The sequence below is a fragment of the Hippocampus bargibanti genome, unplaced genomic scaffold, assembly GCF_051943395.1.
Source record: "Hippocampus bargibanti isolate YZ-2025 unplaced genomic scaffold, ASM5194339v1 Contig00117, whole genome shotgun sequence".
NCBI lineage: Eukaryota > Metazoa > Chordata > Actinopteri > Syngnathiformes > Syngnathidae > Hippocampus > Hippocampus bargibanti.
In genome coordinates this window covers 59,652-131,740 of record NW_028297097.1, presented here as the reverse complement: position 1 = coordinate 131,740, position 72,089 = coordinate 59,652, and the positions used below count along the sequence as shown (strand labels likewise).

At 43.2% G+C, this 72,089-nt stretch overlaps 1 long non-coding RNA gene, 1 other non-coding gene and 3 pseudogenes across 2 annotated transcripts; all 5 read right to left on the bottom strand.

Moving 5' to 3' along the window:
* Positions 1-24,216: 24,216 nt before the first annotated feature.
* Positions 24,217-24,335, bottom strand: LOC148881190 (5S ribosomal RNA; annotated as a pseudogene).
* Positions 24,336-25,464: 1,129 nt separating this feature from the next.
* On the bottom strand, positions 25,465-25,573 carry LOC148881189 (5S ribosomal RNA; annotated as a pseudogene).
* A 1,136-nt stretch (positions 25,574-26,709) lies between these two features.
* LOC148881188 (5S ribosomal RNA) lies at positions 26,710-26,828 on the bottom strand. The gene has a single exon (XR_016114137.1). It is a non-coding gene; the product is annotated as a 5S ribosomal RNA (ribosomal RNA).
* A 2,225-nt stretch (positions 26,829-29,053) lies between these two features.
* Positions 29,054-29,161, bottom strand: LOC148881187 (5S ribosomal RNA; annotated as a pseudogene).
* Positions 29,162-41,146: 11,985 nt separating this feature from the next.
* On the bottom strand, positions 41,147-48,584 carry LOC148881186 (uncharacterized). Its single transcript, XR_016114131.1, has 3 exons — positions 48,496-48,584; positions 41,301-44,850; positions 41,147-41,268 (listed from the first exon to the last, which is right to left on the bottom strand). It is a non-coding gene; the product is annotated as an uncharacterized LOC148881186 (long non-coding RNA).
* Between the last annotated feature and the right edge of the window lie 23,505 nt (positions 48,585-72,089).

Here is a 72,089-nt window from a genome sequence, read left to right as displayed (position 1 = left end):
AGTAACCTTAACCCTAACAATTAACCCTAACAAGTAAACCCAGAAAGTAACCCTAGCCCTAACAAGCAACCCTAACAAGTAAACACAGAAAGTAACCTTAACCCTAACAAGTAACCCTAACCCTAACAAGGAACCCTAAAAGTAATCCCAGAAAGTAACCCTAGCCCTAACAAGTAATCCTAACAAGTAAATCCAGAAAGTAACCCTAGCCCTAACAAGTAACCCCAGAAAGTAACCTTAACCCTAACAAGTAACCCTAACAAGTAAACCCTGAAAGTAACCGTAACCCTAACAAGTAACCATAACCCTAACAAGTAACCCTAACAAGTAAACCCAGAGAGTAACCTTAACCCTGACAAGTAACCCTAACCCTAACAAGTAACCCTAAAAGTTAACCCCAGAAAGTAACCCTAACCCTGACTAGTAACCCTAATCCTAACAAGTAACCCTAACCCTAACCCTAACAAGTAACCCTACAAAGTAACCCCAGAATGTAACCCTAACCCTAACAAGTAACCCTCACCCTAACAATTGACCCTATCCCTAATAAGTAACCCTAACCCTTACAAGTCACCATAACAAGTAACCCCATCATGTAACCCCAGCAAGTAACCCTCACCCTGACAAGTAACCCTAACAAGTAACCCCAGAAAGTAACCTTAACCCTAACAAGTAACCCTAACAAGTAAACCTAGAAAGTAACCCGAGCCCTAACAAGTAACCCTAACAAGTAACCCCAGTAAGTAACCTTAACCCTAACAAGTAAACCCAGAAAGTAACCCTAACCATAACAAGTAACCCCAGCAAGTAACCGTAACCCTGACAAGTAACCCTAACCCTAACAAGTAACCCTAAAAGGTAACCCCAGAAAGTAACCCTAACCCTGACAAGTAACCCTAATCCTAACAACCAACCCTAACAAGTAACCCCAGCAAGTATCCCTAACCCTAACAAGTAACCACAGCAAGTAACCGTAATCCTGACACGTAACCCTAACTCTAACAAGTAACCTAAAAGGTAACCCCAGAAAGTAACCCTAACCCTGACAAGTAACCCTAATCCTAACAACCAACCCTAACAAGTAACCCCAGCAAGTATCCCTAACACTAACAAGTAACCCCAGAAAGTAACGTTAACCCTAACAAGTAACCCTAACAAGTAACCCCAGAACGTAACCTTAACCCTGACAAGTAACCCAGAACGTAACCCTAGCCATAACAAGTAACCCTCACAAGTAAACACCAAAAGTAACCTTAACCCTGACAAGGAACCCTAAGCCTAATAAGTAACCCGAACAAGTAACCCCAGCAAGTAACCTTAAACCTGACAATTAACACTAACCCTAACAAGTAACCCTAAAATGTAACCCCAGAGAGTAACCCTAACCCTGAGAAGTAACCCTAATCCTAACAAGTAACCCTCACCCTAACAAGGTACCCTAAAAAGTAACCCCAGAAAGTATCCCTACCCTAACAAGTAACCCTAACATTTAAGCACAAAAAGTAACCTTAACCCTGACAAGGAACCTTAACCCTAACAAGTAAACCCTGAAAGTAACCTTAACCATGACAAGTAACCCTAACCCTAACAAGTAACCCTAAAAGGTAACCCCAGAATGTAACCCTAACCCTGACAAGAAACCCTAATCCTAACAAGTAACCCTAACCCTAACAAGTAACCCTAAAAAGTAACCCCAGAATGTAACCCTAACCCTAACAAGTAACCCTAAAAGGTAACCCCAGAAAATAACACTAACCCTAACAAGTAACCCTAAAAGGTAACCCCAGAAAGTAACCCTAACCCTGACAAGTAACCCTAACCCTGACAAGTAACCCTAACCCTAACAAGAAACCCTAAAAGTAACCCCAGAATGTAACCCTAACCATAACAAGTAACCCTAACAAGTAAACACAGAACGTAACCTTAACCCTGACAAGTACCCCAGAACGTAACCCTAGCCATAACAAGTAACCCTCACAAGTAAACACCAAAAGTAACCTTAACCCTGACAAGGAACCCTAAGCCTAACAAGTAACCCGAACAAGTAACCCCAGCAAGTAACCTTAACCCTGACAAGTAACACTAACCCTAACAAGTAACCCTAAAAGGTAACCCCAGAAAGTAACCGTAACCCTGACAAGTAACCCTAATCCTAACAAGTAACCCTAACACTAACAAGTAACCCTAAAAAGTAACCACAGTATGTAACCCTAACCCTAACAAGTAACCCTCACCCTAACAAGTGACCCTAACCCCAACAAGTAACCCTAACCCTGACAAGTAACCGTAACAAGTAACCCTAACAAGTAACCCCAGAAAGTAAGCTTAACCCTAACAAGTAACACTAACAAGTAAACCCAGAAAGCAACCCTAGCCCTAACAAGTAACCCTAACAAGTAACCCCAGCAAGTAACCCTAACCCTAAAAAGAAACCCGAACATGTAACCCCATCAAGTAACCCCAGAAAGTAACCTTAACCCTAACAAGTAAACACAGAAAGTAACCCTAACCCTAACAAGTAACCCCAGCAAGTAACCGTAACCCTGACAAGTAACCCTAATCCTAACAACCAACCCTAACAAGTAACCCCAGCAAGTATCCCTAACACTAAGAAGTAACCCCAGAAAGTTACCTTAACCCTAACAAGTAAACCCAGAAAGTAACCCTAGCCCTAACAAGCAACCCTAACAAGTAAACACAGAAAGTAACCTTAACCCTGACAAGTAACCCTAATCCTAACAAGTAACCCTAACCCTAACAAGTAACCCTCACCCTAACAATTGACCCTATCCCTAACAAGTAACCCTAACCCTTACAAGTCACCATAACAAGTAACCCCAGCATGTAATCCCAGCAAGTAACCCTAACCCTGACATGTAACCCTAACAAGTAACCCCAGAAAGTAACCTTAACACTAACAAGTAACCCTAACAAGTAACCCCAGTAAGTAACCTTAACCCTAACAAGTAAACCTAGAAAGTATCCCTAACCCTAACAAGTAACCCCAGCAAGTAACCGTAACCCTGACAAGTAACCCTAACCCTAACAAGTAACCCTAAAAGGTAACCCCAGAAAGTAACCCTAACCCTGACAATTAACCCTAATCCTAACAACCAACCCTAACAAGTAACCCTAGCAAGTATCCCTAACACTAACAAGTAACCCCAGAAAGTAACCTTAACCCTAACAAGTAACCCTAACAAGTAAACCCAGAACGTAACCCCAGCCATAACAAGTAACCCTAACAAGTAAACACAGAACGTAACCTTAACCCTGACAAGTACCCCAGAACGTAACCCTAGCCATAACAAGTAACCCTCACAAGTAAACACCAAAAGTAACCTTAACCCTGACTAGGAATCCTAAGCCTAACAAGTAACCCGAACAAGTAACCCCAGCAAGTAACCTTAACCCTGACAAGTAACACTAACCCTAACAAGTAACCCTAAAAGGTAACCCCAGAAAGTAACCGTAACCCTGACAAGTAACCCTAATCCTAACAAGTAACCCTAACACTAACAAGTAACCCTAAAAAGTAACCACAGAATGTAACCCTAACCCTAACAAGTAACCCTCACCCTAACAAGTGACCCTAACCCCAACAAGTAACCCTAACCCTGACAAGTAACCGTAACAAGTAACCCTAACAAGTAACCCCAGAAAGTAACCTTAACCCTAACAAGTAACCCTAACAAGTAAACCCAGAAAGCAACCCTAGCCCTAACAAGTAACCCTAACAAGTAACCCCAGCAAGTAACCCTAACCCTAAAAAGAAACCCGAACATGTAACCCCATCAAGTAACCCCAGAAATTAACCTTAACCCTAACAAGTAAACACAGAAAGTAACCCTAACCCTAACAAGTAACCCCAGCAAGTAACCGTAACCCTGACAAGTAACCCCAGCAAGTATCCCTAACACTAAGAAGTAACCCCAGAAAGTAACCTTAACCCTAACAAGTAAACCCAGAACGTAACCCTAGCCATAACAAGTAACCCTAACAAGTAAACACAGAAAGTAACCTGAACCCTGACAAGAAACCCAGAACGTAACCCTAGCCATAACAAGTAACCCTAACAAGTAACCCCAGCAAGTAACCTTAACCCTGACAAGTAACCCTAACAAGTAACCCCAGAAAGTAACCCTAGCCCTAGTAAGTAACCCTAACAAGTAAACCCAGAAAGTAACCCTAGCCCTAACAAGTAACCCTAACAAGTAACCCCAGAAAGTAACCTTAACCCTAACAAGTAACCCTAACAAGTAAACACAGAAAGTAACCTTAACCCTGACAAGTAACCCTAACCCTAACAAGTAACCCTAAAAGTAATCCCAGAAAGTAACCCTAATCCTAACAACCAACCCTAACAAGTAACCCCAGCAAATATCCCTAACACTAACAAGTAACCCCAGAAAGTAACCTTAACCCTAACAAGTAACCTTTACAAGAAAACCCAGAACGTAACCCTAGCCATAACAAGTAACCCTAACAAGTAACCCCAGAAAATAACCCTAGCCCTAACAAGTAACCCTAACAAGTAAACCCAGAAAGTAACCTTAACCCTAACAAGTAACCCTAACAAGTAACCCCAGAAAGTAACCCTAGCCCTAACAAGTAACCCTAACAATTAAACCCAGAAAGTAACCCTAGCCCTAACAAGTAACCCTAACAAGTAACCCCAGAAAGTAACCTTAACCCTGACAAGTAACCCTAACCCTAACAAGTAACCCTAAAAGTAATCCCAGAAAGTAACCTTAACCCTAACAAGTAACCCTAACAAGTAACCCCAGAAAGTAACCCTAGCCCTAACAAGTAACCCTAACAAGTAAGCCCAGCAAGTAACCCCAGAAAGTAACCTTAACCCTGACAAGTAACCCTAACAAGTAACCCGAACCCTAACAAGTAACCCTAAGAAGTAACCCCAGAAAGTTACCTTAACCCTAACAAGTAAACCCAGAAAGTAACCCTAGCCCTAACAAGCAACCCTAACAAGTAAACACAGAAAGTAACCTTAACCCTGACAAGTAACCCTAATCCTAACAAGTAACCCTAACCCTAACAAATAACCCTACAAAGTAACCCCAGAATCTAACCCTAACCCTAACAAGTAACCCTCACCCTAACAATTGACCCTATCCCTAACAAGTAACCCTAACCCTTACAAGTCACCATAACAAGTAACCCCAGCATGTAATCCCAGCAAGTAACCCTAACCCTGACATGTAACCCTAACAAGTAACCCTAGAAAGTAACCTTAACACTAACAAGTAACCCTAACAAGTAACCCCAGTAAGTAACCTTATCCCTAACAAGTAAACCTAGAAAGTATCCCTAACCCTAACAAGTAACCCCAGCAAGTAACCGTAACCCTGACAAGTAACCCGAACCCTAACAAGTAACCCTAAAAGGTAACCCCAGAAAGTAACCCTAACCCTGACAATTAACCCTAATCCTAACAACCAACCCTAACAAGTAACCCCAGCAAGTATCCCTAACACTAACAAGTAAACCCAGAACGTAACCTTAACCCTAACAAGTAAACCCAGAACGTAACCCTAGCCATAACAAGTAACCCTAACAAGTAAACACAGAAAGTAACCTGAACCCTGACAAGAAACCCAGAATGTAACCCTAGCCATAACAAGTAACCCTAACAAATAACCCCAGCAAGTAACCTTAACCCTGACAAGTAACCCTAACAAGAAACCCCAGAAAGTAACCCTAGCCCTAATAAGTAACCCTAACAAGTAAACCCAGAAAGTAACCTTAACCCTGACAAGTAACCCTAACCCTAACAAGTAACCCTAAAAGTAATCCCAGAAAGTAACCTTAACCCTAACAAGTAACCCTAACAAGTAACCCCAGAAAGTAACCCTAGCCCTAACAAGTAACCCTAACAAATAACCCTACAAAGTAACCCCAGAATCTAACCCTAACCCTAACAAGTAACCCTCACCCTAACAATTGACCCTATCCCTAACAAGTAACCCTAACCCTTACAAGTCACCATAACAAGTAACCCCAGCATGTAATCCCAGCAAGTAACCCTAACCCTGACATGTAACCCTAACAAGTAACCCTAGAAAGTAACCTTAACACTAACAAGTAACCCTAACAAGTAACCCCAGTAAGTAACCTTATCCCTAACAAGTAAACCTAGAAAGTATCCCTAACCCTAACAAGTAACCCCAGCAAGTAACCGTAACCCTGACAAGTAACCCTAACCCTAACAAGTAACCCTAAAAGGTAACCCCAGAAAGTAACCCTAACCCTGACAATTAACCCTAATCCTAACAACCAACCCTAACAAGTAACCCCAGCAAGTATCCCTAACACTAACAAGTAAACCCAGAACGTAACCTTAACCCTAACAAGTAAACCCAGAACGTAACCCTAGCCATAACAAGTAACCCTAACAAGTAAACACAGAAAGTAACCTGAACCCTGACAAGAAACCCAGAATGTAACCCTAGCCATAACAAGTAACCCTAACAAATAACCCCAGCAAGTAACCTTAACCCTGACAAGTAACCCTAACAAGTAACCCCAGAAAGTAACCCTAGCCCTAATAAGTAACCCTAACAAGTAAACCCAGAAAGTAACCTTAACCCTGACAAGTAACCCTAACCCTAACAAGTAACCCTAAAAGTAATCCCAGAAAGTAACCTTAACCCTAACAAGTAACCCTAACAAGTAACCCCAGAAAGTAACCCTAGCCCTAACAAGTAACCCTAACAAGTAAGCCCAGCAAGTAACCCCAGAAAGTAACCTTAACCCTGACAAGTAACCCTAACAAGTAACCCGAACCCTAACAAGTAACCCTAAGAAGTAACCCCAGAAAGTTACCTTAACCCTAACAAGTAAACCCAGAAAGTAACCCTAGCCCTAACAAGCAACCCTAACAAGTAAACACAGAAAGTAACCTTAACCCTGACAAGTAACCCTAATCCTAACAAGTAACCCTAACCCTAACAAATAACCCTACAAAGTAACCCCAGAATCTAACCCTAACCCTAACAAGTAACCCTCACCCTAACAATTGACCCTATCCCTAACAAGTAACCCTAACCCTTACTAGTCACCATAACAAGTAACCCCAGCATGTAATCCCAGCAAGTAACCCTAACCCTGACATGTAACCCTAACAAGTAACCCTAGAAAGTAACCTTAACACTAACAAGTAACCCTAACAAGTAACCCCAGTAAGTAACCTTAACCCTAACAAGTAAACCTAGAAAGTATCCCTAACCCTAACAAGTAACCCCAGCAAGTAACCGTAACCCTGACAAGTAACCCTAACCCTAACAAGTAACCCTAAAAGGTAACCCCAGAAAGTAACCCTAACCCTGACAATTAACCCTAATCCTAACAACCAACCCTAACAAGTAACCCCAGCAAGTATCCCTAACACTAACAAGTAACCCCAGAAAGTAACCTTAACCCTAACAAGTAAACCCAGAACGTAACCCTAGCCATAACAAGTAACCCTAACAAGTAAACACAGAAAGTAACCTGAACCCTGACAAGAAACCCAGAACGTAACCCTAGCCATAACAAGTAACCCTAACAAATAACCCCAGCAAGTAACCTTAACCCTGACAAGTAACCCTAACAAGTAACCCCAGAAAGTAACCCTAGCCCTAATAAGTAACCCTAACAAGTAAACCCAGAAAGTAACCATAGCCCTAACAAGTAACCCTAACAAGTAACCCCAGAAAGTAACCTTAACCCTAACAAGTAACCCTAACAAGTAAACACAGAAAGTAACCTTAACCCTGACAAGTAACCCTAACCCTAACAAGTAACCCTAAAAGTAATCCCAGAAAGTAACCCTAATCCTAACAACCAACCCTAACAAGTAACCCCAGCAAATATCCCTAACACTAACAAGTAACCCCAGAAAGTAACCTTAACCCTAACAAGTAACCTTTACAAGTAAACCCAGAACGTAACCCTAGCCATAACAAGTAACCCTAACAAGTACCCCCAGAAAATAACCCTAGCCCTAACAAGTAACCCTAACAAGTAAACCCAGAAAGTAACCTTAACCCTAACAAGTAACCCTAACAAGTAACCCCAGAAAGTAACCCTAGCCCTAACAAGTAACCCTAACAAGTAAACCCAGAAAGTAACCTTAACCCTGACAAGTAACCCTAACCCTAACAAGTAACCCTAAAAGTAATCCCAGAAAGTAACCTTAACCCTAACAAGTAACCCTAACAAGTAACCCCAGAAAGTAACCCTAGCCCTAACAAGTAACCCTAACAAGTAAGCCCAGCAAGTAACCCCAGAAAGTAACCTTAACCCTGACAAGTAACCATAACAAGCAACCCGAACCCTAACAAGTAACCCTAAGAAGTAACCCCAGAAAGTTACCTTAACCCTAACAAGTAAACCCAGAAAGTAACCCTCGTCCTAACAAGCAACCCTAACAAGTAAACACAGAAAGTAACCTTAACCCTGACAAGTAACCCTAATCCTAACAAGTAACCCTAACCCTAACAAATAACCCTACAAAGTAACCCCAGAATCTAACCCTAATCCTAACAAGTAACCCTCACCCTAACAATTGACCCTATCCCTAACAAGTAACCCTAACCCTTACAAGTCACCATAACAAGTAACCCCTGCATGTAATCCCAGCAAGTAACCCTAACCCTGACATGTAACCCTAACAAGTAACCCCAGAAAGTAACCTTAACACTAACAAGTAACCCTAACAAGTAACCCCAGTAAGTAACCTTAACCCTAACAAGTAAACCTAGAAAGTATCCCTAACCCTAACAAGTAACCCCAGCAAGTAACCGTAACCCTGACAAGTAACCCTAACCCTAACAAGTAACCCTAAAAGGTAACCCCAGAAAGTAACCCTAACCCTGACAATTAACCGTAATCCTAACAACCAACCCTAACAAGTAACCCTAGCAAGTATCCCTAACACTAACAAGTAACCCCAGAAAGTAACCTTAACCCTAACAAGTAACCCTAACAAGTAAACCCAGAACGTAACCCAGCCATAACAAGTAACCCTAACAAGTAAACACAGAACGTAACCTTAACCCTGACAAGTACCCCAGAACGTAACCCTAGCCATAACAAGTAACCCTCACAAGTAAACACCAAAAGTAACCTTAACCCTGACAAGGAACCCGAAGCCTAACAAGTAACCCGAACAAGTAACCCCAGCAAGTAACCTTAACCCTGACAAGTAACACTAACCCTAACAAGTAACCCTAAAATATAACCCCAGAAAGTAACCGTGACCCTGAGAAGTAACCCTAATCCCAACAAGTAACCCTCACCCTAACAAGGAACCCTAAAAAGTAACCCCAGAAAGTAACCCTAATCCTAACAAGTAACCCTCACCCTAACAAGGAACCCTAAAAAGTAACCCCAGAAAGTAACCCTAGCCCTAACAAGTAACCCTAACATTTAAACCCAGAAAGTAACCCTAGCCCTAACAAGTAACCCCAACAAGTAACCCCAGAAAGTAACCCTAACCCGAACAAGTAACCCTAAAAGGAATCCCAGAAAGTAACCTTAACCCTAACAAGTAACCTTAACAAGTAATCCCAGAAAGTTATCCTAAGAAGTATACCTAACCCTAACAAGTAACCCCATAAAGTAACCCTCACCCTAACAAGTAACCCCAGCAAGTAACCCTAACCCTAACAAGTAACCCTCACAAGTAACCCCAGTAAGTAACCCCAGAAAGTAACCTTAACCATGACAAGTAACCCTAACAAGTAACCGTAAACCTAACAATTAACCCTAAAAAGTAACCCAAGAATGTTACCTTAATCCTAACAAGTAACCCGAACAAGTAAACCCAGAAAATAACCCTAACCATGACAAGTCACCCTAACAAGTAACCCCAGCATGTAACCCAAGCAAGTAAACTCAGCAATTAACCCTAACTCTGACAAGTAACCCTAACGAGTAACCTTAACAAGTAATCCCAGAAAGTAATCCTAACAAGTATCCCTAACCCTTACAAGTAACCCCAGAAAGTAACACTAACCCTAACAAGTAACCCCATCAAATAACCCTAACACTAACAAGTAACGCTAAGAAGTAACCCCAGCAAGTAACCCCAGAAAGTAACCCCAGAAAGTTACCTTAAACCTAACAAGTAACCCTAACAAGTAACCCCAGAAAGTAACCCTAGCCCTAACAAATAACCCTAACAAGTAAACCCAGAAAGTAACCCTAGCCCTAACAAGCAACCCTAACAAGTAAACACAGAAAGTAACCTTAACCCTGACAAGTAACCCTAACCCTAACAAGCAACCCTAAAAGTAATCCCAGAAAGTAACCTTAACCCTAACAAGTAACCCTAACAAGTAACCCCAGAAAGTAACCCTAGCCCTAACAAGTAACCCTAACAAGTAAACCCAGAAAGTAACCCTAGCCCTAACAAGTAACCCCAGAAAGTAACCTTAACCCTGACAAGTAACCCTAACAAGTAAACCCTGAAAGTAACCCTAACCCTAACAAGTAACCATAACCCTAACAAGTGACACTAAAAAGTAACCCCAGAAAGTAACCCTAACCCTGACAAGTAGCCCCAATCCTAACAAGTAACCCTAACCCTAACAAGTAACCCTAAAAAGTAGCCCCAGAATGTAACCCTAAACCCAACAAGTAACCCTCACCCTAACAAGTGACCCTAACTCTAACAAGTAACCCTAACCCTTACAAGTCACCATAACAAGTAACCCCAGCATGTAACCCCAGCAAGTAACCCTAACCCTGACAAGTAACTGTAACAAGTAACCCTAACAAGCAACCCCAGAAAGTAACCTTAACCCTAACAAGTAACCCTAACAAGTAAACCCAGAAAGTAATCCTAGCCCTAACAAGTAACCTTAACAAGTAACCCCAGTAAGTAACCTTAACCCTAACAAGTAAACCCAGAAAGTAACCTTAACCCAAACAAGTAACCCCAGCAAGTAACCGTAACCCTGACAAGTAACGCTAACCCTAACAAGTAACCCTAAAAGGTAACCCCAGAAAGTAACCCTAACCCTGACAAGTAACCCTAATCCTAACAACCAACCCTAACAAGTAACCCCAGCAAGTATCCCTAACACTAACAAGTAACCCCAGAAAGTAACCTTAACCCAAACAAATAACCCTAACAAGTAAACACAGAAAGTAACCTTAACCCTGACAAGTAACCCAGAACGTTACCCTAGCCATAACAAGTAACCCTAACAAGTAAACACAGAAAGTAACCTTAACCCTGACAAGTAACACGAAGCCTAACAAGTAACCCTAACTAGTAACCCCAGCAAGTAACCTTAACCCTGACAAGTAACCCTAACAAGTAACCCTAAAATGTAACCCCAGAAAGTAACCCTAACCCTGAGAAGTAACCCTCACCCTAACAAGGAACCCTAAAAAGTAACCCCAGAAACTAACCCTAGCCCTACCAAGTAACCCTAACATTTAAACCCAGAAAGTAACCCTAGTCCCAACAAGTAACCCTAACAATTAACCCTAACAAGTAACCCCAGAAAGTAACCTTAACCCTAACAAGTAACCTTAACAAGTAATCCCAGAAAGTAATCCTAACAAGTTGTCACGGCACTCGATGCTTGACGGCATGGAGGTAGTAATGGTGGCTTTCAGAATACTCCGATGGCGACTGTATAGCGCGATCGGTAGATATAGTCAGAAGGCACAATCAAGGGAATGACAATCAGCTGTGTGGACCCAGGTGCATGATGATGGGAGGGGCCGTCTCCAGGGAGCAGCGGAGGAGGTGACAGGAGGGGCGGGGCGCGCCCAGGACGGCGACGAGATGTGACAGTGCCCCCCCCCTCAACGGACGCCTCTTGGCGGCCCACCAGGTTTGGAAGAGTGAGCTGCATGGAACGCCCGGATGAGAGATGGGTCGAGGATCCAGGCACGTGGGACCCACTGTCGTTCCTCCGGTCCATGGCCCTCCCAGTCGATCAGGTACTGCACTCCTCTGCCCATGCGCCTGGAGTCCAGTATCTCCCGCACGGTGTAGAACGGTCCGTCGGCCAACATCCGGGGGGGAGGTGGGGGGGTGGGCGTTGGGGCTAAGGAGCTGGTTTCCACTGGCTTGAGGAGGGAAACGTGGAAAACGTGGTGGATCCTGATGGTGGGTGGCAGCCGGAGCCTCACCGAGACCGGGCTGAGGATGGCCTTGATGGGGAAGGGACCCGTGAAGCGTGGGCCCAGCTTGGCTGAAGACCCTGCCAGCCGAAGGTCCCTCGTCGACAGCCACACCTCCTGCCCGACCTGGTAGTTGGGTGCCTGTCTCCGGTGACGGTCCGCCACCCGCTGGTTCCGGGATGCGGTGCGTGTCAGGGCGTCCCTGGTCTCCTTCCAGACTCGGTGGGCCCGTCTGAGGTGATGTTGAATAGACGGGACCTCCACCTGGCCCTCCTGTGTGGGAAACAAGGGTGGCTGATAGCCACAGGCAGACATAAATGGGGACCGACCTGTGGCTGCGGAGACCAGGGAGGTGTGGGCGTACTCCACCCAGGGTAGGTGCAGGGCCCACGACGCCGGGTTGTGGAGGCACACGCACCGGAGGGCCGCCTCCAGGTCCTGGTTCTTCCTCTCCGTCTGTCCGTTGGTCTGGGGATGGTATCCAGACGACAGGCTCGCCGACGCCCCTAGGGACCGACAGAAACGTTTCCATACCTTGGACACGAACTGCGGTCCCCGGTCCGACACGATGTCCGTCGGAATCCCGTGGAGACGGATGACGTGGTTAACCAGGAGTTGAGCCGTCTCGATGGCGGACGGCAACCTGGTTAACGGGACGAAGTGGGCCGACTTGGAGAATCGGTCCACAACGGTGAGGACGACCGTCTTGCCACGGGAGGGGGGGAGGCCTGTCACGAAGTCGATGGAGATGTGGGACCAGGGTCTGGACGGTACCGGTAGCGGCCGGAGGAGTCCTGCCGGGGCCTGATGGGAGGCTTTCCCACAGGCACAGGTCGGGCAGGCCTTCACGAAGAGGGTGATATCCCTCCAGAACCCCGGCCACCAGAACCGTTGGGCGATGAGTTGGATCGTCTTGTTGACCCCCGGGTGACAAGCTATCTTGGAGGTGTACCCCCAGACGAGCACCTCCGTGCGAAGAGGGGGGGGACGAACAGGCGATCCTTAGGACAGCCCCTGGGGATGGGGGTCGTCCCCTGGGCTTGCTGTAGTTTTCTCTCAACCTCCCACCTCAGGGCACCCAGGATGCGTTGGGCCGGCAGGATGTTGGTGGTGGTCTCCTCCCTTTCTGCCGGCTCATGGATGCGGGATAGGGCATCGGGCTTGGTGTTCTGTGACCCTGGGCAGTAGGTGAGAGAAAAGTTAAACCGGGTGAGGAAGAGTGACCATCGGGCCTGTCTAGAGTTTAGTCTCTTGGCCGACCGGATGGCCGCCAGGTTTTTATGGTCCGTGTAGACGGTGAAGGGGTGTCTCTCAAGCCAGTGTCTCCATTCCTGAAGGGCCAGGACGACCGCCAGCAGTTCCCGGTTGCCGACGTCATAGTTGGCCTCGGCGGGGCTGAGCCGGTGGGAGAAGAAGGTGCATGGGCGTAGCTTCTGGTCCATGGATGAGCGCTGGGACAGGACGGCCCCTACTCCGGACTCGGATGCGTCAACCTCGACCGTGAACGAGAGATCCATGTCGGGATGACGCAGAACAGTGGGGTTAGTGAAGGCAAGACGGAGGCGGTTGAATGCCCCCTCAGCGTCGGGCGTCCACCTGAAGGGGATCTTGGAGGACGTGAGGTTAGAGAGGGGGAGTGCCTTCTGACTATACCCGCGAATGAAGCGGCGGTAGAAGTTGGCAAACCCCAAAAACCGCTGAAGCTGTTTGCGCGTCTTCGGGATCGGCCATTCCACCACCGCTTTAGTCTTAGTAGGGTCGGCCCTGAGCTGCCCCTGCTCCTCGACAAACCCTAGGAAGGACAGAGAGCGGACATGGAACTCGCACTTCTCTGCCTTCACGTAGAGCCGGTTTTGCAGGAGCCGCACCAGGACCCGTCGGACGTGTTGCCGGTGCTCCTCTGCAGAACGAGAGAAAATAAGAATGTCATCCAGATAAACGAAAACAAAAACATTGAGGAAGTCCATGAGCACATCATTGATCAGATTTTGGAATACGGCGGGAGCGTTCGTGAGTCCGAACGGCATCACCAGATATTCAAAATGTCCTAGCGGTGTTTTAAATGCAGTCTTCCATTCATCCCCCTCCCGGATGCGGACCAAGTGGTACGCACTGCGGAGGTCTAATTTGGAAAAAATGGTAGCGGACTGAAGGGGCGTGAAGGCTGAGTCCATGAGGGGGAGGGGGTATCTGTTACGGATGGTGATGTCGTTCAGACTCGGGTAGTCGACACACGGACGCAGGGTTCCGTCCTTCTTGTCAATAAAGAAGAACCCTGCGCCCAACGGAGACCGTGACGGCCGGATGAGTCCCGCCGCAAGGGAGGAGTCTATGTAAGTGCTCAGGGCTTCCCGTTCAAGTTGTGATATGTGAAAAAGTCTGGAGTCCGGTAGTGGAGCCCCTGGCTGCAAGTCGATGGCACAGTCATACGGTCGGTGGGGTGGCAGGGATTGGGCGCTGTCCTTGCTGAACACCTCCCGCAGGTCATGGTAACATTGTGGCACACCCTTGAGGCAGATGGCCTTGGGCGGGCCAACGCGGGAGGGATCTTGCCCTGCCGTAGCCGACCGTAGGCAGTTGGCGTAGCAGTAGGGGCTCCAGCCCTGAATGGTGGGACCCTCCCAGGAGATGGATGGGTCGTGGGTATTGAGCCAAGGAAGACCCAATACCAACGGCGCATTCCGGGAGGGCATGACTAAAAATTGGCGGTGCTCAACGTGGTTCCCCGCTACCCGAAGTTTGAGCGGGGCCGTGATGTGCGTGACTCGTGCTAACAGTCTGCCGTCCAGGTCGACGATCTCCTTGGGTGGGTGGAGATCGATCAGCTGGCAGCCCAACGGGTCCGCCAGCTGGGGATCAATGATGCACCTGTCGGCCCCTGAGTCCACTAGGGCCCGCACGGTTTGGGAGCTGGACGGGCCGATTAATTCACTGTCCAGCTCCAACTGCGTAACGGGGGTCGTGGATTTGACCTCCAGAGGTCGCTGTGGTCGCCGTTTCGACGGGGACTTGCATGGACCTGAGGTCTTCGGCTGGGGGCCTTGGGTGCGACGAGCCCCGGGGATAGTGCGGTCGTTCCCCCCCCCCTATGATCATGGGTTCGGGGGATTCCTCCAGGCATCGCACACGCTCGCTGCTGGGTGTGGTAGACCTGGACCGGCTTCGGGGCTCGTCGAGCAGCCGGCCGCGCTGCTCCCTCTGTCGCTCCCGAAGACGGTGATCCAGGCCGATGACTATGGCGACCAGGTCGTCGAAGGTGGTGCCAGAGTCGCGGGTAGCCAACTCGTCCTTGAGATCGGCGTTAAATCCGCGACGAAACACCCCCCTCAGCGCTCGGTCACCGTAGCCGCTGCCAGCGGCCCGGATGCGGAAGTCGACGGAGTATTCCGCGGCTGAACGGGCCCCTTGGACGCAGTCCAGTAGTCTCCCCTCAGCTTCGGTCTCCGTCACCGGATGATGGAAAAGCCGGCGTAACTCGGCGAAGAAGTTCGGGTACGAGGTGCCCGGCTCCGGTCGGGACTCTCGGATGGCCAGCACCCATTTCTCAGCTTTTCCCGTGAGCAGGCTGGTGATGAAGGCTATCTTCGCCTCATCACTAACGCAGGCGTATGGATGTTGATCAAACACGAGCATTAGAAACTGAGCGCAGCGCCCGGTTTCGCCTGCGTAGCGTGAGGGCAGCGGTAGTTGAAGAGCGTGCCTACTCACGGGCGGGGAAGACTTGTTTGTGAGGGCGGAAATGCGTGCCTCAGCCGCCTCGAAGCGTTGAGCCAGCATGGTGGTAATTTGGCTGACTTCCGCGATGGCACGGGCCAGCTGGCTCGAACGCTCCGCTTGCAAGGTCAGGGCGGCGAGGAATCTGTCTTCGCCGGCGGGATCCATGGGTGGTCGGAGTATTATGTCACGGGACTCGAGGCTTGAGGGCAGGGCTCGAGTGACGAAAGGAAAGCAAGGAGGTTGGATCCAAAATACACGGCGAGACAGATACTCGTGAACAAAAAGTCTTTACTGAGGCACGCATGCAAAAATAACAGCAGGGAGAGGTAAGTGAGAGATCGGTGATGGCAGACCTGACGGCATGGAGGTAGTAATGGTGGCTTTCAGAATACTCCGACGGCGACTGTATAGCGCGATCGATAGATATAGTCAGAAGGCACAATCAAGGGAATGACAATCAGCGGTGAGGACCCAGGTGCATGATGAAAGGAGGGGCCGTCTCCAGGGAGCAGCGGAGGAGGTGACAGGAGGGGCGGGGCGCGCCCAGGACGGCGACGAGATGTGACACAAGTATACCTAACCCTAACAAGTAACCCCATAAAGTAACACTAACCCTAACAAGTAACCCCAGCAAGTAACCCTAAACCTAACAAGTAACCCTAACAAGTAACCCCAGCAAGTAACCACAGAAAGTAACCTTAACCATGACAAGTAACCCTAACAAGTAACCGTAAACCTAACAATTAACCCTAAAAGGTAACCCAAGAAAGTTACCTTAACCCTAACAAGTAACCCAAACAAGTAAACCCAGAAAGTAACCCTAGCCCTAACAAGCAACCCTAACAAGTAAACACAGACAAGTAACCTTAACCCTGACAAGTAAACCTAACCCTAACAAGTAATCCCAGAAAGTAACCTTAACCCTAACAAGTAACCCTAACAAGTAACCCCAGAATGTAACCGTAGCCCTAACAAGTAACCCTGACAAGTAAACACAGAAAGTAACCTTAACCCTGACAAGTAACCCAGAACGTAACCCTAGCCATAACAAGTAACCCTAACAAGTAAACACAGAAAGTAACCTTAATCCTGACAAGTAACCCTAAGCCTAACAAGTAACCCGAACAAGTAACCCCAGCAAGTAACCTGAACCCTGACAAGTAACCCTAACCCTAACAAGTAACCCTCACCCTAACAAGTGACCCTAACCCTAAGAAATAATCCTAACAAGTAAACCCAGAAAGTAACCCTCACCCTAACAAGTAACCCTCACCCTAACAAGCAACCCTAACACTAACAAGTAACCCTAGCCCAAACAAGTAACCCCAGCAAGTAACCCTAACCCTAACAAGTAACCCTAACAAGTAGCCCTAACCATGACAAGTCACCCTAACAAGTAACCCCAGCAAGTAACCCCAGCAAGTAGCCCTACACCTGAGAAGTAACCCTAACAAGTAACCTTAACAAGTAATCCCAGAAAGTATTCCTAACAAGTAACTCTAACCCTAACAAGTAACCCCAGAAAGTAACACTAACCCTAACAAGTAACCACAGCAGTAACCCTAACCCTGAAAAGTAACTCTAACAAGTAACGCTAACCCTAACAAGTAACCCTAAAAAGTAACCCCAGAAAGTAACCCTAGCCCTAACAAGTAACCCTAACAAGTAAACACAGAAAGTAACCTTAACCCTGACAAGTAACCCTAACCCTAACAAGTAACCCTAACCCTAACAAGTAACCCTAAAAGTAATCCCAGAAAGTAACCTTAACCCTAACAAGTAACCCCAGAAAGTAACCTTAACCCTAACAAGTGACCATGACCCTGACAAGCAACCGTAACAAGTAACCCCAGAAATTAACCTTAACTGTAACAAGTAACCCTAACAAGTAAACCCAGAAAATAACCCTAACCCTAACAAGTAACCCTAACAAGTAAACCACGAAAGTAACCTTAACCCTGACAAGTAACCCTAACAAGTAACCCTAACCCTAACAAGTAACCCCAGCAAGTAAGCCTAACCCTAAGAAGTAAGCCTAACCCTAACAAGTAACCCTAACAAGTAATCCCAGCAAGTAACCTTAACCCTGACAAGTAAGCCTAACCCTAACATGTAACCCTAAAAATTAACCCTAAAAAGTAACCACAGAAAGTAACCCTAACCCTGACAAATTACTCTAATCTTAACAAGTAACTCTAACTCTAACAAGTAACCCTCACCCTAACAAGTGACCCTAACCCTAAGAAATAACCCTAACAAGTAACCCCAGAAAGTAACCCTAACAAGTAGGAGTCATTTGAAGCGATTTTACAAATGATGGACACAACTTGTCGGGTGGCATCGGTTGTCATTTAAATGAAAAATTTAAAAAGTTGATTCTAACCTTTGACCAGGAGCTCATGGAGGACGGGGTGACCTGGCCAGAGGATGGGGTGCCTGCGATGATCAGGGGGACCCCGGCTGAAGAATTCTGGACCAGTTGAAGCTTGTGGAAAAGTTGCTGAGGGACAGCGAGGAGAATATATCATCATATATATCATAGAATATGACAGTACACTGTCAAGTGTCCCTGACAAGTGACCCGAACAAGTAACCCTAACAAATATCTCTAACAAGTTACCCGAACAAGTAACCCCAGAAAGTAACCTTAACCCTGACAAGTAACCCTAACCCTTACAAGTAATCCTAACAAGTAACCCTAACCCTAACAAGTAACCATAACAACTAATCCCAGAAAGTAACCCTTAACCTAACAAGTAACCCTAACAAGTAAACCCAGAAAGTAACCTAAACGCTGACAAGTAACCTTAATCCTAACAACTAACCCTAACCATGAGAAGTAACCCTAACAAGTAACCCGAGAAAGTAACCCTAACCCTAATAAATAACCCTAACCCTAACAACTAACACTAACCCTGACAAGTAATCCTAACAAATAACCCAAAAAGTAACCCTAACCCTAACAAGTAACCCTAACAATTGACTCCAGGAAATAAACCTTACTGTGACAAGTAACCCTAACCCTAACCCTAAACAAGTAACCCTAGAAAGTAACCCTAACCCTGACAAGTAACCCTAACAAGTAACCCTAGAAAGTAACCCTAACCCTGACAAGTAACCCTAATGAGTGACCCCAGGAAGTAACCCTAACCGTGACAAGTAACCCTAACCCTAACAACTAACCCTAACAAGTAACCCCAGCAATTATCCCTAACGGGTTGAGGGGTGCGTGGTGGAAGCGCCTCTTCATTCTGACCTGACCACACGGTTGAGTTTTCACGGGTGAGTGCCGCTAGCATGCTGCTATGTTGGGTGAATGAATGTGGAATCCTTTGTGGCCAGAAGGATTTGTATGTGCGTAATCCACGTATTGTGAAGGGCTTGTGACGCTGGATCTGGATATCACCTGGTTCTGATTCCAGCTTGATTCTGGTTTTAGATCGGGTGGTTCGACCAAGAGGGTCTCCAATCCTGGGCCCAAGTGTAGATAGTCTACACGCGACTGATCGATGCTAATACTGTTCGAAATATGTCTGGTTTGCCGCGCCCTGGGTATCATACTGAAAGACCAGAATAATTCTAATTATAATATTCACAAGGGGTGGATCTTTGGAATTCACTGGGCGCGAGGGCCGGAAGTGAAATGGGAAATTGAGAGATTTTTTAACTTCACTCCGGAGGTTTATTGTTTTAAATAGCTGTAGCTATAATGGTTGTCGACAAGAGACAACAGCTCCTAGCTTTTGGTGGGCTTCTGCTTGTACCCACAAGAGACGAGGGGTCGTTCCCTCGGTGAGACCTGCTTGTTGACTGATGATATTGTGGATTACCATAATTTCAACTCAATTCACCAACACTAGCACATGGTCAACAATGCTAGCCATTGCTATGGGGTTTCCCAAGGAGTTTCATTGTGCAGGGGGCAGAGGGTGGTCGACTGGAGGAGGGGGGCGTTAAGGGGAGCAGTCTTTGTGTGTGTTCTTGTCTTCCCTTTTCGTGTTTTGTCTTTCGTCTTTTTGTGCATGCATTGTGTGTTTTTATGTATTGTTGTGTATGTACGCGCGTTGTCTAAACTTTGCTAAGAAAAAAAAAGAGGGGGTGGGTGGTCTTGGGTGGTCTGCCCGCAAGGAATGCGGACAGACCACCTCCTCCCATCCTCCTTCTTTCTCTACCCGTAAGAGAGGGGTAGGGGTTGAATTAACAGCCACATTCTGAGATCGGCAAATTGATTCATTCGCGAATAAGTTAATAAACGAAAATAAAATTAATAAAGGGCTGCGTTATCCTGCCGAATTTGATTCTGCCGCGAGGCCTCTCTTCTCTACAGAACCGAGACTGCCTTGTCATCACAAGAGAACTCGACCGGGTGCCATGGAGTGGGATGTCCTGTCTCATCGGGAGACCTGTCCAACCATGCAGTGAGGAGACTTTCGTCTCTGCTCGACGTCCTCATGAATGACATAACACTGTTTCTTCTTTCCATAGCTTTTTGACGAATGTCGTTTACTTGAAATTAAATAATTAATTAGACTGAGTGAGCAAATAAATAATAATAAAGTCATGTCATTCGCTAGTTACAATAGTCAAATCTTCATGGCATCCTAGATGGTGATCACCAGGATGACGAGTAGGAACAAAATTGTTTGTAGCATTTGTCGCAAGCAGGCCCCAGGGTGTGGTACGGATGAGCTGGTGAATGGGAAATGGCGTGTGATCTGTCGGCTCCAGTGATGTGCATCGGGAATCTTCTTGATGAACGGTGTGGTGTCCTCGCGAGTCCTGGCGAAAGTGCAGGATAACCTGTCAAGATTGCGAATTATTATCATTATTATTATGAATTGGTTGCAGTGCACATTGAAATAATTGACTGCAGTGCACATTGAAGTAATTGACTGCAGTGCACATTAAAGGAATTTCTCACCGGTAAGAATGAAATTGGGAAATGAGTTGAGTGGGCACCGATGTCAGCCAGAGATTCAGGCGAAATCAGATATATTGTGTAGGGCTTCCACGCTAACCAGCTTCTTTCAGAATTGAGAGAAGGAGATCCTTCAGAAGGGGAGGACTCCTGCGGAATCCGTGCCAGGGTGGCTGCAGATGAAGGTGGGTTGCGCAAATGGATGTCCTACGCAGAAGCGAAACTGACTGACAACTGGTACCCTCCAACTGAATGACAAAAGGCGAGTACGAGATGACCATTTACACAGATCGCCATAATGTTGACGACCATGTCAACTTGTGCAAATTGTAGAAGGCTGTCCTCCACCCATACAACTTGGCGACATGCAAATGTCCACCAAAAACACATTTTTGCAGAGATGATTTGCTGGGTGCCAGCAGAGGAGTAACAGCACGAGAAGCTGTGCTCAATGTACAAAATTTTCGTGGTACACCCTACATGAATTGGTTCGCATGCAAACTTTGGCCTCCAAAATTTTTGACCAATGATTAACAGTTTTATGCAAATTGATGATATGTGCAATGTCAAAGACGGATCGTGTTCCGCGCAAACACGTTCCCAATTGGCAAATTGAGACTTTTCATCTCTCAACAGGGGGGAGTGACAATAGATCATCATTGCGAAAATTTTCAATTTTGGTGGTGAGTGATGTTGGCTGCTACGTCATTCCCCAAGAAAGTGGTGCCCTCCAGAAATGCAGACTCACTGACCAACAACATATACTAACCAACTAACATCTAACAATAACAATGTCTGCCATTTCTGTGAGAGAATGCATTGCAGAGCCTAAACGATGAGACAGATTTTGATAGGGAAAGAAACGGCAAGAAAGTGTGATGTCCAGAATGAAACCATCCTTTCGACATGTGACCTGGCACAAGTCTTCTTTTGTTCTCCATAAGACGGAGCTGCGGTTTGAAGAAGACGACGTGGGCCACGCCAAAGTGGGATGGACCGGTTGCGGAGCTGCTAGCCGTCTTAGCAGCTACACGCTTCGCCAGGACTCGCGAGGACACCACACCGTTCATCAAGAAGATTCCCGATGCACATCACTGGAGCCGACAGATCACACGCCATTTCCCATTCACCAGCTCATCCGTACCACACCCTGGGGCCTGCTTGCGACAAATGCTACAAACAATTTTGTTCCTACTCGTCATCCTGGTGATCACCATCTAGGATGCCATGAAGATTTGACTATTGTAGCTAGCGAATGACATGACTTTGATTTGAGAATGTTTCCATTGTGATTTTCTTTTTTTCTTTTTTTCTTTCTGTTTACCTCGATCGATGTTAAAAATGTTCGTCAGGGGGGAGATGTTGGGGTAATTCGCCATACAAACATCTCAAACATCGCTCCGTAATCTTTGTTTACATTTTGAACTTCCTCATACGTCATATCCTGCCTTCCTTTACATTATGTCGCATTTTCATTACGTCACATCCTGTCGCCTCATTACTATGCGCCGCATAAATACTCCTGCAGCCCGTTGTTCGTCCATAACTCTCTCTCTCTCTCTCTCTCTCTCTCTCTCTCTCTCTCTCTCTCTCTCTCCATGCTGCCTCCGCGGCCGACACCGTGATGCTCCGCGCTCTCCCAAATTAAATCAACTTTCTGTTCAAAACCTGACTCCCTGATGATTGAACCATCGATCTCCATCAACACCTGTCAAAGCAATGAACCAAGGGCGAACGATAAAAATAATCCAACAGTAACCCTGACCCTAAAAAGTAACCCTAACAAGTAACCCCAGCAAGTAACCGAAACCCTAACAAATAACCTCAGAAAGTAACCGTAACCCTGACAAGTAACCCTAACAAGTAACCATAACCCTAACAAGTAACCCTAACAAGTAAACCCAGAAAGTAACCCTAACCCTAACAAGTAACCCTAACAAGTATACCCAGAAAGTAACCTTAACCCATACAGGAGTGGTCCATCGATGAAAATGTTTCTTCAGCCATCACCTGTACTTCTTTAAAGGTGTCGGACGTCTCATCGTCTCGTTTCTCATCGAAGAGGCTTCGTCAGCTAAATAAAATTTGCTAGTAGTTTTGGCCCCATATGTATATCCCTAAGGTCCAGAGGTGGCGGTGCCAGACCTCTGCTATGATAGGTCACTGCTCTCAGGTTGGGGAGAGCAGAGGACTATACCCTGAGGCTACACTGATTACATTATGACGTGATTACTTGACTGAACTTTACATATATTAAATTCCGGGAAAAACAATTACAAACAAATTCACAGTTGTGCTTTGGGCTCACCAGTTTAACCCATAGTGGACAATCTGGCCATGAAAAAAATGGAGAAACAGGCTCTCATATCCTTCCCGGGTACAAAAGCGAGGCACTGGTTTAGATATGTGGAGGACACTTTCGTCATAATTAAAAAAGAAGAAATTCAATCCTTCACAAATCACCTGCACTCGGTAGATATCAATATTAAATATACTCGCGAAGACATTAAAGAGACCCAACTCGCCTTTTTGGAGTGTAAAGTAATTATAAAAGAGGACAGAGCGCTAAAAGAAGAAATCTTTAGGAAGGCCACACACACTGACCAATACTTACTTTTTTAATCAAACAATGAGTTATCAGAACCCTCCAGCATAGGGCTAATACCAACCAGCGTCGAAAGTAGAGAAAAGGAGTCAAAACATGTCAGGAGAGCACTCGCAAACTGTGGTTGCCCTCAGTGATCATTTAACAAATGTCAAAAGAAAAGGATAGGGAATTAAACCCAAAATTCTGAAGATACTAAAAGGAGAGGAGTAGCATTACCTTACATTGCAGGGCTTTCTGAAAAACTAGATTCCTTTGGCAACACAAAATTCCTACTTATTTCAAACCGATAAACACTTGAAGGCAAAAATGAGTGCATCCAAAAGATAGGCTGTCAAATGAAAAACAAAGTAATGTAGTTTATTCAATACATTGGAAAAATGAAAATTATAAAGAGCAAAACATTGGGGAGAATAAACGAATTCTCCAAAAAAATACTTTATCAAAACCGCTGGGATAATACTACTCGGCCTCAATCTGCAGTACATATGCACCTCAAAGCTAGCCACCGCTCATTTGACGACAATGAGGTTAAAATTGTAGCGAAAGGAAAATAGATGGTTTGAAAGGGGAGGAAAAGAAGCTGTCCAGCACGCAGAAGCCCAGTTCTGCTTCGCGTACGAGTACTGTCATGACGGTCCCCCATGCGGACAGCTCCCTCTGCCGGAAAGCCATATCGTTACACGCAGCAACTCAAGAGTAAAATCAACGTGTGGGAAGCCGTTTAAAATCGCGTCGGGGGTGATCGTGAAATGAAAAGTGAAATCGGATCGCGAACGGGAGAGACCATTTACCGGCCCACAGTGTTTGGGGTGGCTGCAAAAAAGAAAAAAGCTTACAGCACCTGATATTCCCAGGCGGTCTCCCATCCAAGTACTAACCAGGCCCGACGCTGCTTAGCTTCCCAGATCAGACAAGACTGGGCGTTCTCAGGGTAGCATGGCCGTAAGCAAGGCAATGTCCCAGAAAATCCCTCTTTATAGTGTTGCAGGGAGAGCGTCTTTCTTTGCTCAAGGTGTTCGTTCTTGTCGGGAGATGGTTATTTGGTTTTCCAAATACAGGCTTGAATCGATGAAAGTGTTATTTGTGTCGTGTTGTCAAATAAGGCGCATTTGAGTCCAGCTGATGCGTTAACGTGGGTAACTTTTCTTTGACTTCCAATGCAATCCGTTTCGTCCATTCATTCCGGGTAGAGTGAACGTTGGCGCGAATGGTTGCCTCTGTTCACTCGCACAAAAAAACGTTCTTATCCCGTGACTGTAAAGTGGCCTTTAGCGCTTTGAAAGACGCTTAAAATATTATGTGGTGAAATGGTTGATCACGAGATCAGTGTCGCTGTGTGATTACGTCAGCAGAGGGCGTCAAGGACCAGACGGAGAGTGATCATAATAAATGTCAAAAGAAAAGGATAGGGAATTAAACCGAAAATTCTGAAGATACTAAAAGGAGAGGAGTAGCATTACCTTACATTGCAGAGCATTCTGAAAAACTACAGAGTCCTTTGGCAACACAAAATTCCTACTTATTTCAAACCGATAAACACTTGAAGGCAAAAATGAGTGCATCCAAAAGATAGGCTGTCAAATGAAAAACAAAGTAATGTAGTTTATTCAATACAATGGAAAAATGAAAATTATAAAGAGCAAAACATTGGGGAGACTAAACAAATTCTCAAAAAAAATACTTTATCAACACCGCTGGGATAATACTACTGGGCCTCAATCTGCAGTACATATGCACCTCAAAGCTATCTACCGCTCATTTGACGACAATGAGGTTAAAATTGTAGCGAAAGGAAAATAGATGGTTTGAAAGGGGAGTAAAAGAAGCTGTCCGGAACGCAGAAGCCCAGTTCTGCTTCGCGTACGAGTACTGTCATGACGGTCCCCCATGCGGACAGCTCCCTCTGCCGGAAAGCTATATTGTTACACGCAGCGACTCAAGAGTAAAATCAACATGTGGGAAGCCGTTTAAAATCGCGTCGGGGGTGAACGTGAAATGTAAAGTGAAATCGGATCGCGGACGGCAGAGACCATTTCTCGGCCCACAGTGTTTGGGGTGGCTGCAAAAAAAAAAAAAAAGCTTACAGCACCTGATATTCCCAGGCGGTCTCCCATCCAAGTACTAACCAGGCCCAACCGTGCTTAGCTTCCAAGATCGGGCGTTCTCAGGGTAGTATGGCCATAAGCGAGGGAATGTGCCAGAAAATCCCTTTTTTGTTGCAGGGAGAGCGTCTTTCTTTGCTCATGGTGTTCGTTCTTGTCGGATGATGGTTATTTGGTTTTCCAAATACAGGCTTGAATCGATCAAGGAGTTATTTGTGTCGTGTTGTAAAATCAGGCGCATGTGAGTCCAGCTGATGCGTTAACGTGGGTAACTTTTCTTTGACTTCCAATGCAATCCGTTTCATGCATTCATTCCGGGTAGAGTGAACGCTGGCGCGAATCATTACCTCTGTTCGCTCGCACAAAAAAACGTTCTTATCCCGTGACTGTAAAGTGGCCTTTAGAGCTTTGATAGGAGCTTAAAATGTTATGTATAACTATGAATATTATGTGGTGAAATGGTTGATCACGAGATCAGTGTCGCTGTGTGATTACGTCCGCAGAGGGCGTAAAGGACCAGACGGAGAGTAATCATAATACATGTCAAAAGAAAAGGATAGGGAACTAAACCCAAAATTCTGAAGATACTAAAAGGAGAGAAGTAGCATTACCTTACATTGCAGGGCTTTCTGAAAAACTACAGAGTCCTTTGGCAACACAAAATTCCTACATATTTCAAACCGATAAACACTTGAAGGCAAAAATGAGTACATCCAAAAGATAGGCTGTCAAATGAAAAACAAAGTAATGTAGTTTATTCAATACATTGGAAAAATGAAAATTATAAAGAGCAAAACATTGGGGAGTCTAAACAAATTCTCAAAAAAAAAAAATACTTTATCAACACCGCTGGGGTAATACTACTGGGCCTCAATCTGCAGTACATATGCACCTCAAAGCTAGCTCATTTGACGACAATGAGGTTAAAATTGTAGCGAAAGGAAAATAGAGGGTTTGAAAGGGGAGTAAAAGAAGCTGTCCAGCACGCAGAAGCCCAGTTCTGCTTCGCGTCCGAGTACTGTCATGATGGTCCCCCATGTGGGTAGCTCCCTCTGCCGGAAAGCCATATCGTTACACGCAGCGACTCAAGAGTAAAATCAACGTGTGGGAAGCCGTTTAAAATCGCGTCGGGGGTGATCATGAAATGAAAAGTGGAATCGGATCGCGAACGGGAGAGACCATTTCTCGGCCCACAGAGTTTGGGGTGGCTGCAAAAAAACAGCTTACAGCACCTGGTATTCCCAGGCAGTCTCCCACCCAAGTACTAACCTGGCCCAACCCAGCTTAGCTTCCAAGATCGGAAGAGATCGGGCGTTCTCAGGGTAGTATGGCCGTAAGCAAGGGAATGTGCCAGACAATCCCTCTTTATAGTGTTGCAGGGAGAGCGTCTTTCTTTGCTCATGGTGTTCGTTCTTGTCGGATGATGGTTATTTGGTTTTCCAAATACAGGCTTGAATCGATGAAGGTGTTTTTTGTGTCGTGTTGTCAAATAAGGCGCATGTGAGTCCAGCTGATGCGGTAATAATAATAATAATAATAATACATTTAATTTACAAGCGCCTTTCTGAACACTCAAGGACACTTTACAACAAAGACAACACACAAAACAGTAAAATCATGCATAAAGCAATAAATAATAAAACAGCATAATAAATTAGACCATGTAAGCAAGTTTAAAGAGGTGGGTTTTCAGGTGAGATTTGAAAGTAGGAAGGGAGTCAATGTTGCGGATGTTGGGTGGAAGTGAGTTCCAGAGTTTAGGAGCGGAGCGGCTGAAAGCTCTGCACCCCATCGTTGTGAGACGGGCAGAGGGCGTGTAGAGGTGGAGGGAGGAAGAGGATCTGAGGGCCCGAGTAGGAACGGAGATTTGAATTAGGTCAGACAGATAGGGGGGGGCAAGGTTATGGATGGCTTTAAATGTAAACAGAAGTATCTTGAATTCAATACGGAGTTTAACAGGGAGCCAGTGGAGCTGTTGGAGGACAGGAGTGATGTGGTGAAATGAGAGGGGTTTTGTGATGATCCGGGCTGAGGAATTTTGGACTAGTTGGAGTTTATGGAGACAGGTAACGTGGGTAACTTTTCTTTGACTTCCAATGCAATCCGTTTCGTCCATTCAGTAAAGTGAACGCTGGCGCGAATGGTTGCCTCTGTTCACTCGCACAAAAAAACGTTCTTATCCCGTGACTGTAAAGTGGCCTTTAGAGCTTTGAAAGGCGCTTAAAATGTTATGTATAACTATGAATATTATGTGGTGAAACGGTTGATCACGAGATCAGTGTCGCTGTGTGATTACGTCAGCGGAGGGCGTCAAGGACCAGACGGAGAGTAATCATAATAAATGTCAAAAGAAAAGGATAGGGAATTAAACCCACAATTCTGAAGATACTAAAAGGAGAGAAGTAGCATTACCTTACATTGCAGGGCTTTCTGAAAAACTACAGAGTTCTTTGGCAACAAAAAAATCCTACTTATTTCAAACCGATAAACACTTGAAGGCAAAAATGAGTGCATCCAAAAGATAGGCTGTCAAATGAAAAACAAAGTAATGTAGTTTATTCAATACATTGGAAAAATGAAAATTATAAAGAGCAAAACATTGGGGAGAATAAACAAATTCTCAAAAAAAAAAAATACTTTATCAACACCGCTGGGATAATACTACTGGGCCTCAATCTGCAGTACATATGCACCTCAAAGCTAGCCACCGCTCATTTGACGACAATGAGGTTAAAATTGTAGCGAAAGGAAAATAGATGGTTTGAAAGGGGAGTAAAAGAAGCTGTCCGGCACTGTCAGAGACATGACAGACAGACACCGTGGACAGAGACCCAGAACCAGAAAGATTGTCCCCACTGCCGGCAGGAGACGCAGTCATCAGATGACATACGTCTGAATTGTGCGCCCCTCTGCCAAGCTATTTATTGAGAGTATATGCAAATTACAGTGATATATTAGTAAAACACAGTTTTCTTGATTATAATGCCACGCCTCTGGGCGTTCTGAGCACCAACAGCTGCAAGCAGTAAAACATAAGACATTTTAATTGGTTGTCTTTTCCAAGAACTGATAAATTTGTAATCTGGCGCTTGTGCAGGATGTTTAAGCCGTAAATAACTTCGGTGGAAAAGGAGTATCTCAAGCCCTAAATTCTGTGCAAGGCCGGACCTTCTAGAATCTTGATGGAGACGACAGTTCACCTTGCCGTGTCTGTTTCACTCAGATTTACTGTGGCCATCTGCGCTTTGACTGTAGGCCCATTGTTTAGTTGGCCAGCAAAGCACGGCACTTTTAAACATGATAAATTATTATTCTCCATCAGGCACGCAGAAGCCCAGTTCTGCTTCGCGTACGAGTACTGTCATGACGGTCCCCCATGCGGACAGCTCCCTCTGCCGGAAAGCCATATCGTTACACGCAGCGACTCAAGAGTAAAATCAACGTGTGGGAAGCCGTTTAAAATCGCGTCGGGGGTGATCGTGAAATGAAAAGTGAAATCGGATCGCGAACGGGAGAGACCATTTACCGGCCCACAGTGTTTGGGGTGGCTGCAAAAAAAAAAAAAGCTTACAGCACCTGGTATTCCCAGGCGTCTCCCATCCAAGTACTAACCAGGCCCGACCCTGCTTAGCTTTCGAGATCGGGCGTTCTCAGGGTAGTATGGCCGTAAGCGAGGTAACGTGCCAGAAAATCCCTCTTTATAGTGTTGCAGGTAGAGCGTCTTTCTTTGCTCATAGTGTTCGTTCTTGTCGGATGATGGTTATTTGGTTTTCCAAATACAGGCTTGAATCGATGAAGGTGTTATTTGTGTCGTGTTGTTAAATAAGGCGCATGTGAGTCCAGCTGATGCGTTAACGTGGGTAACTTTCTTTGACTTCCAATGCAATCCGTTTCGTCCATTCATTCCGGGTAGAGTGAACGCTGGCGCGAATGGTTGCCTCTGTTCACTCGCACAAAAAAAAAAAAACGTTCTTATCCCATGACTGTAAAGTGGCCTTTAGAGCTTTGAAAGGCGCTTAAAATGTTATGTATAACTATGAATATTATGTGGTGAAATGGTTGATCACCAGATCAGTGACGCTATGTGATTACGTCCGCAGAGGGCGTCAAGGACCAGAGGGAGAGTAATCATAATAAATGTCAAAAGAAAAGGATAGGGAATTAAACCCAAAATTCTGAAGATACTAAAAGGAGAGGTGTAGCATTACCTTACATTGCAGGGCTTTCTGAAAAACTACAGAGTCCTTTGGCAACACAAAATTCCTACTTATTTCAAACCGATAAACACTTGAAGGCAAACATGAGTGCATCCAAAAGATAGGCTGTCAAATGAAAAACAAAGTAATGTAGTTTGTCCAATACATTGGAAAAATGAAAATTATAAAGAGCAAAACATTGGGGAGACGAAACACATTCTCAAAAAAAAAATACTTTATCAACACCGCTGGGATAATACTACTGGGCCTCAATCTGCAGTACATATGCACCTCAAAGCTAGCTACCGCTCATTTGACGACAATGAGGTTAAAATTGTACCGCAAGGAAAATAGATGGTGAAGAAAATAAATACATTTAGTTAGCCATTTTTTAACTATGTATGATGAACATTAAAATAGTGAGTTAATCAGTATAAATGATGCTTTGTTTTCAGTGGATGGGTGAAGGCACAGATGTGGAAAGGTTGCATGTTTGAAGTTGTGGTTGTTTAGATACGAGGGGGTTAAGGGGTCGGCTGTTCTGCAATAAAGGAAGTAATAAATTTACTTAGCCATGTTAGGCACTGGGTAGGATAAGCGGTAAAACATTTGAGTTATTCAGCATTGATAGTGCTTTGCTTTCAACAGGAGTATGTGCAGGCGGGCATGGAAGGTTTGCATGTTTGTTTGTGGAGTTGTGTCTGTTCAGGAACCAGGATGTCAAGGGGTCAGCAGGTCCTCATCACCCAAGGAAAGATAAAAGAGCAACTCGAGACGTCTCCACGCTGATTCGTATCACCAAAAGGAGAGGAAAACTTACGACCTGACCAAGGCTGAAGGAAGGAGGTGAAGGGATACAACATAAACCAACGCTATCTTGGCAAAGGCAACTGGAGCCGTCTCCACAACACCCCACCAAAAGGATGACGACATCAGAGGAGAGGGATCCAATCAACTGCTGATTTCTTTGTTTGAGCCAAATTTGAATATGCATGTGGGACACCTTTAAATCTGGGCTGCTCAGTTTCAGTTTTTGTCTTTCGTCTCTCTTACTGATTTGGGGCACATGAATATTTTCTGTGTCAGGGAGCTGAGACCCAGAATTCTGCATTAGATCAATTTGTTAGGAATAAATCATCTGTGAGTAACTTGCCGGCTTCTTTGGTGATTTCTCTCACAACGAACATGCCAATTGTTAGGTTACAACGTTGCGCAATAAGGTAAATATTTAATTCCGTTCATAATATTTACAATTTTAAAGATAACCGTAAAATGCTAATATTAGCCTGTTATATTTTAACCTAAACATTTATGGTGACCCCGTCGCGTTGAGAAGATCACCTGTGTATCAGAAGTGTCTTTGTCGATTGGGGTTTGCAAGTTACGGCTGATCAACGCAAGGAGCGTTGCTCGAGTTCAAAAAGAATGTTTGAGTCGAGGAAGAGTCCTCTTGGTACACACAGAAGTGCGGTTCAATACTAGTTAAAACCGTGGATGACAAGGAAATTTCAGGAACATCACTTGGATTTATCGCTCCTCTAAGGGATCCCACAAACAAAAAGGTAAGCAGAATACCCGTTAACAATCAAAATTCTGCCATTGAACACTGCAAATCAAAGAGGAGTGTTGGGTCCGATTGATCGATCCTTGAAAGTTTATGTTTTGTGTAATAAGTGTGCAAAATAGTTCAGTGAACTATTGTTCCGCAGGGGCGGGCCTAATGTATTGACGAATACTTACAAATAAAACGAGTTTTGAGATCCTCTGGGAAAAGCTTCCCTAAATTATATCGGTCGTAAACGAAGAATCTTCTTTGTGATATGTTACCAAAGACTCACAGTAAATCATTAATTCGAAAAAGTAATTTGGCCTAGGGTTTTGTGTGTGGGCAGGCGTGCGGCGAATGTGTGTTTGGGTGTTTTTTGGTAAGTGCTCGTGTGGGTGTAAACGTTTGCACTTGGGTGTGTGCGTTTGTGTGTGTGTGAAAGAATGACAATGGATGCATCCAGAGTGATTGATAAGATGAATGAAATGAGTGAGTGGAGAGAAATTGTGGAATTTTACAAAGAAACACAAATTATGAGTGGGGTGAATATAAAAAATGTCAAAAAGGAGACAGAACGACACTGTTTAAGAAATTGGAAGATGATCCCTTATTTGTTGGATTACAAGGTAATTGGACATTGAAAGTTTTAGAACAACAATTGCAGATAAAAGAATTGGAATTGGGCAAGGAAAAACTGGAATTAGATAGAAAAAGGTTGCAGGATGGCTGTTGGGTAAAATTCATTTATCTTCGTCTGGTTCGGACTTCGTCGAGTTTCTTGATGAAATGCCAGTTGAGTCGATAGTTGGGACACAGAAAAAACTACTTTATTCAGTAACAATCGTGAGAAACATCTCTAGTTGGAGCTGGAAAAAAGAAGAACCCCCGTCTGCCTCTTCAGTCTTAGTTTAAAGAATACCGCGACAGTCTGTTGACCAATCAGTTGCGGACAAGTCGATCTTCCGCCCAATCGGCTACGAACAACTTAGTGTTGGGAGGGCCTTAGACTGAATTTGCCTGTTGCAACAACTATTTAACTAATATGCTTGATAATGCTATGTAAACTAAATTAAACATGCAATAACATAATATGTTTACTAATCTAAGCATGAAATAACGTAATATGTATACTAATGTGCATAAGCACTCTATCATTCCCTCCTTTTGCACATTTAAACATCAGTTCATACATTTCTAAAACAGTTTTCATGCATGCACGTCATACTAACTGCACAGGGAAGCATTCTTTATTTTTACTTTACTCATCTAATCGAATCTAATTTATCTAACATTATCTAATATTATCTAACCTAATCTAACTAACACCATGGAGAAGGCGAAATACCTCTATCACAACTTTGCTGCTGTGATATATAACCTCTCCATTTGTGAGGGTTTTTAAATTTTAATGAGGAAAACTCCTTCTCGGCTCTCCGTTTCTTTTTTTGCTTTTGTTTGTTGGAGCAACCACACTCTGGCCATGGTGTACTATTCCTAGCTACAACACAGGGTCCCCTTCACGCATTTGTTGATACAAAACCTTTGCGTAATTCACCTGAGAATTAGTTATCATATTCATTAGCATTGCTCTTAAGCATGGAATAATACAACCAATGACTAAGAAAATAAGTACAATCACAGTTGCGAAAGGGATAAACACTCTGACCAAAGTCCGATACGAAGGGCCCCCAAAGAGCCCGTAAAAGATCCACGGGTGATCAGTCAGTCGATCTTTGGCCATGGCGTCTCTGAGATCCCTGATAACAGACAAAGCATCAGTCATGTTTATGGAATTCGCTTCTTCGGGTATGTACGTACAACAAGTGTCCCCCACCATAGCACAGACGCCCTCTTGTGGGGCTGTCAAAAGGTCCAAAACCATTCTATTTTGCAGCACCATTTGTCTAATTGCTGCAATTTCAGTGTTTTGCATTTCATCTACTTCCAAACTGGCATTTACAAACACTTGAAACCTGTAGTCAATTGTTTCAATTCGTAGCATGATTTTAGCCACTCCAATTTGTGGAAAAAGAGCTAACATTACCTTACTTCCCGTGCTATGGTGTTTGAATTGTTCTGGAACATCAGTTCCCCAGATCGAATCATGGGGCTTAAACGACACTCTTCTTTTCACATGATGGTGCGCTGGACGACTGGTAATGATGAGAGTATTGTCAGTTACAGTAACAGGTGCGTGCATACCATAGGCCAGGGGTGGGCAAACTTTTTGACTCGCGGGCCGCATTGGGTTCTAAAATTTGACAGAGGGGCCGGGCCAGGAGCATTTGGAGGGAGTGTTTGGGCCGGAAATACTCCGAACAAGTTATGTCCATAATTTATAAAATCACTTCAAATGACTTCGACTGAGCGTATTTTACAAAGATTCCACAGCATATAGCTATAGTTTACGTTTTAAGACTTGCGCTGAATATATGAAGTCTTGTTTTCGAGTTGATGACGATCCCCATGTGACGTCACGTTTGGACCGCCCTGACCGAGAAAGAGACATACAATGCATTTTGGGTACTTTGTTTAGTCTGAAAACTTCGTGTTAATCCGTGTTGATGGCGAAATTAGAAGGAAAACACATAAATAACGCCATGGTGAATCGTTGTGTGTTGCACCAAGACAACTATTTGATATTCGCTGACACAAATTCCCAGCTGACAAATCAGCCCATTTCCAACGGAGCTTGGGCGCAATCTTCTGCTTTTTCTGGGTGCTCCATTGCTGTCATTGACGGCTCGAATTGATATGGGAGGACTCCTAGAATCAATTGCAAACATTTATGCTTTCCTCTTCAGAAGAACAAGAACAAGAAAACATCTTCTCCAAATCTGAAGCCATTGTTTTGATTCTCGAGCAACCTTCTGAAACTGGCCATTTCCGGATTCATTTTGAAGTCATTTTTATTGGTGTTTTTCATTTAACTAAAAATATCAGCCTGCCTGATTTGGGTATTTTAGATGCTATAAAACGTTTTTCTGATGTCAGTGGGAAACAAAAACAAAAAATGGTGCCGGTTGTCCTTTAAATGTAGTATGTACAAACCTCATAGCACAGTAAAAACACTACAACCCAATTTATTAACTGTCTTTCAAATGTGAAAAATATCCCTGAGTTAATAAATTTGTCTCAAGGAATATGCAAGATATGGCATTTACAAACTACTTCGCAGATACTTGGAGGAGGAAATGGAAATAGATTAAAATAACATATGCACTGTGATTTATCAAGATTGCGTCTGTTTTTAAGTTTCCATCGAAGGGGCAAAGAAATCAACATTTATTGAAAAATGGAATCACTTTCAACATTCAAAACATATTATTACACAACGAAATATTCAAGCTCAATAATACCTACTTGTGTTAAATTCCGCCAAATCATAGATGGTTTGTCCTGACCGCGCGCTCAACAAACTCCTCACTGACGCTCTCGCCTTCACGCGCTAACAAAACACGTGTACCGTCGCCGAGCACACAAACATAGACTACCTGCAGTTGAAATTTGCATACTCGGCTCGGCAGCCAATCAGAAGCCTGCTTCTTTCTTCCGGACTTTCGCAAGCGTTACAAAGTCGTGCAATTGCATGTCATTTTCCAAAATAGATGCACAGAACCTCAAACTAGAAGAAAGATTCAAAAGAAGCTAACAACATATGTGACGCTACAAAACGTAAATTTACATTAAACCGTGACTGTAAAGTGTACGTGAGACTTATGAAAGGGGCTTAGTGGCTCGTAGGAATCAATGCAAACGTTGCATTGTGCACCACAATGACAATCGATTACTCTAGCAAAATTTACAGCCATGCGCATTTGCCGTAAATTAAGCAAGGTAGCATTTGTAGTTGGTGCATTCTTGATTTAAAAAAAAACTTTATACTTTGTGACAATGTTTCTTAATGGGATTGGTCTCATTTTGCTTCAAGTTGGGAAAAATGGGGCAGGCAACTTTTCAGTTATCTGCCCTGTTGTTCGCTAGCTTTTTGTCATGAGTTTTAGACACTGTTTGTACTATAATTTGGGCAAGTTCGGCGGGCCGGATTGAAAAGCCTAACGGGCCGTATGTGGCCCGCGGGCCGTAGTTTGCCCATGCCTGCCATAGGCTCTCGGAGGAATAAAAGAATATACTTTCCAACCACATAACCACCAAAGATGTGAAGATACGGGTAAAATGGTGACATTGGTGTTTAACGGTAGCACATATAAACATCTATCCTCATCTATAAAACCTAAGTTTTGACCTGTACCGTATATTGCAACGCATACTGGTAATCGCCACCCGCTCTCGTTCATAACCTGATTTTCAGTTTCCAAAATGGTGTCTAAACTTGGAACAATCTCGCCTCTCGAAGCATTGCGAAGAACTGGAAAATGTTGATCAGGTTTATGCGAAGATATTAACATATACGCAGCTCGAGCCATTTTATCTCCAAATACCTTTGAATGCACGCATTGTTGTCACTGAATGAGGCATACAAAACAATTACTTTTCTTATTTTGTTTAGCAATTAATGTAGCATAACGATGCCACATGTTTGATAACAATGGATTCCAGTCATGTTTTTCTCCTGCAAACGGTTGATATAATGTGTCCATGACACCTGAATTTTGGGCCTTTTTGTCAGGTGTTTCCATCCAGGCTGTCAGTTTGATGTGTGGTTTGCGCTGGAAAGGCGATGTTACGACTGGTGATGTCACAGATGACATCATGCATATAGTTACGGGAAAACCAATGTGATGTTCACGAAAATCAGGACAGAGTCTCAAGTCCATGCATCCTGCAACCTTGTGAGTTACGATAACGAGTTGGATATCTGTCATTGTGCCAGTTCCTAACCAGTTCCCTCGAGTTATCTGTTGGGTTATTTTTTATCGTTCGCCCTTGGTTCATTGCTTCGATGGGTGTTGATGGAGATCGATGGTTAAATCATCAGGGAGCCAGGACTTGAACAGAAAGTTGATTTAATTTGGAGAGCACGGGCATTGTGGTGCGGACGGAGGAGGGAGCGCATGGAGAGAGAGAGAGAGACGAACGTCCTGCAGGAGTATTTATGCGGCGCATAGTAATGACAGGATGTGACGTAATAAAAATGCGACATCGTGTAAAGGAAGGCAGGATATGACATACGAGGAAGTTCAAAATGTAAACAAAGATTACAGAGCGATGTTTAGAGATGTTTGTATGGCGAATTACCCTAACATTATCTTTCTGACAATTTGTTTTGCTTCTTGGGCACAGCTATTTTGAACCCATTTTGTTTTGGGCTCAGAATGGACCACAACGGAGTCCCAACCAGTGGTCCAAATCTTCTCTGACTTGATACGAGCGTACCAAGAACCATGAGGATAATCACTTACATTTTGTCGTGCTTCGTTCATGGGGATGTTAAGGGGAAATGAGATGATTCCTGCATCTTGTAGTGGCAAGCAGGCTACAGGATGTGCCATGCTAGGGCACTTTTCTGAATTTGTTGGATGTATTAGTGGAATTTTGCAGGCTGATGGAATGGGAGGTTCTACGTGTGTCATTTGGATTGTCTGCACAAATTCGTACAGCAACATGATGTGGACCAAACCCATGGCTATTGAGTAGTTTGGCTCCGTCTCCCTTCCACCTGCTCAGGATCTGGTTGGTGAGCGATCTTGCAGTGGCTTTGATCCACCCAGGTGGCTCTTTCGGCGATCTTGATCAGCACGGTGAATGGCCCCTCCGACTTTGGTGCAGACCAGGACTTCCTCCTGATCGCCTTGATCAGCACCTCGTCTACGGGGCGCAGCAGCCTCTGTTCATGTGGAGGGAACAAAAAGGACTGCGGCAGACTGCTGTGGACCTCTTTTTGTTGTAAACATTTCACACAACGATTTTGCCAACAAAACGCTTGGATCTGATTCATTCTTTTGCCCAAAGTTCACCTTCCCATAATGGGAGGAAGAATGGTCTTCCATTGCAATATCTCAAAAGGTGTTAAGCCATTATTAGTGGGCATTATTTTCATATCTAATTTAATCAGAAATAGACGTTCAGGTCATAATTTGACTGTTATCTCCATTGTTTTTCTGAGTCGTTTTTTTTATCGTACCATTCGTTCTTTCAACTAATCTTGCACTCTGTGGATGATATGCACAGTGGTTCTTTAATTTAATACCTAAATGTTCGGAAATTTTGGTTATTACGTCATTAACAAAATGTGGCCCATGATCACTCCAAATTATTCTTGGTATGCCATGTTCTGGAATAATATGTTAACATAACGCTTTTGCAATGGATAATGCATCAGATTTCTTTGAAGGCACAATTTCCCCCATCTGGTGAATGAATCAATTAACACCCAACAGTATTTATAAGAATTACTTGTGCTTAGTTCAATGAAATCCACGTGGACCACTTCAAAGGGGTGTGACCCCTGTGGAAATGTTCCTCTTTTTGGTTGCATGTTACCTTGTGGATTGTGTTTACAGCAAATCAAACAACTCCGACAAAAGTTTTTTGCATACGAGTTGAAACCTCTGCTTAAATGGAATACTTTCCCTGCTATAAACACCATGTTGACCCTGTTGATACATGTGACCTACCATGTCTCCCATGGGGGTGTTCTGCAATTTGTAACAATGGCTGCATCCGATCTGCCATCTTTTTTAATTCGTTTCACTTCCAATTCATGCTCTCTGATTCGTGCTTGTATAAGCCATCTATCACAAGCTAAAATCTCATCACTGATGTTTTGGAGAGATCTGCCAACCGCAGACGCCTCCTGGAGTTTCAATGGCTGAACTTGCAAAGCACCAGAAAATTCACCACGTTCCATCCACTTCTTACAATAAAGTTCACTTCCTAGGAACTTTTTAGAACCGCGCCAATCCTCAGTCACGATGTGCGTTCACGCACACACAATGAATGCACTTACGCGCACACGCACACACACGCGCACTGATACGCGCACTAACGGCTCAAATGACTTCTTCACCCCCACCTTTTTTTTTCTTTGTGAGACAAAGAAACTTTTCTGTATCAATATTCTAGCATAGAACAACCAATTTAAAATGTATTAAATTTCAGTTAACCCAGTACCATAGCAGCTGCTCTTTAAAATAACATATAACGTCCGCATCAGAATTAAAAACATTTCGGTATTCCAATCCAAAAACGGCCCTCACACAGAACTGAATTCCAGAGTATCACCACCTTGTGAATAATCTTTTCGCTGGAAGACTTCCGAATCAAGTCGGCGTGTGGACAAACCAGACGCATCTGGCCCATAATTAAGCACCAGAAGTCGTCACGTGCACCGTTCCGTTAGTGCACCACCGGTCCAGTTTTCTTTTTTGGGCTCACCTTAATCCAAAGAAAACCACGTTACACCGGTAGGTACATGGGTTACATGAATAAGACACCTCTGGCCAGAAAGGAATCTCACAATACATTCAAATAATGGCTGCTAGCTAGCGCGTCACTCACCTAGTGACCTTTGAACACAAGCCGTGTAGTCAATCAGTCAGAACGATGGGAGATTTACAGCCGATACGAGCAGGTGTTTCCAAGAAGATTATGGTCTTCATGTCTCCCGCGATTACGGGCAACTCCACCGGAGAGATGAAAAAAACAACTCTCCGTCTCTCGTCGGTTGGCGGCAATCAAGAGGCAGGCTCACCGAGGAGGACCGACTTTCCTACACTTGTCTCCCGTGCGGGATTCTTTAACAGGCAGAACCACGCGGGAGCATTTTGAGCTTTTTTCCCATCTCCTGTTGACTGGGGCACACAGGTGGCACTCTTCAAACGCTCAGGCTGGTTGACTGGCACGGATTTCTCGGCACCAATTAATGTTCGGTTCAAATTCTTGTTTCTCTTCTGGTTCGGTGTTCAACGAAGTTCAGTGATAAAACTATCAGTGACGATGATAGATGGTGAACAAAAAAACTACTTTATTCTAGTGAGACAGAAAAAGCACTTCTATCGTCTAGGCAGAAGCGAAGTCAGAGCACACGAACAAAGATAGGAACAAAGAGTGTAGAGCTCCCGCTCTGAGTAGTTTTTGAACGTCCACAGCAGCGATCTGTTGTCCAATCAGCTAGGGACAACTCAGTGTTGGCTGGACATAGACGGAAATTTGATACTCGTTACATCCTGCTTTCATACGGTTCAACTGAATTGAACATGCAATAACATAATATGTACTAAACTAACATGGGATAACATAATACGTTTACTAATGTGCATAAACACTCCATCACTAACAAGTAACCCTAACAAGTAAACCCAGCAAGTAACCTTAACCCTGACAAGTATCCCTAACAATAACAACTAACGTTAACCTTAACAAGTAACCCTCACCCTGACAAGTAACCCTAAAAAGTAACACCAGCAAGTAACACTAACCCCAACAAGTAACCTTAACCCTGACAAGTAACCCTAACCCCAACAAGTAACCCTAACCCTAACAAGTACCCCCAGCAAATAACACTAACCCCAACAAGTAACCTTAACCCTGACAAGTAACCCTAAAAAGTAACCCCAGAAAGTAACCCTAAACCTAACAAGTAACCCTAACCCTAACAAGTAACCCTAACAAGTAAACCCAGAAGGTAACCTTAACCCTGACAAGTAACCCTAAACCTAACAAGTAACCCTAACCCTAACAAGTAACCCCATCAAGTAAGCCTAACCCTAACAAGAAGCCTCACCCTAACAAGTAACCCTAACAAGTAACCCTAACAAGTAACCCTAACAAATAAACCCAGAAAGTAACCGTAACCCTGACAAGTAACCCTAACAAGTAACCCTAACCCTACCAAGTAACCCTAACAAGTAACCCTAACAATACCAAGTGACCCTAAAAAGTAAACCCAGAAAGTAACATTAACCCTAACAAGTAACCCTAACATGTAAACCCAGAAGCCTAACCCTAACAAGTAACCCTAACCCTAACAAGTAACCCTAACAGGTAAACCCAGAAGGTAACCTTAACCCTGACAAGTAACCCTAAACCTAACAAGTAACTCTAACCCTAAAAAGTAACCCCATCAAGTAAGCCTAAAACTAACAAGAAGCCTAACCCTAACAAGTCACCCTAACAAGTAACCCCAGCATGTAACCCCAGCAAGTAACCACAGCAAGTAACCCTAACCCTGACAAGTAACTCTAACAAGTAACCCCATCATGTAACCCCAGCAAGTAACCCCAGCAAGTAACCCTAACCTTGACAAGTAACTCTAACAAATAACCCTAACAAGTAACACTAGAAAGTAACCCTAACAACTAACCCTAACCAGTGACCCTAACCCTGACAATTAACCCCAGAAAGTAACACTAACCATACCAAGTAACCCCAGCAAGTAACCCTAACCCTAACAAGTAACCCTAACCCCAACAAGTAAGATTAACCCCAACAAGTATCCCGAACAGGTAGAAGTTATTTGAAGCGATTTTGCAAATGGACACAACTTGTCCTTTAAATGAAAAATTTCAAAAGTCGATTCTAACCTTTGACCGGGAGACAGTAGGAGCTATTGGAGGATTTCTGGACCGGTTGAAGCTGGATGAAGCTTGTGGAAACGTTTCTGAGGGACACCAAGGAGAATATAGCATCATTTATATCATATAGAATATGACAGTACCCTGTCAAGTGTCCCTAACAAATAACCCAGAAAGTAACCCCAACCCTAACAAGTAACCCCAGAAAGTAACACTAACCCTAACAAGTAACCCCAGCAAGTAACCCTAACCCGAACAAGTAACCCTAACCCTAACAAGTAAGCCTAACCCCAACAAGTATACCGGACAAGTAGAAGTTATTTGAAGCGATTTTGCAAATGGAGACAACTTTTCCTTTAAACGAAAAATTTCAAAAGTCAATTCTAACCTTTGTCCGGGAGACAGTAGGAGCTATTGGAGGATTTCTGGACCGGTTGAAGCCGGTTGAAGCTTGTTGAAAGGTTTCTGAGGGACACCAAGGCGAATATAGCATCATATATATAATATAGAATATGACAGTACCCTGTCAAGTGTCCCTAACAAATAACCCCAGAAAGTAACCTTAACCCTGACATGTAACCCCAGAAAGTAACCCTAACCCTAACAAGTAACCCTAACCATAACAAGTAACCATAACCCTGACAAGTAACCATAACAACTAACCCCAGAAACGAACCATAACCCTAACAAGTAACCCTAATCCTGACAAGTAAGCCTAACAAGTAAACCCAGAAAGTATCCTTAACCCTGACAAGTAACCCTAACAAGTAACCCCAGCAATTAACCCCAGCAAGTAACCATAACCCTAACACGTAACCCTAACCCTAACAAGTATCCCTAACCCTAACAAGTATCCCTAACCCTAACAAGTATTCCTAACCCTAACAACTAACCCTAGCAAGTAACCCCAGCAAGTAATCCTAACCCTAACAAGTAACCTTAACCCTGACAAGTAACCCTAACAACGTAACCCTAACAAGTAACTCTAACCCTAACAAGTGTCCCTAACAAGTAACCCCAGAAAATAACCTTAACCCTGACAAGTAACCCTAACAAGTAACCCTAACAAGTAACCCTCACCCTGACAAGTAACCCGAGAAAGTAACCCTAACCCTGAAAAATAACTCTAATCCTAACAAGTAACTCTAACCCTAACAACTAACCCTAAAAAGTAACCCCAGCAACTAACCGTAAACCTAAAAAGTAACCCTAACCCTGACAAGTCACCCTAACAAGTAACCCCAGCATGTAACCCCAGCAAGTAACCCCAGCAAGTAACCCTAACCCTGACAAGTAATCCTAAAAAGTCACCCCAACAAGTATCCCCAACAGGTATCCCTAACCCTAACAAGTAACCCTCACAAGTAACCCCAGAAAGTAACCTTAACCCTGACAAGTAACCCTATCCATCACGAGTAACCATAACCCTAACAGGTAACGATAACCCTAACAAGTAACCCTCACCCTGACAAGTAACCCTAACAAGTAACCCTAGCAAGTAACACTAACCGTAACAAGTAACCCTAACCCTGACAAGTAACCCTAACCATAACAAGTAACCATAACCCTGACAAGTAACCATAACAAGTAACCCCAGAAAGTAACCACAACCCTAACAAGTAACCACAACCCTAACAAGTAACGATAACCCTAACAAGTAACCCCAGAAAGTAACCTTAACCCTAACAAGTAACCCCAGCAAGTAACCCTAACCCTAACAAGTAACATTAACACTGACAAGTAACCCTAACAACGTAACCCTAACAAGTAACTGTAACCCTAACAATTGTACCTAACAAGTAACCCCAGAAAATAACCTTAACCCTGACAAGTAAGCCTAACAAGTAACCTTCACCCTGACAAGTAACCCTAACAAGTAAACTTAACACTAACAAGTAACCCCAGAAAGTCACCCTAGCCCTAACAAGTAAACTTAACCCTCACAAGTAACCCCAGAAAGTAACGCTACCCCTAACAAGTAACCCGAACAAATAACCCTAACGAGTGACCCCAGAAAGTAACCCTAAACCTAACAAGTAACCCCAGAGAGTAACCCTAACACTAACAAGTAACCTCAGAAAGTAACCTTAACCCCGACAAGTAACCCTAACAAGTAACCCTAAAAAGTAACCCCAGAAAGTAACCTTAACACTAACAAGTAACCCTAACAAGTAAACCCAGAAAGTAACCTTAACCCTGACAAGTAACCCTAACCCTAACAAGTAACCATAACCCTAACAAGTGACCCTAACCCTGACAAGTAACCCTAACAAGTAACTCCAGAAAGTGACCTTAAACCTAACAAGTAACCGTAACAAGTAAATAAAGAAAGTAACCCTAACCCTAACCATAACAAGTAACCATAACCCTGACAAGTAACCATAACAAATAACCCCATAGAGTAACCATAACCATAGCAAGTAACCTTAACCTTAACAAGTAAGCCTCACCCTGATAAGTAACTCTAGCAAGTAACCCCAGCAAGTAACCCTAACCCTGACAAGTAACCCTAACAAGTAAACCCAGAAAGTAACCTTAACCCTAACTAGTAACCCCAGAGAGTAACCTGAACCCTGACAAGTAACCCAGGAAGTAACACTAACCCTCACAAGTAAACCTAACCCTAACAAGTAACCCTAACAAGTAACCCCAGCAAGTCACCCTAACCCTAACAAGTAACCGCAGTATGTAACTCCAGCAAGTAACCCCAGCAAGTAACCCCAGCAAGTAACCCTAACCCTGACAAGTAACCCTAACAAGTAACCCTAACAAGTAACCATAACCCTGACAAGTAACCCTAACAAGTAAACCCAGAAAGTAACCTTAACCCTGACAAGTAACCCTCACAAGTAACCCCAGAAAGTAAACCTAACCCTAACAATTAACCCTAACAAGTAAACCCAGAAAGTAACCTTAGCCCTGCCAAGTAACCCTAACACTAACAAGTAACCCTTACCCTGACAAGTAACCCTAAAAAGTAAACCCAGAAAGTAACCTTAACCCTGACAAGTAACCCTCACAAGTAACCCCAGAAAGTAAACTTAACCCTAACAAGTAACCCTCACAAGTAACCCCAGAATGTAACTTTAACCCTGACAAGTAACCCCAGAAAGTAACCCTAACCCCAACAAGTCACCCTAACCATAACCAGTAACCATAACCCTGAGAAGTAACCATAACAAGTAAACCCAGAAAGTAAACATAACCCTAACAAGTAACCCTAACCCTAACAAGTAACCCTCACCCTAACAAGTAACCCTAACCCTAACAAGTAACCCTCACCCTGACAAGTAACCCTAACAAGTAAACCCAGAAAGTAACCCTAACCCTAACAATTAACCCTAACAAGTAACCCCAGAAAGTAACGCTACCCCTAACAAGTAACCCGAACCCGAACAATTAACCCGTACAAGTAACCCTAACGAGTGACCCCAGAAAGTAATCCTAACCCTAACAAGTAACCCTAACCCTAACAAGTGACCCTAACCCTGACAAGTAACCCTAACAAGTAACCCCAGAAAGTAACGCTACCCCTAACAAGTAACCCGAACCCGAACAATTAACCCGTACAAGTAACCCTAACGAGTGACCCCAGAAAGTAACCCTAACCCTAACAAGTAACCCTAACAAGTAACCCCAGCAAGTCACCTTAACACTAACAAGTAACCCTAACAAGTAAACTCAGAAAGTAACCCTAACCCTAACAAGTAACCCTAACAAGTAAACCCAGAAAGTAACCTTAACCCTGACAAGTAACCCTAACCATAACAACTAACCCTAACCAGTAACCCCAGCAAGTAACCCGAACCCTATCAAGTAACCCTAACCCTAACAATTAACCCTAACCATAACAAGTAACCCTAACAACTAACCCTAATAAGTTACCCCAGCAAGTTACCCGAACCCTAACAAGTAACCCCAGAAAGTAACCTTAACCCTAACAAGTAACCCTAACAAGTAACCCCAGCAAGTAACCTTAACCCTAACAAGTAACCTTAACCCTGACAAGTAAACCTTACAACGTAACCCTAACAAGTGTCTCTAACAAGTAACCCCAGAAAATAACCTTAACCCTGACAAGTAACCATAACAAGTAACCACAACATGTATCCCAATTCCTAACAAGTAACCCCAGAAAGTAACCTTAACACTGACAAGTAACCCTAACAAGTATCCCTAACAAGTAACCCCAACAAGTATCACTAACCCTAACAAGTAACCCCAGAAAGTAACAAGGAGAAGTCATTTGAAGCGATTTTACAAATGATGGACACAACTTGTCTGGTGGCGTCAGTTGTCGTTTAAATGAAAAATTAAAAAAGTTGATTTTATCCTTTGACCGGGAGTGGGAAGGAGCTCTTGGAGGACCAGGGTGACCTGGCCAGAGGATTGGGTGCATGCGATGATCTGGGGGCGCCCGGCTGAAGAATTCTGGACCAGTTGAAGCTTGTGGAAAAGTTGCTGAGGGACACAGAGGAGAATATATCATCATATATATCATAGAATATGACAGTACCCTGTCAAGTGTCCCTGACAAGTGACCGGAACAAGTAAGCCTAACAAGTATCTCTAACAAGTGACCCGAACAAGTAAACCAAAAAGTAACATTAACCCTGACAAGTAACCCTAACCCTAACAAGTAACCCTAACAAGTAACCCTAACAAGTAACACTAACCCTAACAAGTAACCCTAACAATTAACCCCAGAAAGTAACCTTAACCCTGACAAGTAACCCTAACAAGTACCCCAACAAGTAACCTTAACAAGCAACCCCAGCAAGTAACCCTAACCCTCACAAGTAACCCTAAACCTAACAAGTAACCCTAACAAGTAAACCCAGAAAGTAACTTTAACCCTGACAAGTAACGTTAATCCTAACAAGTAACCCTAACCATGAGAAGTAACCCTAACAAGTAACCCCAGAAAGTAACGCTAACCCTAACAAGTAACCCTAACCCTAACAAGTAACACTAACCCTGACAAGTAATCCTAACAAGTAACCCCAAAAAGTAACCCTAACAAGTAACCCTAACAACTGACCCCAGGAAGTAACCCTAACCGTGACAAGTAACCCTAACCCTAACAACTAACCCTAACAAGTAACCCCAGCAATTATCCCTAACGCTAACAAGTATCCCTAACAAGTAACCCCAGCAAGTAACCCTAACCCTAACAAAGAACCCTCACCCTGACAAGTAACCTGAGAAAGTAACTATAACCCTAACAAGTAACCCTAACAATTGACCACAGAAAGTAACCCTAACCCAAACAAGTAACCCTAACAAGTAACCCCAACAAGTAACCATAACCCTAATAAGTAACCCCAGAAAGTAACCTTAACCCTTACAAGTAACCCTAACAAATAATCCTAACCCTAACAAGTAACCCTAACAAGTAACCCCAGCAAGTAACCCTAACACTAACAAGCAACCCTAGAAAGTAACCTTAACCCTAACAAGTAACCCTAACAAGTAAACCCAAAAAGTAACCCTAGCCCTAACAAGTAAACCTAACAAGTAAACCCAGAAAGTAACCTTAACCCTGACAAGTAACCCTAACAAGTAAACCCAGAAAGTAACCCCAACCCTAACAAGTAACCCTAACAAGTAAACCCAGAAAGTAACCTTAACCCTGACAAGTAACCCTAAGCCTAACAATAACCCTAACAAGTAACCCCAGCAAGTAACCTCAACCCTGACAAGTGACCCTAAGCCTAACAAGTAAGCCCAGCAAGTAACCGTAACCCTGACAAGTAACCCTCACAAGTAACCCTAAAAGGTAACACCAGAAAGTAACCCTAACCCTGACAAGTAACCCTAACGAGTGACCCCAGGAAGTAAACCTAACCGTGACAAGTAACCCTAACCCTAACAACTAACCCTAACAAGTAACCCCAGCAAGTAACCTTAACCCTAACAAGTAACCCTAACAAGTCAACCCAGAACGTAACCCTAGCCATAACAAGTAACCCTAACAAGTAAACACAGAAAGTAACCTTAAACCTGACAAGTAATCCTAAGCCTAACAAGTAACCCTAACAAGTAACCCCAGCAAGTAACCTTAACCCTGACAAGTAACCCTAACCCTAACAAGTAACCCTAAAATGTAACCCCAGAAAGTAACCCTAACCCTGACAAGTAACCCTAATCCTAACAAGTAACCCTCACCCTCACAAGGAACCCTAAAAAGTAACCCCAGAAAATAACCCTAACCCCAACAAATGTCCCTAACATGTAACCCCAGCAATTATCCCTAATGCTAACAAGTATCCCTAACAAGTAACCCCAGCAAATAACCCTAACCCTAACAAAGGACCTTCCCCCTGACAAATAACCCGAGAAAGTAACCTTAACCCTATCAAGTAACCCTAACAAGTAAACCCAGAAAGTAACCCTAGCCCTAACAAGTAAACACAGAAAGTAACCTTAACCCTGACAAGTAAATCTAACCCTAACAAGTAACCCCAGAAAGTAACCTTAACCCTAACAAGTAAACCTAACAAGTAAACCCAGAAAGTAACCCTAGCCCTAACAAGTAACCCTAACAAGTAAACCAAGAAAGTAACCATAGCCTTAACAAGTAACGCTAAAAAGTAACCCCAGAAAGTAACCTTAACCCTAACAAGTAACCCTAAAAAGTAAACCCAGAAAGTAACCTTAACCTTAACAAGTAACCCTTACCCTAATAAGTAACCCTCACCCTAACAAGTGACCCTAACACTAAGAAATAATCACAACAAGTAAACTCAGAAAGTAGCCCTAACTCTAACAAGTAACCCTCACCCTAACAAGTAACCATAACCCTAACAAGTAACCCTAACCTTGACAAGTCGCCCTAACAAGTAACCCCAGCATGTAACCCCAGCAAGTAACCCCAGCAAGTAACCCTAACTCTGACAAGTAACCCTAACGAGTAACCTTAACAAGTAATCACAGATCGTAATCCTAACAAGTATCCCTAACCCTAAAAAGTAACCCCAGCAAGTAACCCTAACCCTAACAAGTAACCCTAACAAGTAACCCCAGCAAGTAACCCCAGAACGTAACCTTAACCCTGACAAGTAACCCTAACAAGTAACCCGAACCCTAACAAGTAACCCTAAAAAGTATCCCCAGAAAGTTACCTTAACCCTAACAAGTAAACCCAGAAAGTAACCCTAGCCCTAACAAGCAACCCTAACAAGTAAACACAGAAAGTAACCTTAACCCTGACAAGTAACCCTCACCCTAACAAGTAACCGTAAAAGTAATCCCAGAAAGTAACCTTAACCCTAACAAGTAATCCCAGAAAGTAACCCTAGCCCGAACAAGTAACCCTAACAAGTAAACCCAGAAAGTAACCCTAGCCCTAACAAGTAACCCTAACAAGTAACCCCAGAAAGTAACCTTAACCCTAACAAGTAACCCTAACAAATAAACCCTGAAAGTAACTCTAACGCTAACAAGTAACCATAACCCTAACAAGTAACCCTAACAAGTAAACCCAGAAAGTAACCTTAACCCTGACAAGTAACCCTAACCCTAACAAGTAACCCTAAAAGGAAACCCCAGAAAGTAACCCTAACCCTGACAAGTAAACCTAATCCTAACAAGTAACCCTAACGAGTAAACCCCGAAAGTAAACTTAACCCTGACAAGTAACCCTAAGCCTACAAGTAACCATAACAAGTAACCCCAGCAAGTAACTTCAACCCTGACAAGTAACCCTAACCCTAACAAGTAACCCTAAAAGGTAACCCCAAAAATTAACCCTAACCCTGACAAGTAACCCTAATCCTAACAAGTAACCATAACCCTAACAAGTAACCCTCACCCTAACAAGTGACCCTAACCCTAAGAAATAATCATAACAAGTAAACTGAGAAAGTAACCCTAACCCTAACAAGTAACCTTAACCCTGACAAGTAACCCTAACCCTAACAAGTAACCCTCACCCTAACAAGTGACCCTAACCCTAAGAAATAATCCTAACAAGTAAACCCAGAAAGTAACCCTAACCCTAACAAGTAACCCTAACCATGACAAGTCACCCTAACCCCAGCATGTAATCCCAGCAAGTAACCCCAGCAAGTAACTCTAACTCTGACAAGTAACCCTAACGACTAACCTTAACAAGTAATCCCAGAAAGTAATCCTAACAAGTATCCCTAACCCTAACAAGTAACCCCAGCAAGTAACCCTAACCCTAACAAGTAACCCTAACAATTAACCCCAGAAAGTAACCTTAACCCTGACAAGTAACCCTAACAAGTACCCCAACAAGTAACCTTAACAAGTAACCCCAGCAAGTAACTCTAACCCTCACAAGTAACCCTAAACCTAACAAGTAACCCTAAAAAGTAAACCCAGAAAGTAACTTTAACCCTGACAAGTAACCTTAATCCTAACAAGTAACCATAACCATGAGAAGTAACCCTAACAAGTGACCCCAGGAAGTAACCCTAACCGTGACTAGTAACCCTAACCCTAACAAGTAACACTAACCCTGACAAGTAATCCTAACAAGTAACCCCAGAAAGTAACCCTAACAAGTAACCCTAACAAGTGACCCCAGGAAGTAACCCTAACCGTGACAAGTAACCCTAACCCTAACAAGTTAACCCTAACAAGTAACCCCAGAAAGTAAACTTAACCCGACAAGTAACCCGGTAAGTAACACTAACTCTTTGTCCCTAACAAGTAACCCCAGCAATTATCCCTAACGCTAACAAGTATCCCTAACAAGTAACCCCAGCAAGTAACCCTAACCCTAACAAAGAACCCTCACCCTGACAAGTAACCTGAGAAAGTAACTATAACCCTAACAAGTAACCCTAACAAGTAACCCCAGCAAGTAACCCTAACACAAACAAGCAACCCTAGAAAGTAACCTTAACCCTAACAAGTAACCCTAAGAAGTAAACCCAGAAAGTAACCCTAGCCCTAACAAGTAACCCTAACAAGTAAACCCAGAAAGTAACCTTAACCCTGACAAGTAACCCTAACAAGTAAACCCAGAAAGTAACCCCAACCCTAACAAGTAAACCCAGAAAGTAACCTTAACCCTGACAAGTAACCCTAAGCCTAACAAGTAACCCTAACAAGTAACCCCAGCAAGTAACCTTAACCCTGACAAGTGACCCTAAGCCTAACAAGTAAGCCCAGCAAGTAACCGTAACCCTGACAAGTAACCCTCACAAGTAACCCTAAAAGGTAACACCAGAAAGTAACCCTAACCCTGACAAGTAACCCTAACGAGTGACCCCAAGAAGTAAACCTAACCGTGACAAGTAACCCTAACCCTAACAACTAACCCTAACAAGTAACCCCAACAAGTAACCCTAACAAGTAACCCCAGCAAGTAACCTTAACCCTAACAAGTAACCCTAACAAGTAAACCCAGAACGTAACCCTAGCCATAACAAGTAACCCTAACAAGTAAACACAGAAAGTAACCTTAAACCTGACAAGTAACCCTAAGCCTAACAAGTAACCCTAACAAGTAACCCCAGCAAGTAACCTTAACCCTGACAAGTAACCCTAACAAGTACCCCTAAAACGTAACCCCAGAAAGTAACCCTAACCCTGACAAGTAACCCTAATCCTAACAAGTAACCCTCACCCTAACAAGGAACCCTAAAAAGTAACCTCAGAAAATAACCCTAGCCCTAACAAGTGTCCCTAACAAGTAACCCCAGCAATTATCCCTAATGCTAACAAGTATCCCTAACAAGTAACCCCAGCAAATAACCCTAACCCTAACAAAGGACCTTCCCCCTGACAAGTCACCCGAGAAAGTAACCTTAACCCTAACAAGTAACCCTAACAAGTAAACCCAGAAAGTAACCCTAGCCCTAACAAGTAAACACAGAAAGTAACCTTAACCCTGACAAGTAACTCTAACCCTAACAAGTAACCCCAGAAATTAACCTTAACCCTAACAAGTAAACCTAACAAGTAAACCCAGAAAGTAACCCTAGCCCTAACAAGTAACCCTAACAAGTAAACCCAGAAAGTAACAATAGCCTTAACAAGTAACGCTAAAAAGTAACCCCAGAAAGTAACCTTAACCCTAACAAGTAACCCTAACAAGTAAACCCAGAAAGTAACACTAACCCTAACAATTATAAAAGAGGACAGAGCGCTAAAAACAGAAGTCTTTAGGAAGGCTACGCACACTGACCAATACTTACTTTTTGACTCTAACCACCCTTTACAACATAAACTAGGAATTATCAGAACCCTCCAGCATAGGGCTAAACTAATACCAACTAGCACTGAAGGTAGAGAAAAGGAGTCAAAACATATCAGGAGAGCACTCACTAACTGTGGGTACCCTCAGTGGTCATTCAACAAATGTCAGAAAGAAAGAATAGCGAACGAAACCAATAATTCTCAAGATTCAAAAAGGAGAGGAGTAGCAGTACCGTACATTGCAGGAGTTTCTGAAAAATTACAAAGAGTCCTTTGGCAACATAAAATTCCTACTTATTTCAAACCGATAAACATGTTAAGGCAAAAATTAGTGCATCCAAAAGATAGGCTACCAAATGAAAAACAAAGTAATGTAGTTTATTCCATACATTGTAAGAATGAAAATTGTAAAGAGCAGTACATTGGGGAGACTCAACAAATTCTCAAAAAAAGACTATCAACATCGCAGGGATAATACTAGTGGGCCTCAATCGGCAGTACATTTGCACCTAAAAGCTAGCAACCACTCATTTGACGACAATGAGGTCAAAATCTTAGCGAAAGAACATAGATGGTTTGAAAGGGGGGTAAAAGAAGCAATTCTTATAAAACAACAAAATCCTTCATTAAACCGGTCTGGTGGGGTGAGGTTCAATTTGGATCGTTCATACAATAGCCTGCTTAGGCAAAACAGGTTAGGCAACTTTCGTAATGCTGATGAGGGTCGTTATGCTGATGAGGTGATTCCGGTGGGAGTGGAGGTAATAGGCCAGTCGTTAGTCAGGAATGTAGGAACAATCAGTGGGGCCACAGGGAGGGGTCCTCTGCCCCCCCAACCTGAGAATAGGGACCTATCATAGCTGTGTCCGGCGCCACCATGTCTGGACATTAGGGATATATAAATGGGGCCGATACAACCAGTCAGACTTTAGTTCGCTGACGAAGCCTCTTGGATAGGAGGCGAAACGTCCGAAACCTTCACTTTTGTACAGATGACGGCTGAAGAAACCTTCTCATCGATGGACCACTCCTGTACGACTGAGAGCCTACACAGACCTAAACCTAACAAGTAACCCCAGCAAGTAACCCTAACCCTAACAAGTAACCCTAACAAGTAACCCTAACCCTAACAAGTAACCCTCACCCTAACAAGTGACCCTAACCCTAAGAAATAATCCTAACAAGTAAACCCAGAAAGTTACCCTCACCCTAACAAGTAACCCTCACCCTAACAAGCAACCCTAACCCTAACAAGTAACCCTAGCCCCAACAAGTAACCCCAGCAAGTAACCCTAACCCTAACAACTAACCCTAACCCTAACAAGTAACCCTAACCCTAACAAGTAACCCTAACAAGTAACCCTAAAAGTAATCCCAGAAAGTAACCTTAACCCTAACAAGTAACCCTAACAAGTAACCCCAGAAAGTAACCCTAGCCCTAACAAGTAACCCTAACAAGTAAACCCAAAAAGTAACCCTAACCATAACAAGTAACCCTAACAAGTAACCCCAGAAAGTAACCTTAACCCTAACAAGTAACCCTAACAAGTAAACCCTGAAAGTAACCCTAACCCTAACAAGTAACCATAACCCTAACAAGTAATCCTAACAAGTAACCCCAGAAAGTAACCCTAACAAGTAACCCTAACAAGTGACCCCAGGAAGTAACCCTAACCGTGACAAGTAACCCTAACCCTAACAACTAACCCTAACAAGTAACCCCAGAAAGTAAACTTAACCCGACAAGTAACCCAGTAAGTAACACTAACTCTGTGTCCCTAACAAGTAACCCCAGCAATTATCCCTAACGCTAACAAGTATCCCTAACAAGTAACCCCAGCAAGTAACCCTAACCCTAACAAAGAACCCTCACCCTGACAAGTAACCTGAGAAAGTAACTATAACCCTAACAAGTAACCCTAACAATTGACCACAGAAAGTAACCCTAACCCTAACAAGTAACCCTAACAAGTAACCCCAGCAAGTAACCCTAACACTAACAAGCAACCCTAGAAAGTAACCTTAACCCTAACAAGTAACCCTAAGAAGTAAACCCAGAAAGTAACCCTAGCCCTAACAAGTAACCCTAACAAGTAAACCCAGAAAGTGACCTTAACCCTGACAAGTAACCCTAACAAGTAAACCCAGAAAGTAACCCCAACCCTAACAAGTAAACCCAGAAAGTAACCTTAACCCTGACAAGTAACCCTAAGCCTAACAAGTAACCCTAACAAGTAACCCCAGCAAGTAACCTTAACCCTGACAAGTGACCCTAAGCCTAACAAGTAAGCCCAGCAAGTAACCGTAACCCTGACAAGTAACCCTCACAAGTAACCCTAAAAGGTAACACCATAAAGTAACCCTAACCCTGACCAGTAACCCTAACGAGTGACCCCAAGAAGTAAACCTAACCGTGACAAGTAACCCTAACCCTAACAACTAACCCTAACAAGTAACCCCAACAAGTAACCCTAACAAGTAACCCCAGCAAGTAACCTTAACCCTAACAAGTAACCCTAACAAGTAAACCCAGAACGTAACCCTAGCCATAACAAGTAACCCTAACAAGTAAACACAGAAAGTAACCTTAAACCTGACAAGTAACCCTAAGCCTAACAAGTAACCCTAACAAGTAACCCCAGCAAGTAACCTTAACCCTGACAAGTAACCCTAACAAGTACCCCTAAAAGGTAACCCCAGAAAGTAACCCTAACCCTGACAAGTAACCCTAATCCTAACAAGTAACCCTCACCCTAACAAGGAACCCTAAAAAGTAACCTCAGAAAATAACCCTAGCCCTAACAAGTGTCCCTAACAAGTAACCCCAGCAATTATCCCTATTGCTAACAAGTATCCCTAACAAGTAACCCCAGCAAATAACCCTAACCCTAACAAAGGACCTTCCCCCTGACAAGTCACCCGAGAAAGTAACCTTAACCCTAACAAGTAACCCTAACAAGTAAACCCAGAAAGTAACCCTAGCCCTAACAAGTAAACACAGAAAGTAACCTTAACCCTGACAAGTAACTCTAACCCTAACAAGTAACCCCAGAAATTAACCTTAACCCTAACAAGTAAACCTAACAAGTAAACCCAGAAAGTAACAATAGCCTTAACAAGTAACGCTAAAAAGTAACCCCAGAAAGTAACCTTAACCCTAACAAGTAACCCTAACAAGTAAACCCAGAAAGTAACACTAACCCTAACAATTATAAAAGAGGAAAGAGCGCTAAAAACAGAAGTCTTTAGGAAGGCTACGCACACTGACCAATACTTACTTTTTGACTCTAACCACCCTTTACAACATAAACTAGGAATTATCAGAACCCTCCAGCATAGGGCTAAACTTATACCAACTAGCACTGAAGGTAGAGAAAAGGAGTCAAAACATATCAGGAGAGCACTCACTAACTGTGGGTACCCTCAGTGGTCATTCAACAAATGTCAGAAAGAAAGAATAGCGAACGAAACCAATAATTCTCAAGATTCAAAAAGGAGAGGAGTAGCAGTACCGTACATTGCAGGAGTTTCTGAAAAATTACAAAGAGTCCTTTGGCAACATAAAATTCCTACTTATTTCAAACCGATAAACATGTTAAGGCAAAAATTAGTGCATCCAAAAGATAGGCTACCAAATGAAAAACAAAGTAATGTAGTTTATTCCATACATTGTAAGAATGAAAATTGTAAAGAGCAGTACATTGGGGAGACTCAACAAATTCTCAAAAAAAGACTTTATCAACATCGCAGGGATAATACTAGTGGGCCTCAATCGGCAGTACATTTGCACCTAAAAGCTAGCAACCACTCATTTGACGACAATGAGGTCAAAATCTTAGCGAAAGAACATAGATGGTTTGAAAGGGGGGTAAAAGAAGCAATTCTTATAAAACAACAAAATCCTTCATTAAACTGGTCTGGTGGGGTGAGGTTCAATTTGGATCGTTCATACAATAGCCTGCTTAGGCAAAACAGCTTAGGCAACTTTCGCAATGCTGATGAGGGTCGTTATGCTGATGAGGTGATACCGGGGGGAGTGGGGGTAATAGGCCAATCGTTAGTCAGGATTGTAGGAACAATCAGTGGGGCCACAGGGGGGGGTCCCTTGCCCCCCCCAACCTGAGAGTAGGCGCCACCAGGTCTGGACATTAGGGATATATAAATGGGGCCGATACGACCAGTCAGACTTTAGTTCGCTGACGAAGCCTCTTGGATAGGAGGCGAAACGTCCGAAACCTTCACTTTTGTACAGATGACGGCTGAAGAAACCTTCTCATCGATGGACCACTCCTGTACGACTGAGAGCCTACACAGACCTAACCCTAACAAGTAACCCCAGCAAGTAACCCTAACCCTAACAAGTAACCCTAACAAGTAACCCTAACCCTAACAAGTAACCCTCACCCTAACAAGTGACCCTAACCCTAAGAAATAATCCTAACAAGTAAACCCAGAAAGTTACCCTCACCCTAACAAGTAACCCTCACCCTAACAAGCAACCCTAACCCTAACAAGTAACCCTAGCCCTAACAAGTAACCCCAGCAAGTAACCCTAACCCTAACAACTAACCCTAACCCTAACAAGTAACCCTAACCCTAACAAGTAACCCTAAAAGTAATCCCAGAAAGTAACCTTAACCCTAACAAGTAACCCTAACAAGTAACCCCAGAAAGTAACCCTAGCTCTAACAAGTAACCCTAACAAGTAAACCCAAAAACTAACCCTAACCATAACAAGTAACCCTAACAAGTAACCCCAGATAGTAACCTTAACCCTAACAAGTAACCCTAACAAGTAAACCCTGAAAGTAACCCTAACCCTAACAAGTAACCATAACCCTAACAAGTAACCCTAACAAGTAAACCCAGAAAGTAACCTTAACACTGACAGGTAACCCTAACCCTAACAAGTAAACCCTAAAAGTTAACCCCAGAAAGTAACCCTAACCCTGACAAGTAACCCTAAGCCTAACAAGTAACCCTAACAAGTAACCCCAGCAAGTAACCTTAACCCTGACAAGTAACCCTAACCCTAACAAGTACCCCTAAAATGCAACCCCAGAAAGTAACCCTAACCCTGAGAAGTAACCCTAATCCTAACAAGTAACCCTCACCCTAACAAGGAACCCTAAAAAGTAACCACAGAAAGTAACCCGAGCCCTAACAAGTAACCCTAACATTTAAACCCAGAAAGTAACCCTAGCCCTAACAAGTAACCCCAACAAGTAACCCCAGAAAGTAACCCTAACCCGAACAAGTAACCCTAAAAGTAATCCCAGAAAGTAACCTTAACCCTAACAAGTAAACTTAACAAGTAATCCCAGAAAGTTATCCTAACAAGTATACCTAACCCTAACAAGTAACCCCATAAAGTAACACTAACCCTAACAAGTAACCCCAGCAAGTAACCCTAACCCTAACAAGTAACCCCAGAAAATATCCTTAACCCTGACAAGTTACCCTCACAAGTAACCCAAGAAAGTAACCTTAACCCTGACAAGTAACCCCAGAAAGTAACCCCAGAAAGTAACCTTAACCATGACAAGTAACCATAACAAGTAACCGTAAACCTAACAATTAACCCTAAAAAGTAACCCAAGAAAGTTACCTTAACCCTAACAGGTAACCCCAGAAAGTAACCTTGACCATGACAAGTAACCCTAACAAGTAACCGTAAACCTAACAATTAACCCTAAAAAGTAACCCAAGAAAGTTACCTTAACCCTAACAAGTAACCCGAACAAGTAAACCCAGAATGTAACCCTAGCCCTAACAAGTAACCCTAACAAGTAACCCCAGAAAGTAACCTTAACTCTAACAAGTAACCCTACAAGTAAACCCAGAAAGTAACCCTAACCCTAACCCTAACAAGTAACCCTAACCCTAACAAGTAAACCTAGAAAGTAACCTTAAACCTGACAAGTAACCCTAAGCCTAACAAGTAACACGAACAAGTAACCCCAGCAAGTAACCTTAACCCTGACAAGTAACCCTAACCCTAACAAATAACCCTCACCCTAACAAGTGACCCTAACCCTAAGAAATAATCCTAACAAGTAAACCCAGAAAGTAACCCTAACCCTAACAAGTAACCTTAACCCTGACAAGTAACCCTAACCCTAACAAGTAACCCTCACCCTAACAAGTGACCCTAACCCTAAGAAATAATCCTAACAAGTAAACCCAGAAAGTAACCCTCACCCTAACAAGTAACCCTCACCCTAACAAGCAACCCTAACCCTAACAAGTAACCCTAGCCCTAACAAGTAACCCCAGCAAGTAACCCCAAACCCTAACAAGTAACCCTAACCATGACAAGTCACCCTAACTCCAGCATGTAATCCCAGCAAGTAACCCCAGCAAGTAACCCTAACTCTGACAAGTAACCCTAACGAGTAACCTTAACAAGTAATCCCAGAAAGTAATCCTAACAAGTATCCCTAACCCTAACAAGTAACCCCAGCAAGTAACCCTAACCCTAACAAGTAACCCTAACAATTAACCCCAGAAAGTAACCTTAAACCTGACAAGTAACCCTAAGCCTAACAAGTAACCCTAACAAGTAACCCTAACCCTAACAAGTACCCCTAAAAGTTAATCCCAGAAAGTAACCCTAACCCTGACAAGTAACCCTAATCCTAACAAGTAACCCTCACCCTAACAAGGAACCCTAAAAAGTAACCTCAGAAAATAACCCTAGCCCTAACAAGTGTCCCTGACAAGTAACCCCAGCAATTATCCCTAATGCTAACAAGTATCCCGAACAAGTAACCCCAGCAAATAACCCTAACCCTAACAAAGGACCTTCCCCCTGACAAGTCACCCGAGAAAGTAACCTTAACCCTAACAAGTAACCCTAACAAGTAAACCCAGAAAGTAACCCTAGCCCTAACAAGTAAACACAGAAAGTAATTAACCCTGACAAGTAACTCTAACCCTAACAAGTAACCCCAGAAAGTAACCTTAACCCTAACAAGTAAACCTAACAAGTAAACCCAGAAAGTAACCCTAGCCCTAACAAGTAACCCTAACAAGTAAACCCAGAAAGTAACAATAGCCTCAACAAGTAACGATAAAAAGTAACCCCAGAAAGTAACCATAACCCTAACAAGTAACCCTAACAAGTAAATCCAGAAAGTAACACTAACCCTAACAATTATAAAAGAGGACAGAGCGCTAAAAACAGAAGTCTTTAGGAAGGCTACGCACACTGACCAATACTTACTTTTTGACTCTAACCACCCTTTATAACATAAACTAGGAGTTATCAGAACCCTCCAGCATAGGGCTAAACTAATACCAACTATCACTGAAGGTAGAGAAAATGAGTCAAAACATATCAGGAGAGCACTCACTAACTGTGGGTAATAATTCTCAAGATTCAAAAAGGAGAGGAGTAGCAGTACCGTACATTGCAGGAGTTTCTGAAAAATTACAAAGAGTCCTTTGGCAACATAAAATTCCTACTTATTTCAAACCGATAAACACGTTAAGGCAAAAATTAGTGCATCCAAAAGATAGGCAACCAAATGAAAAACAAAGTAATGTAGTTTATTCCATACATTGTAAGAATGAAAATTGTAAAGAGCTGTACATTGGGGAGACTCAACAAATTCTCAAAAAAAGACTTTATCAACATCGCAGGGATAATACTAGTGGGCCTCAATCGGCAGTACATTTGCACCTAAAAGCTAGCAACCACTCATTTGACGACAATGAGGTCAAAATCTTAGCGAAAGAACATAGATGGTTTGAAAGGGGGGTAAAAGAAGCGATTCTTATAAAACAACAAAATCCTTCATTAAACCGGTCTGGTGGGGTGAGGTTCAATTTGGATCGTTCATACAATAGCCTGCATGGGTAAAACAGATTAGGCAATATTCGTAATGCTGATGAGGTGATACCGGTGGGAGTGGGGCAAATAGGCCAGTTGTTAGTCAGGAATGTAGGAACAATCAGTGGGGCCACAGGGAGTGGTCCTCTGCTCCCCCAAACTGAGAGTAGGGACCTATCATAGCTGTGTCCGGCGCCGCCATGTCTGGACATTAGGGATATATAAATAGGGCCGATACGACCAGTCAGACTTTAGTTCGCTGACGAAGCCTCTTGGATAGGAGGCGAAACGTCCGAAACCTTCACTTTTGTACAGATGACGGCTGAAGAAACCTTCTCATCGATGGACCACTCCTGTACGACTGAGAGCCTACACAGACCTAACCCTAACAAGTAACCCCACCAAGTAACCCTAACCCTAACAAGTAACCCTAACAAGTAACCCTAACCCTAACAAGTAACCCTCACCCTAACAAGTGACCCTAACCCTAACAAGTAACACTAGCCCTAACAAGTAACCCCAGCAAGTAACCCTAACCCTAACAACTAACCCTAAAAGTAATCCCAGAAAGTAACCTTAACCCTAACAAGTAACCCTAACAAGTAACCCCAGAAAGTAACCCTAGCCCTAACAAGTAACCCTAACAAGTAAACCCAAAAAGTAACCCTAGCCATAACAAGTAACCCTAACAAGTAACCCCAGAAAGTAACCATAACCCGAACAATCAGAATCAGAATCAGAATCATCTTTATTGCCAAGTATGTAGGACACACAAGGAATTTGTTTCCGGTAGAACACGCTGCACTAGTATCGTTGTAGTAACCCTAACAGTGAACCCAGAAAGTAACCCTAACCCTAACAAGTAACCCTAACAAGTAACCCCAGCAAGTAACCCTAACCCTAACAAGTAACCCCAGAAAGGAACCTTAACCCTGACAAGTAACCCTAACCCTAACAAATAAACCCTAAAAGTTAACCCCAGAAAGTAACCCTAACCCTGACAAGTAACCCTAATCCTACCAAGTAACCCTAACCCTAACAGGTAACCCAAAAAATTAACCCCAGAATGTAACCCTAACCCTAAAAAGTAACCCTCACCCTAACAAGTGACCCTAACCCTAACAAGTAACCCTAACCCTTACAAGTCACCATAACAAGTAACCCCAGCAAGTAACCCTAACCCTGACAAGTAACCCTAACAAGTAACCCCAGTAAGTAACCTCAACCCTAACAAGTAAACCCAGAAAGTAACCCTAACCCTAACAAGTAACCCTAAAAGGTAACCCCAGAAAGTAACCCTAACCCTGACAAGTAACCCTAATCCTAACAACCAACCCTAACAAGTAACCCCAGCAAGTATCCTTCACACTAACAAGTAACCCCAGAAAGTAACCTTAACCCTAACAAGTAACCCTAACAAGTAAACCCAGAACGTAACCCTAGCCATAACAAGTAACCCTATCAAGTAAACACAGAAAGTAACCTTAACCCTGACAAGTAACCCAGAACGTAATCCTAGCCATAACAAGTAACCCTAACAAGTAAACACAGAAAGTAACCTTAACCCTGACAAGTAACCCTAAGCCTAACAAGTAACCCTAACAAATAACCCCAGCAAATAACCTTAACCCTGACAAGTAACCCTCACCCTAACAAGGTACCCTAAAAAGTAACCCCAGAAAGTAACCGTAGCCCTACCAAGTAACCCTAACATTTAAACCCAGAAAGTAACCCTAGCCCTAACAAGTAACCCTAACAAGTAACCCCAGAAAGTAACCCTAACCTGAACAAGTAACCCTAAAAGTAATCCCAGAAAGTAACCTTAACCCTAACAAGTAACCTTAACAAGTAATCCCAGAAAGTAATCCTAACAAGTATCCCTAACCCTAACAAGTAACCCCAGAAAGTAACACTAACCCTAACAAGTAACCCCAGCAAGTAACCCTAACCCTAACAAGTAACCCTAACAAGTAACCCCAGCAAGTAACCCCAGAAAGCAACCTTAACCATGAAAAGTAACCCTAACAAGTAACCTTAACCCTGACAAGTAACCCTAACAAGTAACCCGAACCCTAACAATTAACCCTAAAAAGTAACCCCAGAAAGTTACCTTAACCCTAACAAGTAACCCGAACAAGTAAACCCAGAAAGTAACCCTAGCCCTAACAAGCAACCCCAACAAGTAAACACAGAAAGTAACCTTAACCCTGACAAGTAACCCTAACCCTAACAAGTAACACTAAAAGTAATCCCAGAAAGTAACCTTAACCCTAACAAGTAACCCTAACAAGTAACCCCAGAAAGTAACCCTAGCCCTAACAAGTAACCCTAACAAGTAAACCCAGAAAGTAACCCTAGCCCTAACAAGTAACCCTAACAAGTAACCCCAGAAAGTAACCTTAACCCTAACAACTAACCCTAACAAGTAAACCCTGAAAGTAACCCTAACCCTAACAAGTAACCATAACCCTAACAAGTAACCCTAAAAGTTAACCCCAGAAAGTAACCCTAACCCTGACAAGTAACCCTAACCCTAACAAGTAACCCTAACCCTAACAAGTAACCCTAAAAAGTAACCCCAGAATGTAACCCTAACCCTAACAAGTAACCCTAACCCTAACAAGTAACCCTAACCCTTACAAGTCACCACAACAAGTAACCCCAGCATGTAACCCCAGCAAGTAACCCTAACCCTGACAAGTAACCCTAACAAGTAACCCTAACAAGTAACCCCAGAAAGTAACCTTAACCCTAACATGTAACCCTAACAAGTAAACCCAGAAAGTAACCCTAACCTGAACAAGTAACCCTAAAAGTAATCCCAGAAAGTAACCTTAACCCTAACAAGTAACCTTAACAAGTAATCCCAGAAAGTTATCCTAACAAGTATACCTAACCCTAACAAGTAACCCCATAAAGTAACACTAACCCTAACAAGTAACCCCAGCAAGTAACCCTAACCCTAACAAGTAACCCTAACAAGTAACCCCATCAAGTAACCCCAGAAAGTAACCTTAACCATGACAAGTAACCCTAACAAGTAACGGTAAACCTAACAATTAACCCTAAAAAGTAACCCAAGAAAGTTACCTTAACCCTAACAAGTAACCCGAAGAAGTAAACCCAGAATGTAACCCTAGCCCTAACAAGTAACCCCAGAAAGTAACCTTAACTCTAACAAGTAACCCTAACAAGTAAACCCAGAAAGTAACCCTAACCCTAACAAGTAACCCTAACCCTAACAAGTAAACCTAGAAAGTAACCTTAACCCTGACAAGTAACCCTAAGCCTAACAAGTAACCCGAACAAGTAACCCCAGCAAGTAACCTTAACCCTGACAAGTAACCCTAACCCTAACAAGTAACCCTCACCCTAACAAGTGACCCTATCCCTAAGAAATAATCCTAACAAGTAAACCCAGAAAGTAACCCTCACCCTAACAAGTAACCCTCACCCTAACAAGCAACCCTAACCCTAACAAGTAACCCTAGCCCTAACAAGTAACCCCAGCAAGTAACCCTAACCCAAACAAGTAACCCTAACCATGACAAGTCACCCTAACAAGTAACCCCAGCATGTAACCCCAGCAAGTAACCCCAGCAAGTAACCCTAACTCTGACCAGTAACCCTAACGAGTAACCTTAACAAGTAATCCCAGAAAGTAATCCTAACAAGTATCCCTAACTCTAACAAGTAACCCCAGAAAGTAACACTAACCCTAACAAGTAACCCCAGCAAGTAACCCTAACCCTAACAAGTAACCCTAACAAGTAACCCCAGCAAGTAACCCCAGAAAGTAACCTTAACCATGACAAGTAACCCTAACAAGTAACCTTAACCCTGACAAGTAACCCTAACAAGTAATCCGAACCCTAACAATTAACCCTAAAAAGTAACCCCAGAAAGTTACCTTAACCCTATCAAGTAACCCGAACAAGTAAACCCAGAAAGTAACCCTAGCCCTAACAAGCAACCCCAACAAGTAAACACAGAAAGTAACCTTAACCCTGACAAGTAACCCTAACCCTAACAAGTAACCCTAAAAGTAATCCCAGAAAGTAACCTTAACCCTAACAAGTAACCCTAACAAGTAACCCCAGAAAGTAACCCTAGCCCTAACAAGTAACCCTAACAAGTAAACCCAGAAAGTAACCCTAGCCCTAACAAGTAACCCTAACAAGTAAACCCAGAAAGTAACCCTAGCCCTAACAAGTAACCCTAACAAGTAACCCCAGAAAGTAACCTTAACCCTAACAAGTAACCCTAACAAGTAAACCCTGAAAGTAACCCTAACCCTAACAAGTAACCATAACCCTAACAAGTAACCCTAACAAGTAAACCCTGAAAGTAACCTTAACCCTGACAAGTAACCCTAACCCTAACAAGTAACCCTAAAAGTTAACCCCAGAAAGTAACCCTAACCCTGACAAGTAACCCTAACCCTAACAAGTAACCCTAAAAAGTAACCCCAGAATGTAATCCTAACCCTAACAAGTAACCCTAACCCTAACAAGTAACCCTAACCCTTACAAGTCACCACAACAAGTAACCCCAGCATGTAACCCCAGCAAGTAACCCTAACCCTGACAAGTAACCCTAACAAGTAACCCTAACAAGTAACCCCAGAAAGTAACCTTAACCCTAACATGTAACCCTAACAAGTAAACCCAGAAAGTAACCCTAACCTGAACAAGTAACCCTAAACGTAATCCCAGAAAGTAACCTTAACCCTAACAAGTAACCTTAACAAGTAATCCCAGAAAGTTATCCTAACAAGTATACCTAACCCTAACAAGTAACCCCATAAAGTAACACTAACCCTAACGAGTAACCCCAGCAAGTAACCCTAACCCTAACCCTAACAAGTAACCCTAACAAGTAACCCCATCAAGTAACCCCAGAAAGTAACCTTAACCATGAGAAGTAACCCTAACAAGTAACCGTAAACCTAACAATTAACCCTAAAAAGTAACCCAAGAAAGTTACCTTAACCCTAACAAGTAACTGATGGAGAATAATAATTTATCATGTTTAAAAGTGCCGTGCTTTGCTGACCAACTAAACAATGGGCCTACAGTCAAAAGCGCAGATGGCCACAGTATATCTGAGTGAAACAGACACGGCAAGGTGAACTGTCGTCTCCATCTAGATTCTAGAAGGTCCGGCCTTGCACAGAATTTAGGGCTTTAGATACTCCTTTTTCACCAAAGTTATTTACGGCTTAAAGATCCTGCACAAGCGCCAGATTACAAACTTATCAGTTCTTATATCTCTGACAGTAACCCGAACAAGTAAACCCAGAATGTAACCCTAGCCCTAACAAGTAACCCTAACAAGTAACCCCAACTCTAACCTTAACCCTAACAAGTAACCCTAACAAGTAAACCCAGAAACCCTAACAAGTAACCCTAACAAGTAAACATAGAAAGTAACCTTAACCCTGACAAGTAACCCTAAGCCTAACAAGTAACCCGAACAAGTAACCCCAGCAAGTAACCTTAACCCTGACAAGTAACCCTAACCCTAACAAGTAACCCTAAACCCTAACAATGACCCCTAATAACCCTAAGAAAAGTAATCCTAACAAGTAAACACAGAAAGTAACCCTAACCCTAACAAGTAACCCTAACACCCTAACAAGTAACCCTAACCCTAACAAGTAACCCTAGCCCTAACAAGTAACCCCAACAAGTAACCCTAACCCTAACCCGAAAGTAACCCTAACCCTGACAAGTAACCCTAACAAGTAACCCTAACAAGTAACCCTAGCAAGTAACCCCAGCAAGTAACCCTAACCTTAACCCTAACAAGTAACCCTAACAAGTAACCCCAGAAAGTAACCCTAACCATCCCTAACAAGTAACCCTAACAAGTAACCCAAGTAAACCCAGAAAGTAAAGCTAGCCCTAACAAGTAACCCCAACAAGTAACCCTAACCCTAACAAGTAACCCTAACAAGTAACCCCAGAAAGTAACCCTAACCCTAACAAGTAACCCTAACAAGTAACAAGTAACCCTAACAAGTAACCCCAAAAAATAACCCCAGAATGTAACCCTAACCCTAACAAGTAACCCTAACCCTAACCTTAACCCTGACAAGTAACCCTAACAAGTAACCCAAACCCTAACAATTAACCCTAACAAGTAACCCCAGAAAGTAACCCTAACCCTAACAAGTAACCCGAACAAGTAAACCCAGAAAGTAACCCTAGCCCTAACAAGTAACCCCAACAAGTAAGTAACCCCCTTAACCCTAACAAGAAAGTAACCCTAACCCTAACAAGTAACCCTAAAAGTAATCCCAGAAAGTAACCTTAACCCTAACAAGTAACCCTAACAAGTAATGCCAGAAAGTAACACTAACCCTAACAAGTAACCCCCTACCTAACCCCAGTAACCCCAGTAACCTTAACCCTAACAAGTAACCCTAACAAGTAAAGTATCACCTAACCCTAACAAGTAACCCCCTAACAAGTAACCCAAGTAAACCCAGAAAGTAACCTTAACCCTGACAAGTAACCCTAACCCTAACAAGTAACCCTAAAAGTAACCCCAGAAAGTAACCCTAACCCTAACAAGTAACCCTAAGAACCCTAAGTAACCCTAACCCTAACAAATAACCCTAACAAAGTAACCCCAGAATGTAACCCTAACCCTAACAAGTAACCCTAACAAGTAACCCTAACAAGTAACCCCCTTAGTCACCAAACAAGTAACCCCAGCATTAACCCTAACCCTAACCCTGTAACCCTAACAAGTAAACCCAGAACGTAACCCTAGCCCTAACAAGTAACCCTAACAAGTAACCCCAGCAAGTAACCTTAACCCTAACAAGTAACCTTAACAAAAGTAACCCTAACCCTAACAAGTAACCCCACCCTAACCCTAACCCTAACAAGTAACCCTAACAAGTAACCCCAGAAAGTAACCCTAACCCTAACAAGTAACCCTAACCCTAACAAGCAACCCTAACCCTAACCCTAACAAAGTAACCCTAGCCCTAACAAGTAACCCCAGAAAGTAACCTTAACCCTAACAAGTAACCCTAACCCTAACAAACGTAACCCTAACCATAACAAGTAACCCTAACAAGTAACCCCAGACAAGTAACCCCCTGCAAGTAACCCAGAAAGTAACAAGTAACCCTAACTCTGACAAGTAACCATAACGAGTAACCCTAACAAGTAATCCCAGAAAGTAACCCCAAAGTAACCCTAACAAGTAACGCTCACCCTAACAAGGAACCCTAAAAAGTAACCCCAGAAAGTAACCCTAGCCCTAACAAGTAACCCTAACATTTAAACCCAGAAAGTAACTCTAGCCCTAACAAGTAACCCCAACAAGTAACCCCAGAAAGTAACCCTAACCGAACAAGTAACCCTAAAAGTAATCCCAGAAAGTAACCTTAACCCTAACAAGTAACCTTAACAATTAATGCCAGAAAGTTATCCTAACAAGTATACCTAACCCTAACAAGTAACCCCATAAAGTATCACTAACCCTAACAAGTAACCCCAGCAAGTAACCCTAACAAGTAACCCTAACAAGTAACCCCAGCAAGTAACCCCAGAAAGTAACCTTAACCATGACAAGTAACCCTAACAAGTAACCGTAAACCTAACCATTAACCCTAAAAAGTAACCCAAGAAAGTTATCTTAACCCTAACAAATAACCCGAACAAGTAAACCCAGAATGTAACCCTAGCCCTAACAAGTAACCCTAACAAGTAACCCCAGAAAGTAACCTTAACCCTAACATGTAACCCTAACAAGTAAACCCAGAACGTAACCCTAGCCATAACAAGTAACCCTAACAAGTAACCCCAGCAAGTAAACTTAACCGTGACAAGTAACCCTAACCCTAACAAGTAACCCTCACCCTAACCCTAAGAAATAATCCTAACAAGTAAACCCAGAAAGTAACCCTCACCCTAACAAGTAACCCTCACCCTAACAAGCAACCCAAACCCTAACAAGTAACCCTAGCCCTAACAAGTAACCCCAGCAAGTAACCCTATCCCAAACAAGTAACCCTAACCCTAACAAGTAACCCTAACCATGACAAGTCACCCTAACAAGTAACCCCAGCATGTAACCCCAGCAAGTAACCCCAGCAAGTAACCCTAACTCTGACAAGTAACCATAACGAGTAACCTTAACAAGTAATCCCAGAAAGTAATCCTAACAAGTAACGCTCACCCTAACAAGGAACCCTAAAAAGTAACCCCAGAAAGTAACCCTAGCCCTAACAAGTAACCCTAACATTTAAACCCAGAAAGTAACTCTAGCCCTAACAAGTAACCCCAACAAGTAACCCCAGAAAGTAACCCTAACCGAACAAGTAACCCTAAAAGTAATCCCAGAAAGTAACCTTAACCCTAACAAGTAACCTTAACAATTAATGCCAGAAAGTTATCCTAACAAGTATACCTAACCCTAACAAGTAACCCCATAAAGTATCACTAACCCTAACAAGTAACCCCAGCAAGTAACCCTAACAAGTAACCCTAACAAGTAACCCCAGCAAGTAACCCCAGAAAGTAACCTTAACCATGACAAGTAACCCTAACAAGTAACCGTAAACCTAACCATTAACCCTAAAAAGTAACCCAAGAAAGTTATCTTAACCCTAACAAATAACCCGAACAAGTAAACCCAGAATGTAACCCTAGCCCTAACAAGTAACCCTAACAAGTAACCCCAGAAAGTAACCTTAACCCTAACATGTAACCCTAACAAGTAAACCCAGAACGTAACCCTAGCCATAACAAGTAACCCTAACAAGTAACCCCAGCAAGTAACCTTAACCCTGACAAGTAACCCTAACCCTAACAAGTAACCCTCACCCTAACCCTAAGAAATAATCCTAACAAGTAAACCCAGAAAGTAACCCTCACCCTAACAAGTAACCCTCACCCTAACAAGCAACCCAAACCCTAACAAGTAACCCTAGCCCTAACAAGTAACCCCAGCAAGTAACCCTATCCCAAACAAGTAACCCTAACCCTAACAAGTAACCCTAACCATGACAAGTCACCCTAACAAGTAACCCCAGCATGTAACCCCAGCAAGTAACCCCAGCAAGTAACCCTAACTCTGACAAGTAACCATAACGAGTAACCTTAACAAGTAATCCCAGAAAGTAATCCTAACAAGTATCCCTAACCCTAACAAGTGACTTGACAAGTAACCTTAATCCTAACAAGTAACCCTAACCATGAGAAGTAACCCTAACAAGTAAATCCAGAAAGTAACCCTAACCCTAAAAAGTAACCCTAACCCTAACCCTAACAAGTAACACTAACCCTGACAAGTAATCCTAACAAGTAACCTCAGAAAGTAACCCTAACAAGTAACCCTAACAAGTGACCCCAGGAAGTAAACCTAACTGTGACAAGCAACCCTAACCCTAACCCTAATAACTAACCCTAACAAGTAACCCCAGAAAGTAACCTTAACCCGACAAGTAACCCAGTAAGTAACACTAACTCTAACAAGTGTCCCTAACAAGTGTCCCTAACAAGTAACCCCAGCTAGTAACCCTAACCCTAACAAAGACCCTCACCCTGACAAGTAACCCGAGAATGTAACCATAACCCTAACACGTAACCCTAACAAGTAACCCCAACAAGTAACCATAAACCTAATAAGTAACCCCAGAAAGTAACCTTAACCCTTACAAGTAACCCTAACAAGTAACCCTAACCCTAAGAAGTAACCCTAACAAGTAACCCCAGCAAGTAACCCTAACACTAACAAGCAACCCTAGAAAGTAACCTTAACCCTAACAAGTAACCCTAACAAGTAAACCCAGAAAGTAACCCTAGCCCTAAAAAGTAACCCTAACAAGTAAACACAGAAAGTAACCTTAACCCTGAGAAGTAACCCTAACCCTAACAAGTAACCCTAAAAAGTAACCCTAAAAAGTAACCCCAGAAAGTAACCCAAACTCTGACAAATAACTCTAATCCTACCTAACAAGTAACCCCTGCAAGTAAGCCAAACCCTAACAAGTAAACCTAACCCTAACAAGTAACCCTAACAAGTAATCCCAGCAAGTAAACTTAACCCTGACAAGTAACCATAACCCTAACAAGTAACCCTAAAAAGTAACCCTAAAAAGTAACCCCAGAAAGTAACCCTAACCCTAACAAGTAACCCTAACTCTAACAAGTAACACTAACAAGTAAACCCAGAAAGTAACCCTAACCCTGACAAGTAACCCTAACCCTTACAAGTAACCCTAACAAGTAACCCCAACAAATAACCCCAGCAAGTTAGCCTAACCCTAACAAGTAAGCCTAACCCTAACAAGTAACCCTAACAAGTAATCCCAGCAAGTAAACGTTACCCTGACAAGTAACCCTAACCCTAACAAGTAACCCTTGAAAGTAACCCTAAAAAGTAACCCCAGAAAGTAACCCTAACTCCGACAAATAACTCTAATCCTACCTAAGAAGTAACCCTAACTCTAACAACTAACCCTAAACAGTAACCCCAGAAAGTAACTCTAACCCTAACAAGTAACTCTCACTCTAACAAGTAACCCTAACCCTAACAAGTAACCCTAACAAGTAACCCAAGCAAGTAACCCTAAGCCTAACAAGTAACCCTAACCCTGACAAGTCACCCTAACAAGTAACCCCAGCATGTAACCCAAGCAAGTAACCCTAAGCCTAACAAGTAACCCTAACCCTAACAAGTAACCCCAGAAAGTAACCTTAACCCTGTCAAGTAACCTTAACAAGTAAACCGAACCCTAACAAGTAACCCTAAAAAAGTAACCCCAGAAAGTTACCTTAACCCTAACAAGTAACCCGAACAATTAAACCCAGAAAATAACCCGAGCCCTAACAAGCAACCCTAACAAGTAAACACAGAAAGTAACCTTAACCCTGACAAGTAACCCTAACCCTAACAAGTAACCCTAAAAGTAATCCCAGAAAGTAACCTTAACCCCAACAAGTAACCTTAACAAGTAACCCCAGCAAGTAACCCTAACCCTCACAAGTAACCCTAAACCTAACAAGTAACCCTAACAAGTAAACTCAGAAAGTAACTTTAACCTTGACAAGTAACCTTAATCCTAACAAGTAACCCTAACCATGAGAAGTAACCCTAACAAGTAATCCCAGAAAGTAACCCTAACCCTAAAAAGTAACCCTAACCCTAACAAGTAACACTAACCCTGACAAGTAATCCTAACAAGTAACTTCAGAAAGTAACCCTAACAAGTAACCCTAACAAGTGACCCCAGGAAGTAAACCTAACTGTGACAAGCAACCCTAACCCTAACAACTAACCCTAACAAGTAACCCCAGAAAGTAACCTTAACCCGACAAGTAACCCAGTAAGTAACACTAACTCTAACAAGTGTCCCTAACAAGTGTCCCTAACAAGTAACCCCAACTAGTAACCCTAACCCTAACAAAGAACCTCACCCTGACAAGTAACCCGAGAATGTAACCATAACCCTAACACGTAACCCTAACAATTGACCCCAGAAAGTAACCCTAACCCTAACAAGTAACCCTAACAAGTAACCCCAACAAGTAACCATAAACCTAATAAGTAACCCCAGAAAGTAACCTTAACCCTTACAAGTAACCCTAACAAGTAACCCTAACCCTAAGAAGTAACCCTAACAAGTAACCCCAGCAAGTAACCCTAACACTAACAAGCAACCCTAGAAAGTATCCTTAACCCTAACAAGTAACCCTAACAAGTAAACCCAGAAAGTAACCCTAGCCCTCACAAGTAACCCTAACAAGTAAACCCAGAAAGTAACCTTAACCCTGAGAAGTAACCCTAACCCTAACAGGTAACCCTAAAAAGTAACCCTAAAAAGTAACCCCAGAAAGTAACCCAAACTCTGACAAATAACTCTAATCCTACCTAACAAGTAACCCCAGCAAGTAAGCCAAACCCTAACAAGTAAACCTAACCCTAACAAGTAACCCTAACAGGTAATCCCAGCAAGTAAACTTAACCCTGACAAGTAACCATAACCCTAACAAGTAACCCTAAAAAGTAACCCTAAAAAGTAACCCCAGAAAGTAACCCTAACCCTAACAAGTAACCCTAACTCTAACAAGTAACACTAACAAGTAAACCCAGAAAGTAACCCTAACCCTGACAAGTAACCCTAACCCTTACAAGTAACCCTAACAAGTAACCCCAACAAATAACCCCAGCAAGTTAGCCTAACCCTAACAAGTAAGCCTAACCCTAACAAGTAACCCTAACAAGTAATCCCAGCAAGTAAACGTTACCCTGACAAGTAACCCTAACCCTAACAAGTAACCCTTAAAAGTAACCCTAAAAAGTAACCCCAGAAAATAACCCTAACTCCGACAAATAACTCTAATCCTACCTAAGAAGTAACCCGAACTCTAACAACTAACCCTAAACAGTAACCCCAGAAAGAAACTCTAACCCTAACAAGTAACTCTCACTCTAACAAGTAACCCTAACCCTAACAAGTAACCCTAACAAGTAACCCAAGCAAGTAACCCTAAGCCTAACAAGTAACCCTAACCCTGACAAGTCACCCTAACAAGTAACCCCAGCATGTAACCCAAGCAAGTAACCCTAAGCCTAACAAGTAACCCTAACCCTGACAAGTCACCCTAACAAGTAACCCCAGCATGTAACCCCAGCAAGTAACCCCAGCAAGTAACCCTAACCCTGACAAGTAACCCTAACAAGTAACCCTAACAAGTAACCCCAGAAAGTAACCCTAACAAGTAATCCTAACAAGTAACCCGAGCAAGTAACACTAGCCCTAACAAGTAACCCTAACCCTGACAAGTAACCCTAACAAGTAAACCCAGAAAGTAACCCTGACAAGTAACCCTGACAAGTAACCCTAACAAGTAACCATAACAAGTAACCCCAACAAGTATCCCCAACAGGTATCCCTAACTCTAACAAGTAACCCCAGAAAATAACCTTAACCCTGACAAGTAACCCTCACAGGTAACCCCAGAAAGTAACCTTAACCCTGACAAGTAACCCCAGAAAGTAACCCTAACAAGTAACCCTAACTGTTGGGATAATTTGGCATACAAACAACTCTAAACATCGCTTTGTAATCTTTCTTTAAATTTTGAACTTACTCATACGCCATATCCTGCCTTCCTTTACATGGTGTCGCATTTTCATTACGTCACATCCTGTCGCGTCATATACTATGCGGCGTATAAATACTCCTGCAGCCCGTTCCTCTCTCTCTCTCCATGCTCCCTCCACGGCCGACACCGCGATGTCCCGTGCTCTCCCAATTAAATCAACTTTCTGTTCAAGACCTCTCCCTGATGATTTAACCATCTATCTCCATCAACACCCGTAGAAGCAATGAACTAAGGGCGAACGA